Genomic DNA, 72089 nt, shown 5'->3' with positions numbered 1-72089 from the left:
TACAAATGGGGCGATAATTAGCTATGTCAGTATCGTCTCCTTTTTTGTAGATCGGTGTAATGAAGCTTGATTTCCAGCGGTCTGGAAAATGTCCAAGGGACAAGAGACAGTTAAATAGTAATGTGAGTGGTTTAGATAATGTATTAGAGCATTTTTTTAGCAATATTGGTGGAATGTACAATACAATATTTATGAACACTTTTAATTTGTCACAATGTATGATGTTCACATAAAAAAGTTTCTATAATGTCATGAAAAATTATAACATAAAAGTTCAGTTTTATTTACTATATTGTACATTAATCAAATCTACCTTATAACATACGAGAAATAAAAGTAAAGTTTTTATTTAACTAGGATGTTAAATTATAATTTAATGTACATACTGTGCATTATTTTTGCGCTCGGCTTACAAAAGGAAAATAATAACAATAATAAAGAATAATAGTGACTCAACGCCGACACTGCATAGTAACTATGTACCTATGAGTGGCGTTGAATGATATTTGGTCGTACGAATTTTTATTCGCCGTAGTAAGTAGGTAACAACATAATTAATTTAAAGGTAAACAAAAATGTACTATAAATACTATTGACATAGTTGTTGTTGAACGGCGGTCGCTTGCCGCTATGTACCTAGAGTGGTACCAAGCTACCCGTGTTTACTATGAATATTTACAATGATTTAAAATACGCTAGTTTTGACAGTTAAAGGCCCGTTTATAATAGGAGTAAGCGGTAAGAATAGGCCGGTGCCGTAATCCGTTATCTGTAATATTTTAGATCGACTATGCCGCTGTCACTTGTCTATGTCAACTGTCAACCGAGAGTATATTCTTCCTCCATCTTATAAAAGTTATATTGTTTTATATAAATAAATATTGAAACGATGGATTCATAAAATATTGTTGCATGTGGAATGTTTTTTTGTCAATTCTGGGGCTAAAGCTTCAACGCTGCAATAGGAGACACACAGTTGTCGAAAAACATTAGGAAAAAACGACGTTGGAGTGTGCGTCCCATTAATCATAAAAGGAAGAAAACAGGACATTTCCATAATTTGTTTAAAGACATTGCGACAGTAGACAACGATCAATTTAAGAAATATACAAGAATGTCGCAGACCAATTTCTATAAATTGTTAGGACTTCTACAACACAAATATTATTTTTCGATTGTCAAATACATAAATAAACCCATAAATAAACCACTCTCTAGATCGATATCTTCGGGCTTTTTGTATGGCGCCATGTTGTCACCCCCTTTACCACAGACGACCACAGATAAAACGGTTGTTTGGTCCAGACAGGTAAATATATTGTGGACCATAAATAAATCTCAAGGCCATTTAAAAAAAGTGTAACCATAAACAATATAACTACACCCAGCGAACATCGTTCATTCAATAGACCACAAAAATTATATTTTAAAAATAAAAATATTGGAATGCAGGAAAAGGAAAATAAAAAAAACCCACAGCTATGCACACATAAAAATACTTTTTATTTTCAAAAAGACAATGGACAGTAATACAAAACAGGGTCAGTACAACCGATGTATTGAGCATTGATTTATCATTGAAGTAGAAGATAATACTAATATTTCTAAACAAAACATGAAACAGAACAAGACACAGAAAAATAAAAAGTAACGGTCTCAACTAGGAATCGAACCCAGTCTTACTGCAACAACTTAATAGGATTTAATTTGACCTTGCACAAAAATACAAGAATATATACACAAAATACATATTCAACAAATTTAAGTGTTCATTATTATTGCCACAGCACTGAAGTTATTCAAATTCTCCTGCAAGGGTTTCATATAATTTCCACAGCTTTGTCGTCAGCAAACATCATGGAAAAAGCTGGTTTAATCTGAATACTTACATGATGCAATTCTGGAAAGGTTTAAATGACCTTGTATGATGTAATCGTGGCTTTTTATAGCAATTTTAGCATCCTAATACGTTGTATTGTATCGCGTCGGAATACGGATAGGTCTGAAAAGGAAAATTAATTAAATTATTAGCCAATGAAGTACATTCAGAAATTAGGAACATTGTATCAAAGAACGAGAGGTTAGTATTTGTATTTTACAACGGGTTCGGGTCCTTCTTTCAATTGGTGGAGATAGACCGGATAACACACTTTAACACAAAACGGCATTAATTTATCACCTTGAAGAATTCTAGCACGTAACATTATTTTTAGATGGGTGAAAGAAAATTCAAAATATTTACGTAAAAACTTCAACTGACTTTTCAACTTACGAAATAGTGATGGGAATGATCGAAATATTTATATAATCGATTTTTTTTAACCGAAACATCAAAAGAATCGAATGGTCCATTCGAATGAATCGCTCGGAGTGTAAACTTTTTTCTTTTTTTTGAGGCAAAATTTTTTCCGTCGGGGTAGGATTCGAAAATAGAGACTCGAATATCAAGACTATTCCTGTCGTAAAAAAAATTGTTTACATATTCCGGTTGTAATTTATTTTCATTAGTATGGTAATATTTTTGGTAAGCAGGTACTAGCGAAATTTCAATCACAAATTTTCATTCCTGGCAATGATTCCCTTGTTGTCTGCTAGCAACATTAGTATTATTCCTGTAAGCCACGAATTTCAAATATGTATGCATATGCAATTAACATTTTTATAAATAATTAATAAGATTCGAATATCTACATACGTACAATTAAAATAAATTATTATACAAGCTTTTTAAGTACAAAGAAAAATATTTTTATGTACATTATTATTGTGCTGTAATTTTCATTTGCTGTACTTTGATATCTGTTTTATATAATATTGTAAGCTCCTGCTGAATAGCTACTTAGTGTAGCCAGTGGGTACAAATTCCCTTTAATAATATTTATAATGTACCTCTTAATAATAAGACAGTAATTATATGCCGTTTTGTTAAAAATAACCTCTAAATCTCATGTACGTTGTAGACAATGAATCGAGATATTTCGAATGGTAAAAAAGATCGAGTAAACCATCGATGATTCATCGATTCCGCCCATCGCTATTACGAAATGGCGTCTTGGAAATTACCGTTAATTTTTATCGGAGCATAAAGCATGCTTAGCTTCTCTTTCTGTTACACAAGTCGCTATGGTAGAGAGCGAGAGATCAAACTACAATTTTTGCTCTAAGCCAATGAGATCTGAGCTTTCAGCCACAACAGCTTTGTCTATAAGAATTTCGATATTGAATAACTCCTCCCATCAGGGTTGCAAGGTCATGCGGGAGTTATACGCCCCTGAATAAACCACTCTTGTCAAATAGTAGATACCATAGAGTATCGATCGAAAATACATTAATCTCGGTATATATCTCAGCTTTCTGTAATCCGTAACCGTAAAAGATAAAGTTGGACCATCTTTTCGGTTATGGAAAAAAATAAGAGATTATTGCCGTCGAAAACGACCCAGTAGGCATATATGTGTTCTTTTCATCACTAACTAATATATGTATTCCGAATAGGTCAAGAAGGACTCTCACGGCACTGGAGATATTGGAGGAGCTAGACACCTTTGATGACATCCAAGCAAACTCCGTTGATGTATACCTCACTCCGCCCGACGATGATGAGCCAGAAACTGACGGAGATTCGGGAGATGAAGACGACTGTGATGATCCGAACCGACTAAGCCGGAAACAACTAATGGCTGAGGCAGAAATAGTCTTAGATGATGGTGGCGTGTCGAATGATAATGAAAGTGTAATACCACCTCTAGCTGTCGCGACTGTTACCAACAGTGTATCAACTGATAATAATGGGACAAAAACGTTCACCGTTATTCATGGTGGAAGAAAACGAGTGGCGAAGGGAGGTGCTCAACCTGATCTACGGAAATGGGTAGATGGAGATTTGCCACAAAACCGCACTATCGGCAGGTTAGAGCCTGAGCAACTTTTCAACAGCCTACTGAATGAAGGCAGTCACCCAGCCGATTATTTTAATTCTTCATGGATACAAATGTTGTTACCAATATTGTAAAACATTCAGTCAATTATGCAGTTTCTAAGAATTCACCATCCTTGTACACATTTATGGGCATTCTTTTTGTAAGTTTTTCACGCCGAAGAATGTTTTAGGAGTCACAAAACGACGTGCACAACGTTTTAGTTTCGGGTGTAATGCGCCGCAATCGCTTCGAAGAGATCTTTCGATATTTGCACGTTGCGGATAATAATCAATTACCGGAAGGTGACAAATTCGGCAAAATAAGGCCATTGCTGAATGAGCTGAACGATAATTTTCTGAAATATGCTCCTATCGAGGCGGAGGTATCCATAGACGAGTCTATGATTCCGTACTTTGGGCGTCACGGATGCAAACAATTTATCCGTGGGAAACCAATCCGTTTTGGATTCAAAGGATGGGTTTTGGCCCATAGACTTGGGTATTGCCTCCAAGTTGATTTATATCAAGGGCGTGGTGGCTTGAAGGTTCCAGAGATGGGGAATCTGTGGTTCTAAATTTTGCAAATACATTGAAAAATTCATTCAAAAACAAATTTTTCATTATATTTTGATAATTTTTTCACGTCAGCTAAACTTATTACAAAGCTGGGTGAAATCTGTTTCTTTGGTACTGGTACCGTGAGAGACAACAGAACCGAAAGATGTCCACTTACTGAATCTACAAACATGAAGAAAGCCGAAAGGGGCACCTATGATTATAAACTTGACAAAGTCAACAATATAATAGCTTGCAAGTGGAAGGATAACGCTGTTGTGACGGTCATGTCCAACGAGACGGGTGTTCATCCACTGAAAAAGCACTGCGTTACAGCGCAAAAGAGAAGAAGAAGGTTGAAGTGCCTCAACCGCATATGTTTTCCATGTATAATAGATTCATGGGAGGAGTAGACCAAATGGATAACAGCGTCGCGAAGTACCGCATTGGGATGCGTGGTAAGAAATGGTACATGCCAATTATCATGTGGCTTTTCGATGTCTGTATGAACAATGCTTGGCTGCTTTCAAGGGCGTGTGGTCAAAAACTGGACAATTTGGGTTTTCGGCGAGCAGTCGCACGATGCTTAATCATGAAGTATGGTGTTCGACCTGCCGCTTCGGGACCATCTCAGCCGGTGAGCGGTGCATTTTGTGTTCCCGTTGCTGTCAGAACACACAAAGCAGCACATTTTATTATTACCAAGCAGGCTCGAAGAAGATGCGCAGTTTGTGCAAGCAATACTACGAAGGCCTGCATAAAATGCACCGTTGCTCTTCACGATAAATGTTTTGTGCTTTTTCATCAAAAGTAAATAATTTCAAGTTAGATTTAAAACCTTTATGAATAAGAAGTAATAATTATTGTAATATAAGGAATTGATATTTTAACATATGTTTCACATTGTAATAAAGATTAAAAAAAATGAATTGTATACTTCATATGCCCACTGGGTCGTTTTCGACCCATTGATTATTTAAGGAACCGATCTAAAAAAAGAAAATTCCAGAAATTACTTTGCTTGTATAAAAATAGTGAGCAAGTTCCCAAAGTTTCATTCAATTTAGAGTCAAAAATAGTTGTGGGCATTAATGGGTTAAGGGTGCACCACTCTTGTAGCCTCTCAAGATTTGATTGCAATACGCTACAGTCATTATGATTAGTTATTGTTTTGTAAATTTTTAAATCGTCCGCAAATAAAAGTATCATAACTCCATCAAATATGGTAGTTATGTCGTTGATAAACAAGGAAAATAACACTGGGCCCAGATGTGACCCCTGTGGGACTCCGGTGAATATTTCAAAGTGATGTGAAAAATGTGAATTGATTTTTACTGATATTTTTCTTTAGTGAAGGTAGCTTTCGAACCATCTTAAAATATGCCCAGTTATACCTAGGGATCTTAGTTTGTTTAAAAGAATTTTATGTGAGACTTTGTCGAAAGCCTTACTAAAGTCTGTGTACACTACGTCTGTTTGAAGACGATTGTTCATGGAATTAGTTATATATTCCTGATATATCATTAGGTTTGTTAGAGTAGATCTTTTTGCTATGAAACCGTGTTGTCGGTGTGAAATTACTTTATTGATTTCAGGCGAGAGTTTAGAGAGCAGGACAGATTCAAGTATTTTCGGGATTGACGACTGGATACAGATAGGTCTATAGTTGGATATATGTATCAGATTTATCACCTTTCTTGAATATTGGAGACAGAAAGCTTTTTTTACATTTTATCGGAAAAATGCCAGTTTTATGGACAAATTAAAAAGTTTAGTTAGAGGATAAGTCAATACTGATGAGCATTTCGATAAAAAGATTGGTGGAATGTTATCAGGACCAGCCGATTTGTTAAGGTCAAGGGATTTTAATTTGGTTTTTATATCACGTTCTTCAAATATGCATTGATTGAAATCGATGTTATTATTATTAGGTGTTGTGGCGTCGAGCATTGGTGAGTTGTTTGTAGAAGCATAGATTTTACTGAAGAATTCAGAAAACAGATTAACAACTTCTTGGGAATTATCGGCCGTTTTGTTATCTAAATACATGTTAGAGGGAATACCGGAGTCATTGTTGTTAAGTAATTTTGAAATTTTAAAGATGTTATGGGGGTTGGCAAGAGCCAATTCTTTACAGTTGTCGATGCACTTTTTATAACATTGCTTGGACATTTTTTTTTGGTTGACTTTCTGAGTTCGTTAAATTTAGCGTAATCAATAGGATCGCGTGTTGATTTGTAGATTTTATGAGCTATTTTTTTGTCTCTAATTATTTTAATGAGATCGTTACTGAACCACTTTGGATAGTTATGTACATACATTTTTGAGACAGGTTCAATAGATTTATTTAAAATTGAGTAAAATTTATCTACCATTTCATTTATGTTTTCTTCAGAGTCCAAGAAGTTCCAGTTAGTTGAAGATAAAAGATTAGTGATTCGATTATAATCGGCAATGAAGAAGTTCAATTTTGTTGATGCCGATGGATTTATTTTTTTAATTGAACTGTTGCATTCGATCAGTAGAGGGGGGTGATATTTATTTATTGGGAGTATAGATTCAATAGATGCGGATACTTTAACAAATAAAGAATTTGAAAAAACTTGATCGAGAAGACGAGAATTAATATTGAGTACATAGTTTAACTGTCGTAGATTTAGAAAATTTGACATCTCGATTATCTCATGAGAACCATGGTTGATGTTGTCTGTGGTAGAAGTTTTATTGTTATCTATGTCCCATATGACATTTGGCAGATTGTAGTCTCCTGACATAATCATGGTGACGCCAGGAAATTTCCTTTTGATTGTTTCGATTTCGAAGTAGTGGTCCTTGTATAGTTGGGCGTCGGAAGATGGGGGAATGTAGATACAGCCAATGATGATTTTTTCACTTTTGGTGGACACCATGATGAATAATTGTTCAAGATGTGTATGTATTCACTTGAGTTTTCTTGATTTGAGTGTTTTGTTTATGGATAACAATACACCTCCTCCTCTGGTTTTAATGCTTTCGCTTCTGTCTTTTCTATATACTGTGTGATTAAAGAAGCCCAATTCGGAAGTTTCAATGTTTTTATTAAGCCAAGTCTCAGTGAAGGCGTAGGAGTCGTGGTTCAAGGTTGGTAAGTTTGTTTTCAGGTTCTGTAATTTTGTCCGAATTCCTCGTTCGTTTTGATAGTATAATGAAATTTTAGTGTTTAGTTTTTTGGGATCGTTTTAACGATTGTAGGATTGTTATTAATATATTTTATTGTGATATCCGTTTCACCTGAAGACTTCCTTTTTTCCAGTTCTTCTCTTAAATCTATTAAATGTTTACGTTGTAGAAAAGACTGGTCTTGATAAATTCGGATATGATCTTTCTTTTTTTGTAGAATTTTCGGCCATTTAGCTTACGGAAATTCAACTTTTATACTTCTCGGTTTGTCAGTTTTCCGAATACCTAATCTGTAGATTTTTATGTCTAGGATTGTTGCCGAGGCATCCATATCGAAGATAATTTTCTGAACTGCTGCGATATCACTATTTATTGATTCAGTCTGAGATGATGAAGTATTTTTCGGAATGTTATGAATAATTAGATTCTTGTCTCTGTAGCTTTGTTCTTTCATTTCAGCGAGGATTTCGCACACGGTTTGGGTTTGGGCTTGTGGGGAGCACACATTTGGATTTGAACTTTTTAGAGCCGTTAACTCGCCCCCAAGGTTTGCCATTTTTACTGCCATTTGAGCGATGGTTCCTAATATATCGTTTGTTCTAGGTATTATTTTAGCGATCTGCTCCTTTTTTTATTTTTTTTATTTTAATATACATCATATGGGTTACATTAATATATACATATTTTGCAAAATATAATATTAAGGTTCATAATTCGTCATGTATACCTTATCAGAAAAGAGGAGCTCTTGTGCCTGATAAGGGAGCCACGATTCTTACTTAGATTCATAATTTGTAAATGTATTGTTAGGCTCCATTATCATATTGGTCAATAAGTTGACTGCGTCCTTCGCCAATGAAATATAAGCCTGGGGGTCCATATTAATTAAAATTTTGTAAAATTTTAATTGAAGATATGGCTGGTAGGACTGCCTTGTTTCCGCTGCGCTTGTAGTAACCGCTATGAATGATAGCGAGTAGGTACCTCTGGCCAATACACTGCAATACACTATGCACTGTATGCGGAGAGCGTTTGGTATCCGCTACCCACACAGTTCGCGATGAATAATGTCACAAATATATTTGGTGCACTTAACTTTTTTTGTATTATTCGTTTCGCGTTATTATGTGATGGTTAATCGTGAACAAAGTAATGCACTATTCCGACTTTAATGCTTAAGCATTTAAAGGAATGGAATTTTAACTAAAACTTTCGGTAAAACTCTTTAAATTTTGTTTTTTTGCGAGACAGAATATTATGCGTGTGAACTGTACAATTCTCGTTGTATCACGGACAGTTGATCTCAAACCGAGTAGTATGATTTTCCAACCAGTCCGAGTTATCACGCGCCATCAGAGATGTTTTAAGGGTCCTGTGCCACCTTTCGATAATTCCATTAGATTGTGGGTGGTAGGCTGTGGTTCGGTTATGTTTGATACCGAATTTTTTGAAGGCTCCTGAAAAGACACGATTCAAACTGTCGTCCATGGTCTGTGGTGATTGTTTCTGGGACGCCGTGTCAGGCTATCCATTGTGACATTAAGGCTGTAGCTACGTTCTCTGCAGACATATCTTTTAATGGTACTGCTTCTGGCAAGCGAGTGTACCTGTCTATCATTGTTAAGAGGTATTTATACTCATTACAAGCTGGTAGAGGGCCGACCAAGTCGATGTGGACGTTCCGGAATCGGTCCTCAGACAGGATATATGTCGCTGTGGGTGCAGTTGTGTGTCGTGACACTTTGGCTTTATGGCAAGCGATACACTGTTTGACGAAGGTTTTGATGTCTTTTGCCATCTTGGGCCAGACGAATCTCTGACGTATGCTGTTGGAGGTGCCAGAGGCGCCTGGGTGGCATACGTTGTGTACGTTGGCTATTACTTGTTCTCTCATGTCTCGAGGAACAAAAGGTCTCACACGACCAGTGGAGATATCGCACCATAATAATTCGTCAGTGTCGGGAATTATCATTTTCCGCAAGACGAGGGAGGAGTCCTCATGCGCCTTTATTAGATCGTCGTCGTGACTCTGCTCTTTTCCCATACGTCTGTAATCAATAGCAGAGGGGCTGGTTATCTCTTCTATTCGAGACAGCGTGTCTGCTACGGTGTTGAGATGACCGGAGATGTGCTTGACGTCGGTGGTGAACTGTGAAATAAAATCTAACTGTCTTTCTTGAAGCGCGTTTCTTACTGAACGCAAACGTAATCGGTTTGTGATCGGTGTAGACTGTGAAATTTCTACCCTCTATTTCGTTCCTAAAATACTTAATTGCTTTGTATAATCCTGTTAGCTCCCGGTCAAACGTGCTATATTTACATTGAGATGGTATAAATTTATGAGAGAAAAATCCTAAAGGTTGCCATGCATTACCTTTGAACTGTTGGAGGAATGCGCCGATTGCTAAATCAGACGCGTCGACCATTATAGAGATTTTCGCCTGAGGATCCGGGTGCGCGAGTAGGGTGGCGTTTTCCAGCTAATTTTTGCATTCCTCGAACGCAGCTCATCGCCCCAGTGCTTAATTGTCCAAACGACCATTTTAGCGAAAATGACTTTTTAACGCAATATTGTTAAGGATCAAATTTATCTCACCGCATACTTTTGAAAAAACTCTCACAGATAGGAATAAAAGGTGTTCCTCTTAAATGGTTTGAGAGCTATCTAACAAATAGGTCCCAGTCAACTATTATTAACTCCGCTAAAGAGTATAGAAGTACAAGTTTGCCAATCACATATGGCGTGCCCCAAGGCAGTGTGTTGGGCCCACTTCTGTTTCTAATATACATTAACTCGTTATGCAATTTGGATACTGGTGGCACTATAATATCTTTTGCCGATGATACGGTTATCATATTTGCAGATGAAAATTTGAATTCAGCATTTGAAAAAGCAAATCATGGTATAAATGAAATAAAACACTGGTTAGATTCCAACCTCCTCACTCTAAATATTGAGAAAACTAAATACTTACTTTTTTCCATACGCAAACCTAATCTCCCTCAAAACTATCATAAACTTACCATACATTCATGTTCACAGAACTTCAACATGGCTACATCACCTCACAAAAATTGTTCATGCGATAACCTTATAATATCAAACGAAATTAAGTACTTGGGGGTCATTATAGACAATCAACTGCGATGGGAGGCCCATATAAATTCTACAACAAAAAGGCTTCGCAAATTATGCTACATTTTCTACTCTCTCAGATCTATCCTTAACCTACAAACACTAAGATGTGTATACTTTGCACTTTTTCAATCAATTACTACATATGGTATAGTGGGATGGGGAGGTTGTGCAAAAACGATTCTTCATCCCATGGTTTTAATTCAAAAACTGTTACTAAGGATAATATTCAAATGTAAGCCAACAAACCCATCAGAACCACTTTTTAGAAAACTCAGAATATTAGATATTCGACAATTATATGTTAAGACCATTCTCATATACATACGGAAAAATGATTTGGTGAATAAAACACAACAAAAAATTAACACCCGTTACTTGTCACACCTAAAATGTAAAATTCCCCAAACGAAAACAGCTTTCGCCCAGCGGCAGTTTTCTTATATTGCTCCCAAAATATTCAACTCGCTGAGTATTGATATCAGAAAATCAAAAACTCACAATTTGTATGTCATAAGTGTTCAAAATTGGTTATTTATAAAGGGAAGGAACTTTTTCAAGGAATGCCTGCCATCATTAAATTAAGCTCATATTCTTTATTTCTTTATTAGTCATTTTTGTTTTTCATTCAATTCTGTAAAGAAAAAAGTTTAATAATTAATTAATTAATCTTTATTTTCATTATTTCAACAAGTTCATTTTCATAATTTCTACTTTATTTTCATTATTTTAACAAGTAAAGTAACCTATTTATTTGCTGATTGTGTTCATTTTATCTCATTGATATCAACAGTTTAAAATACGGTTGATGTACACTTGAGCAATCTACTGAACTGGGAACCAGTAAAAGTGTCACCTATTATACACATACATTGCATGTAAGAAAAAAATACTTAGATTAACAAGTTATCAAATATTAAATTTATATAATTATATAAACCTATGTATATAAATTTCGACTACCATAATACGGGCGTGTGTCTAGTGTGGTAGTCGAAAAGCATGTAAAAACTGTACACATTAATATTTCATGAATAAAGGAAAAAAAAAAAAAAAAAAAAAAAAAAAAAAAAATTACACGTCGTTTGATGAAGAAAAAATAGTTTTATCAGCCTGCTACAATTAATTATAAGCATTTTAAAATGTCAATGTCCACAACAATATTCTAAAAGTGAGTCCTTGTTTGGCCAATCTCCTTACTAGGCCAACCTCCTAGAGTCGAGAATTAAAATTGCGTGATAGTTTGTTCAAACTCCACCAACCGACCAATTACAGCACGATGCGAGGATCACGTGATGTCGCCATCTTATGTTTTTACATTCCAACGGTGTTTGTTTTATGGTGTTACGCGGAAGTAAAAAAGCATTTAAATATATACCAAGGAGTTTTTGATTGACAAAACAACAGGAAAATGTCAATAACTAATTATAAAAGTGCATACATACGCAGCAGTGCGGAAATAGAGCGGTAAGTGTTAGTTTTAAATATCTCTATCAATACCAAATTTGTTTTGTTTTTTACATTGCAATGAACTTTGTTATACAGCGTGTTCACTTTTCTGTTTTCGCTCAGACTCTACTTTTTGCAAGTTTTTGCTGTCAAAATTGGTTTTGTTGACTGACGATTCATATTAAACTTAGTATTTCAATTGGAAATTTTCAGTATATCCGTATTTGTATGTAGCCGTTTGAGATTTACAAATTGATCTATAGTGATTAGGCAGTTTGTTGAAATAAATTATAGATATATAATAAATTGTAGTTATATAATAAATTATAGTTATATAATAAATTATAATTCTGATTTTTTCCTCATTTGTGTGTTTTGGGGTTTTGATTACGAATCTGAGTATTACCAACAAAGAGGGTAGGATTTTAAATTTTAGCCAAAAAACATGTAACTATAGGTATTTTATTCACTGAAATAATTTGCATGAATTTCATATAATTTAAGTGATTTAGTTTTTTGGCCACGCGTACTGTTTAGGCGCAATTCCTAGTTGAAGTTTGATGAATGAATTTGAAATTGACGGCAAAAAAGAAAAAGAGTACTAAATTTTACTTTTTATGTGTAGATATCACATATTATATTTTATGAAATCCACCCTAAATAATAAAATCTAAAAAAGTTACTTGTGGCTTGGTAAGTCAGTTCCTACCTTTGTACCTAATCATAGAATTATGTTTTACTTTTTTTGAATGGTAAATATTCCATAAGCCGCCTATTGCTTAAATGTGCTGCATTTACATAATTTACCCAAACCACGAACCTAATAACCTATTTTGTGCTTGTAAATAGTTGTTTCATATAGTTATTGTTGAAGCGAAGTGTAGTTTCAATAAGTTATACCAAAACGTCGGCGGCTTATGGAATAATTACCTAAATGAGTACTATCAGATTTTGTGAGAATGTTGTATTATTAGTGTTGATTCTCATCACTTTTGTGTATTTTGTCTACAGGATCACAAAAGTGAAAAAAATATTGTTTTTTGACGACAAAAACAACGATGGACCCGGTGAACCTGAACCTGTTTGTCAAAATAATGTTATTTTCCTTCCTATAGAAACACCACATAATATTCCATCGTTGTCCAATGATGGTTTACATGAATACGATGATATTGTAAATAACGAAACAAAAATTAATAAACAGATAATATCACCAACGAGAAAAAGATTAAGGCAACCGGACAAATGGAAAAGAAATATATTTAAAAAACTTAGAGAAGAAGGTGAGGAATATATAAATATTGAAGGGAAATTAAGACCAAAGAATAACGCATTGTGGGATGAAACAACAAATGGCAGAAGTGGAGACGATCTGGCAAGCGCCTTAGTAAAATTTTTAAAGAGCGTTATAGAACATTTACCATCCACTTTTAATAAATTAATATTATGGTCAGATTCGTGCGTGCCACAAACGCAACTCTCCCATCGTATGGGATCCACCCAACCCTGCATAGTTGGACTGCGGACTTTCTGAGGGGAAGAACAATTCAAACCGTGGTTGATGGCTCCTCTTCCTCACCGCACCAAATTAATGCGGGGGTGCCACAAGGATCTGTGCTGTCTCCGACGCTGTTTTTATTGCACATCAACGATCTCGTTGAATGTGCACCTGCTACGCTGATGACAGCACCGTTCACGAGGGTTATCTTTTTGACAGGCTTCCTTCCACCTATGATGTTCGAACAGCTTGGGAAGTTTTGAAGTAAAAACGAGATGGTTCCTGCCTGGGGTAAGGCCAACTTGGTCAGTTTCAACGTCTCAAAAACCCAAGCGTGTCTGATTTCGGCAAAGAGGGAGATCAATATACTTTGCATCCACCATCTTTATTTGATGACCTTTCTTTAAAGAAAGGTAATAAAGTCTCCATCATGAAAGCATATGACGATGCTATCGTTGATATCTTCAATATATCGTTGATATATTGAAGATAAAGTCTGGTGCAATTTGATGGGAGCACTTTCCCCAATAAAGACTCCATTGAAATGCTTGGAGTTAGTATATAAGACCGGCTCAAGTATCGGGGATCCATAGACGCCCAAGTAAATCAGGCTTCCAAGAAGCTGGACGTCTTGTACACGGCTAGGAGATTCTTCAACAGTGACCAGCTGCTGACCATGTACAAGTCTCAAGTCCGCCCAACAGTTGAATTTGGGAGCCACCTCTGGGCTGGTGCCCCAAAATACTTAATTAACCTACTTGAATCTGTGCAAAGGAGGGCGATCCGTCTGATTGACAATCCGTTGTTAACAGACAGATTGCCTTCTCTATTGCATAGACGCAATGTGGGCATGCTGTGTATGTTCTACAGGTATTTCAATGGACCTGCTCCAAGGAGCTAGCAGCATTTATCCCTGATGCACCGGTGCACGTGCGCGAAACTCGACGGACACGAGCGGAACACCCGTTTACGGTTGACGTTAGCTTCATGAGAACGAGTCGTTTTTACGTTTTACGTTTTTTGTAAGTCGGCTCATATGTGGAACGAGCTACCGGCGTCTCTCTCGTATAATCCAAGCCTCTTCAAGGCCCGCATTAATAAATCCCTTCCTACAGCCCCTACCTTAACCCGCCTCACAACGCCGCCCAACCGGGTGGTTACATAGTTCCCCTGTCTGTACACTGGCAGGGACGCTCTTGTGAGAAGTAAAAGATTCAGCCTACTGAGGTCATCTTCAGACTGGTACAGATATTCCTTAAACTGTGGTTTATATACATTAAATTTAGGGAGGGGGATTAAAAGGAGTGGAATGCAATGATTTTATTCAAATTATATGGATATCCCATTTTTGTTGCTATGTCGTAACAACGAAGATGGAAGTCTAAAGATGGTTGATAGGCTAAACCCGGTCACGGTCAAAAAAAATTTGGACATTGTTTAATATATTATTATCATGGAAGTAAATTATTATAATGGAACTGTCGAGTACCTGGCACGCGTTTCAATGCCACTCAAAGAAAGATTTGTCCCGCATCCCACGAACCCTCCCCCCTCCAAGGGCGGATCCAGCTTTGGCGCCAGGGGGGGGGTCACGTAGTCGTGGTCAACTTTTTTTTTTTTTTTTGAAAGACAAACATTCCCGGGTTACGAATAACCCAACAATAACTCCTACCACCACCACAGAAAGCCGAAAATGCTTGCTTGTGTTGTGATGGAGGACTTAGGTCCGGTCAGTTACAGTTACAAGAAGTTATAATTTAATTTTGATAATAATATATACAAGTAAAAAGTAGGTATTGTTGGATATGGTAACACTAGGTATATCATTAAGATTGTCTTTTGCTCCGCAAGCCCGGGCGGCGTAGGCTCGTGTAATGTCAATTGTCAACCAATACAGTACAGATTACAATTATTAATCGTGTTCTTATTTCACCACAATATAACATGGTGTCAGGTGTGTCTTCAACATAGTATTGTGTGTAGGAATCTTGCAACTTTTTGAATTTCCTTTTCCTCGTTGTAGTTATTCGCCATCATATATAAAAGAAATGATTGCTTAAAACGTTTCCACTCGCCAACCATATCCGTAGCATTCTGCATTTGCAGAATTTGACTCGACATTATTATTGTAACACTTTGCTTGTCACGACAAAATAGACAAATAATAATATTAATTAAACAATTATCTATGCGCTTTTGTTCCGTCAAAGGCGACAATTAATTTCGTTTTATCCGAATGACAGCTACCTACCTGACATCTGCTGACGGCAACCGGCTTCGTATTCAAAATTTCAAATACGTAAATGTTTAAAACAGAAACATTAGGATTAGAAAGGATTGGACCGATAATAGGCCACATGCATCACATTTAAAAAAAATCCGGTTTAGGCAAATATTCTAAGACGTTCCGTATTTTTTTTTAATTTTTTTTTTGAAACCCTGGTGATTTTTTTAAAATTTCAACTCGAAAAATCAGACTATTTTTTATAAACCGGAAAGACGGGACATAATTTTATATGTGCAAAAAAACGGTAATTAACTAGCCGAAAGTCATTTAAAAAAGAACATTTTCCACACGAATGTCACAAAAATGGCATGAAATTGTACGGAGTTCTGTTCATAACATCTGTCAAAACACCGCCATCTTTAGCAAAAAGCATAAATATACCAAACCACCTACTCATGCAAAAAGTTAAATCAAAGGTTAAGTGGTTAAGTTCGCAGAGAACAAACAATAAATCTAGTGAACGTTAAACGTCAAATTCAAAAATTCGCCGGATATCAAAGTGTTGCCGTATAAAAAAAATAATCAGTGTGGAATTTTACAAAATTAAGGGAACATAATCGGAGACGGAACATTTTCATGTAAATCATTCAAAATCCATCATTAAAAATAATACTATGCATTTCTAAAAAAAATTACTAACGTTTTCGTAATCTTAGTAAAAAAATCTATCCACACTTTTAGCCTTCATTTTAATTGATTCTGAAGAATTTGTTACAAATATTAAAAATGTGTCCACTTCCGAAGTTATTAATTCATCATCTAGAAAAATAAAATCTGGTACTTACCGCTAAGTCCGCTAACTTTATAGTTATACACGGGTTATAAAGTTTTAAAATCGTTGAACGTAAAATATATTAATTGTAAGGTATTGTTTTATTAATCTAAAATATAAATAACTTGCATCCCTCGTGCGGCATAATTTTATTTTTTTTAAATTCAATTATAATTTCGCCGAAATAAATTAAAATGTTAGCCTTGGGCAAAACCTCGATGAACGAGGTTGTGTCTCGCCTTAAGAATTGCTTTAGGAAGTATAGGAAGGCTGGTAATTCGCGCGGGCGCGTTAGACCTGTCAAAAAACTTACGAAAGAATAAGTTTTGAAACTTACTAAAATTACGTTAAGTGACTTTTGGTGTCGTTTACATTGGGAATTTGGCCAAACTCGCCTTCAAGAGCGATTTACAGGAAAAAAACTTACGAGTCTAACCCCAGCCTTAGAACATTAACAAATAACATTTGAGTTTAAACACACATACACTGGCATAATGAAGAAACTGATTAGATTACTTACCATTTCTTGTAATGAATTGAATTTGCAGCAACAATTTTTAAGAACACTATTACTTATATTGGAACTTATTTTTTTAAACTTAGTAAACAAATAAAAGTAAACACTTTATTAATAAAGTTTAGTCGTTCCGATTGAGGTTAGGTTTTGCTAGACGTTAGTCGAAACAAAGCGCGGGCAAGCGTCACACGTGGTTACACGAAATGTGTCATAATAATATGAAAGGTGGCGGCCGAAGCGCGCGCCGGTGGCGGTGCGCGGTGACGCGGTAACATTCGAATTTTCGATGCGTTCGTTCCCGAATAATGCGTTTGCCGTCAAACAAAGTATTATATTTAATTAATTAAATATTGAAAGTACTTAAATAAAATTTATATTGTGACAAAAAATATAAAAAAACATTATGTTTAACAATTTTAATTAGTGGTCCACCTAGGTCCTGGATGGGCCCAGGACCTAGGTAGTCATGACCCCCCCTGGGCTGGGGCTCAGGGGGGGTCATGACCACCGTGACCCCCCCCCTGGATCCGCCACTGCCCCCCTCACGGATTACCCTCACCCTTCCCTCTTTCAGTCCCTACTGCTAAGCTACAAGAAATAATGCACACATTTTTATAACAACTCGAGCGCCACCTATTATTCAATCTGAATGCAAATTTCATAACGCCAGAGTTCACCTTTATGTATGGGAACCTTCGCCGGCGTGCGCAAAGCAACTCACCAAAGTTTCATCACAATCGGTTGAATGATATAGGCAATAATAAGAGAATCTTTATACAAATTTCACAACGCTATAGTTCAATATAATATAGGGAAACCTTCGCGGGCGTGCGCACAACTCAAAGTTACAAAGTTTTATCGCAGTCGGTAGAGTGGTATGGGAAATAAGATGTGAATTTGTATTTAAATTTCATAACGCCAGAGCTCACTTTTATGTACAGAAAAGGTATAGGAAATAAGAAGGAACAAACAAAGAAAAAAATCACCATCATAAATATATATATATAGAAATCTATATACATATATATATAAACCTTCCACAAAAATATCTCTAAGTGATAGTGAAAACCCTATTAAACTCCGTTGCGTTGTTTAGAAGAAATAAGCGCACAAACAGGCAGATACGGATAGTGACTTATACTATTTAGAGACACCAATGTATTGTCACGATTACGAATTTACTAAAAGTTTATCACTAAACGGCCAGAAATCCCTATTTTTGTCGACAAATGGAAAATCGCCTTGATTTTTTTTTTTTTTTTTTTTTTTTTATAGTGAATACCTCACAAGAGTCCCAACTGCTCCCGTCTGGAGCCAGTGAGACTATGGCATCCCCAATTGGGGGATGTTGTGAGGCTGAAGGTAAGTGGGGAAGGGAAAGAGGAAGGTGGGGAAGTACCTGGCTATTCAGATTTAGTCACTAAACACGGCTAAAGCCATTTGGAGTAACGTTTAAATTCTGAATGGTGGTCTTACACCAGGGCGATACTGGTAGTATCTTCCACTCTGGAACGTGCCGCAAATATACTATTTATTATTTTAATTAATTAATTGTGAAATAACACAAATTAATCAAATAAAATTTATTTGCGCACGCCGGGTTCGAACCCGCGACCTTCGGAATGGCAGTCCAATGCGTTACCACTGGACTATGCCGGCCGTCAAATTCATTATCCCAATCTTCAAAAAAATATTTCTCAAACTATTGAAAAATGTATTTCTAAATTAACAATAGTAAGTCAAGTATTGGAAAAAATTGTTCACCATCAAATTATATTCTACTATGTCACCTTCACTTTTAAATAATCAACATAGGTTAATGAAAAATCACGCGACAACTTCAAACATTGCGTTTTTCACAAATTTTCTTCATGGTCAAATGGATATGCGAAGCCAGGTAGATTCCATTTAACCGGATTACTCCGCAGAATTTGACCGTGGTAATCACTATATTATTTTACAGAAGTTATTAGTTCTAGATTTTTTTTTTTTTTTAGATGGATCACATCATGTCAGTAATCGGCACCAAATCACGATTGACAGTGGTTTCGAATCTCGTTTAGCGGAAATATTCTCAGGTGTGCCTCAAGGGTCGCATCTCGGACCGCTTTTATATAAAATTTACATAAATGACATTTATGTAAACTAACTAACTAACTAAACATCACGCCGTTTCCCCGAAGGGGTAGGCAGATAGGACGGACCGCCAAACAACTCGGTCTTGGCACACACTTCTTGCCTCATTCACATTCATACATCGTCTCATACATACTCTTCTATTATTCTGACTCTTGACATGGCCCGACTCGAGTATCTGATTCACTTGATCGTGCCATGTATTCCTCGGGCGTCCCCGACTTCTGCTACCATTCGCATTTGCATCATATATCCTCTTTACACTCCTATCTTCGCTCATTCACTCTACATACCCAAATTATTCCTTTCTTAATCTTACTCATTACGCTTACATAAGCCTTGCACTCTTTGCGGATCTCCACATTTCTCACACGATCAAACATGGTTTTACCACACATACACCTCAGGGATCTCATTTCAACAGCATTCAATCTACTATCATCCTTTCTTTTCCAGTTCCATGCCTTACTTCCATACATCAAGGTAGGTACCAGCACTCCGTTGTGGACTGCTAACTTCGCTTCTTTGGACTATTTTTTGTTAGCGCCAACTGCGTTCAGTCCTCCATTAATGGAGTTACCTGCATTTACTCTTCTTTCAATATCTCTTTCAGCCTTCCCATCTCTCGTAAACATACTTCCTAAATACACAAACTCATCCACCTGCTCCAAGTATTCAAAATAGTTACTTCGTGCTATACGCGGATGACATAATTATTTTAAAACTTTTACAACCCCTATCCGATTACTTAGATGACCGAAATCGATTTCGCATATTGATAATAAAACTTACTGTCCATGAGACGAGGCCAAGGATTGAGATCAGGCCCTCTTACCTCGTGGGGCCCCAGGAAAACAAGAGGGAGTAGACTCTTTAGTCGTGGGGCCTTCGTGGAACCAATGGAGAGTGGACTGTTTACCCATCGGGTCTTCGGGGAAGCAAGGAGGAGTGGAGAGGAGAGAAGAGACCCTCTTCCCTCGTGGGACCTTTAGGGAACCAAGGAGAAGTGGATAGGAGAGATGAGGACACCTTCGTGAAATGTTCCCTTGTGCGGCCTTCACGGAACCAAAGGCGAATGAAGAGGAGAGACGAGGCTTTCTTCCCTTGTGGGGCCTTCAGGGAACCAAGGGAGATTGGAGAGGAGAAATGAGAACTGGGAAGACACATTGTTGAACCAGAATACATAGTCAGATATCCAATAACAACCCTGGTGAACTTTATTAAAGGAACCGGATTACTGTTGAAGGAATGAGGTAAAATGGGAGACAATGGGCCTATGGCCTAAGTGTTCACGGGAACTATATGTATACCGTCGGCGCTCTATAAATAAATAAAACAATTAAACTTATTTTCCATATAACTTTAAAAACATTAAAAACTGTACGTGAGATAATCAGCAAACCAATTGCTCATATAATAAATGAAAGTATAAAGAGGGGCATATTACCGAACAACTATAAGAAGACTATTGTGACCCCTTTTTTTAAATCTGGTGACGAAAAAACGCTTCTAACTATCGTCCCATAGCACTCACATCAAACATAGCAAAAATCTATGAAAAAATTGTTAAAAACAACTCAACAACTACATAAAAGATAAGAATATAATGAGCCCAAACCAGTTGAGCACAATATCAGCACACAGGATGCGATTGCTAAATTAACATCAACAATAATGCAAAAATTAGATAATGGAGAAAAGTCTCTTGGAATCTTCATTGATCTCCGCAAAGCATTTGATAACATATCACACTCAAAAATCACTAAAACAAATTGGATTGGACGGAATATTGCTATCATGGTTCCAAAGTTACCTAAAAGAGAGATTTCAATATGTCAAAATCAATAATACCATTAGTGAACCCAAAACCTCATCTTTTGGCATACCGCAAGAACTGTCATCGGTCCAATCCTTCTTATTATATATGTAAATCAAATGTTCACTCTTCCCATTGTTGGAGATATCATATCTCACGCAGACGACACTGTACTTATCACAAAAAGAAAATCATGGGAGGGAACATTAAGGATAGCCAATATCACTATAAACATACTCAAAACATGGTTCGACCTAAATTGTCTCTCACTAAATACCGAGAAAACATATTTCATATTATTTTCTTTTTGCAGGAAAAAAAATTCGAAAAGAATATTACCATTAAAATCCATTAATCACAGTTTGAAAATAAAAAAAGAATGCGGCAATGTATATTGTTTAACAATAACATGCAAAAATAATATAAAGTATCTGGGTATCATAGTAGATAGACACGTAAAATGGAACATACAAGTCCGAAATACGGCAGCCAGAGTAAGAAAACTTATTAACTTATTCATTAGATTAAAAAACATCCTATCATATTAAATGATAACTTAACTATTTATTTCTCTTTTGCCCAATCTATTCTACAATATGGTATAATTGGGTGGGGGGGGGGGACTTTCAAAACTAACCTCTTACCTGTAGAAAAGGCACAGAGGTTGATTTTTAAAGTCATCCTATGTAAACCATCTATATTTCCAACAACACAGTTATTATAACATTACAATACAATAACATTTCCAAAAATAAGTAACCGATCAAGATCACGTGGCAACTTAGAAATCCCTAAATTTAAAAAGAGCGCTTCTCAACGCCATTATACTTATCAAGGTATAAAAAATTTTAATGCACTCCCATATAAAATCAAATCTGAAAAAAATTATAAAGCCTTTATATTACAAATACAACAACTTCTTGATCACCCAAATAATGATTATAAGTTTTAATTTGATTTTTTAACATATCTTTTGTTTACAGGTACATATTAGTGTAATTGATAAAATTAAAATTTTTATGGTACATACTTAATATATAATTAACTATTTTATTTCATAAAATTAATTGACAGAAAAATATATTTTTCTTCTTTTACCATATCCTCTTGAAATGTTATATCAGCACTCGAGCCACCAACAGATTATTGTCGCAATTTATTATGTACCTTCGCTTGCAATATTATCAGCTCCGTTTACTCCAAATGAATAAAATAACTCTATGTACTTATACCACCTACTACCTACTTATTAATCGAAATGTAATAATATTATTTTTATTTTACTTTTATTCTTAAATTATAAACATAAATATATTCTTATATTCATTTAGATTTACTATGTATCTAATTTAGTAACCGCTATTTTGGTCTATTTTCATTATCTATACTTTAGTTATCATGCTTTATACATTTTGTTTATTTCTTACTTTATAAATAAAAACTTTCTTTCTTTTCTTTACCCAATATAATATATTGTAATGGCTCCACAAAAATTAACGATTATATTAAAATTAAGAACTTATAGTAGTGTTTTTCAACCACGAGTACTTTACCATAATCAAAATTTAACATTGTGTACCAACAGTTGAAGCTGCATAACCGGTAATTCTTTATTATTAATTTAAAATTTCAACTGTCATCGGATTACAATAGACACACACAGACAAAGCCAAGAAATAATACTGAATACACAAGGAAGAATACTAATACAATCAAAGTTTCGAAGAGTACAAGTGAAACGCCCACCCACTTCTCGCCATAGACAACGCATGAACAGGGTTGTCACTGCATCTTATACAAATTATTAATATACAAAATCCAATTGCAAGATGAGTACCACTGATGCACTATCATATATCAACAAGGCTAAGGAGGAAATTAGTGCTTTATATAGTAATATTACTGATCCGGCACTAAAACTAACTAAAGATCAGATGACTAAATTACTCAACAAACTTTCCAACCTGTCTGGCACTATGCTGGATGTTAGTGTCAAAGTTGAAATCCTCGAGGGACAGGTGAAGTCGTATGAACACATGGTCTCATCAAAATTGTATGAATCCAAATCACAGCATGAATCTTCAAACTTACCAATTTTATCCACGTGCGAAGCTGCTGACGAGCTCGAGGAGAGAAAAAAACGTTCGAAAAATATTATTATTTTCAACTTTTTAGAAAGCTTGGCCTGTTCCCAAATTGATAAAATTACCGACGATACGACAAGAATATCTAACACACTAACAGCTTTAAACTCAACCATCACTAAAGACAACATCACAACCTTTCGTTTGGGGATCAATAAAACGGCCAAACCCAGACCCCTAAAAGTTATACTTGACAACCCCGCCCAAGCCATTGATATACTGAGAAAAAAAACAGCATAACTGTTCCTGATCAAATAAAGATCAAATCTGATCAAACCCCATTACAGGGAAGGCAATTGGCAGACCTAAGGAAGGAATTGGAAGACCGCACGAACAATGGTGAAGTGAATTTAACAATCAAATATATAAACTCTTCACCAAAAATAATAACTACGACGCCAAAAAACTAAGGTCGCAACAAACAATAAGTAGCTTCTATCAGAACGTACGTCGGATGCGTACTAAACTTCATCAATTTTCAACAACTGCACCAACTCCTCCACACGATGTCCTTTTCTTAACTGAAACTTGGCTTGACTCGAATATCAACACAGCTGAACTGGGGCTACCTACTCACAATATATACAGATTGGATAGAAACAAGAATACCAGTTCTAAATCAAGAGGTGGTGGTGTTTTGTTAGCAATTTCTTAGACGTTAGTCTCCAGGAAGCTAACTACAACTTACAAAAACGTGGAACATATTTTTAGTGTTGTTAACATAAACAAAAACAATAAAATCATTCTAGGTTGTGTTTATATTCCTTCTTCATCTGATCAAATTATTTACAGAAACCATATGGATGAAATTAAAATACTAATATCTAAATATCCCGAAACAAAAATAATCATTGCAGGCGACTATAATCTACCAAATATTAATTGGGATCCATTATCCTCAGATTTAACTAGTAATAATAACTCCAGCATATCTGACATCGAAAGAGAAATACTCGAAATGTCCAACTTTTTAAACTTAAATCAATTAAATGATAACAAAAATAGCAACGACCGAACCCTGGATCTAGTTTTTTCTAATATAAAATCTGTTACTGTAACTAAATCCTCAGAAATTCTTCTTCCCTTGGACAATTACCATCCATCCTTAGATATAACCATAAACAACTCCATATGTTAAAATCCTAAAATCAAATTAATGTCTCATAACTTTCATAAAGCAAATTACACTGATATTTGTAACTTCCTACTAAATGTTGATTGGTCATTTCTGAATGATGGCGAATTAAATGACAATATCGAAAAAATTTACTGTATCTTAAAACACGCTATTAAAAGTCATGTACCTGTTACTTCACGTAATACATCAACTTTTCCTAAATGGTTCACCAATGATCTTATTAACTTAGTTTTTAAAAAAAAGATTGCTCACCATAAATTCAAAACAATGAGAACACTCGATGATTATACTGAATTTCACAAATTGCGTAAGCAGTGCGCTGTAATTTCAGATAAATGTTACAAGAATTATATAAAAGAAGTTGAAACCTCCATAAAATCTAATGTTAAATCTTTCTTCAATTATTCTAAATCATTACAAAACAACTATGCATCCATTCCTAGTATTATAAACTATGGTGGTAAGACTTGTTCCAAAACTGAGGATATTGTTAATCTATTCGCTGACTTTTTCAAAAGCGTATATGAGGATGATATCTCTGTTGACAGTGTTCCCGCATTTTTCACTGATATTAACTTGTAACTATCTGATCTATTAATTGAACGCAATGATATCATAGCCTTTATTAAACTCATGGAACCAAAAACAAGTTCTGGTCCCGATAATATCCCACCCATATTTCTAAAAAAATGTGTAAATAGTCTATCCTATCCATTGTACTTAATCTTTAATAAATCTCTTAAAACAGGACAATTCCCCAATAGCTGGAAATCTAGCTATCTCACTTCAGTGTTCAAAAAGGGTTCTAAAAATGATGTATGCAATTAAAGACCTATTTGTATTTTATCTAGTACCTATATCTAAGCTCTTTGAAAAAATCATTCTAAACAAAATATCCTCTAACATTAACCACGTTATTACCAATTGCCAACATGGGTTTGTCTCATCTAGATCTACTCTCACAAACCTTGCAGTATATGTAAACTACATAAATACAGCATTGTCTAACAGGAAACAGGTAGACTCCGTATATACAGATTTTTCCAAGGCGTTCGATAAGGTCTGCCACAAAATACTAATCAATAAACTTGTAAAATATGGGATAAGTGGTAATTTACTGGCATGGTTGATTAGTTACTTATATGATAGATCACTTTTTGTTAAGATTAATGACTGTCTATCCTATGAATTTATTGCTACCAGTGGAGTCCCACAAGGTTCACACCTGGGACCTTTATTATTTATCCTCTTCATCAATGACGTTAGCAGCATTTTCTACAATGTCAAAGTTTTACTGTTTGCTGACGATATGAAGTTGTTTAGGGTCATTTATGATGTGTATGACTGCATAATCTTGCAAGAGAACCTTAACAACTTTTTCAAATGGTGTTCTAGTAATAAACTGCAACTAAATATTAACAAATGCCAAGTTATGAGGTTCCACAAAATCAAACACCAAATAATGTATAATTATTCATTGTGTAATGTTGACTTAATCTCTGTAATCGAAATACTTGACCTAGGCATAATGTTAGATCAAAAACTCTGCTTTGTATCTCACATAACTTCTATCGCTAACAGGGCTATGAAAATGTTAGGTTTTATAGTAAGAATTTCCAAGGATTTTCAAAATATTAACACATTAAAAATTCTGTTCACATCTCTCGTTAGATGTATTCTAAAATACAACTGTACAATTTGGTCACCTGTCTTTAATAATCACATTAATACTAGGTATTGAAAGAGTCCAACGCAAATTTTTGAGATGTATTAATTTTAGGCTTGGAATTCCTTTCGAAACAATAGATTATGATTTCTTATTATATTCATTAAAATTGCTTAAGTTAAGTGATAGAAGAAAAATTTTTGATCTTATATTCTTATACAAAATTATAAATTATCAGTTGGATAGCCCTGACATATTAATGTTGATTCAATTTCATGTACCTACCATTAGATCAAGGTCCTCTAGTATGTATTATTGTGACAATTATACCACAATCTCAGGATATAACTCAGTTATAAACAGATTGCACACACTTGGGAACTTTTATGCTAAAATCGCAGATACTTATATTCCCCTTATAAAGTATAAAGCTGCACTAATAACACATTTTAACGCCACTTATTTTAATGAGGTCAACAGGCTATTGTCATTGCTTCTTTATTTACTGTTATTTTATTTGTTATGTTTTTACTAAATTTAATTCTTTAACTTATTTCATCAAAATTTAATACTGCACTATGTATATGTAAAAAAATAAAATTAACTTTCTATGTATATTGCACTTGTGCCGTAAATTCTAAATAAATAAATTAGTTTACCAAAAAAAATAATAAATAATATATTTATATTTTTATATAAAAAAATATATTTAAAAAAAAAATATATATTTATATATATTTATGACACTAAATTGCGTCGACTAGAAATATATTATAACTTAAACAATAAACCTTTATAATCTGTTGCATCCGACTCTGCTATTGAATAACAGTTTGATAAGCACCAGTAATGGACTATAATTTTTTCAAATAAATAAATAGAAGAAACGAAATAAACAGGCGATTGCTAGAATTGGATGATACTATTTATACGAATGAAAAAGATAATTTTATTTGAGTTTATTTAGGAAACATACATACAGTACATGTGAATTAATTCAAATTTAAGTTGAATGTAAAATAAATTATTTGATTTCCATAAACAATGAGAAGGGAAGGAAAATGGGATGACTAATCATTTACCACTGTATCTCAGCAAAAGAGCACACAAAACAATCACAATATAGTGAGTTCGACCGCGATACCTCCTGGTAATTATCGCAACAACAAAAACAATGAGCACTTAAAGCGATATTATGCACTTCCAAGAGGGTCAACTTTTGTATTTTTATATTTCAACGATATTATTGTGATGTATGGTAATAAGTTGGGTATTTAAGCCATAGATGGCGCTAGTCACAAAGCTTACTTCAGAGTCCGTCAGATGTCGCTAGAGTGTAACAAATGCCAGTGAGGTTATAGTGACAGGGAACAAGAATCTCGAACCAGAGAATTACCAACCCTCGGGTAATAAACAGTGTAGCTAAATCCAGACCTATTTAATGTAACGTAATAAAACCAATTATAGAACCTTTAATTAAGTAGAACCTTTTACTTTTTAACAAAGAGTTCCCAACCCTTAAATCTGCTAAGTAAGACAGATATAACAATTATGTACACGAAAAGCACCAACATTTTGCTTTTGAGGTGGTACTAACCCTTCTCCTGTTTTCAAAAATTATACTTACTCAAATTTAAACTATTAATTTTCAATTGTCATGTTCCATAATTCGAATAGTTTTCCAGTAATGTAATGTGAACGGAGAGGTGGGCACTATATAAATTACATTGCGGTAGGAACAAAGAAAATTCTCATGTAAAGACTAAACACAATCTAGACTGAAAATAAGTTTTTGCTAAGCACATCCAGCAAATTATTTCAAAATCCTACAAGAAGCAAGGGTTCCTGTTAAGAATAAGTAAGAATTCAAAAAGTGCCAGGACTACAGAAATGTTATCTATATTGGTCAGAAGTCCACTGGAGAATGCTTTCACAATAAAATATATACGTAGATTTAGAATATAAGATATACGTAGATTTAATCTCAAATGACCTACCAGGTAAGGATTGTTCTGTTTATTATCGCCATATATAGTTCGTAATAACATAGATTATTGAAGAAATGTATTATATATTTGGAAAGCGCCCTTCAGGTGATTTTGCACGAAAACGGCGTTAAACAAAAAAACGGAGGTAAAGTTTATTATTATCTAATAAAATTAAAAAAATTGAAAATTTTACGTAAGAAATACAACAAAACTAAAAATAACATAATAATTTTACACAAAAAAGTAACAAAGTAGACATTGTTTCTACACTGCTAAATTATAAAATGGATGGTTCAAAATTGCTACCCGTCATTGGTTTAAATGTTCCAACGTAGTGGACTAGGCGCACGACGCTCCTTTATATAGAAGCCAACAACACTAATTCAGCAAATAACTTTCAAATCACTCGCGTATATCTATTACGAAAAATTACTACTCATATTTTGTTAGCATGATTTTATTATTTTATAAGCACTTAAACTTAATTTTTCAAAAAAAAATTATAAGCAGTCAATTATGATTCGTGCACACATAAACCCAGAATCACAAAATTCTGCTCCTCTCTCCACAAACTTTCCTCTTTTTAAATAGTTTTACTCATATAGTTATCCAGGTGAAATTACTAAGACATTGAATATAGATACATAATAGGTTCTCTTATCAAGTATAATTAAATACACCTTACCAATTGTATCATCACTGAGCATTTCTAAAAATAAAAATAAAAAACATATTATTAAATGTATGAGAATAATATGGCGATTTCCACAATCATCCTCACTATGGTTTACTGTTCTGAGGCGGCATTTTGTAGTTTTTGAAATGATTATCTTTATGTCTTTACATTGTATTCATCATGTTTACAAGTAATTATAGCAAGTTACTGTTTGCAAGTTATTATTGATTATCACTTAGTTTTCTCAGACATGTTTCATTTTAGTTAGTATACTAGATAGTTGATTTGTTAGGGAATTATATATTTTTTCACCATGAAATTTGATATATTTCTCTATCCAAAAGATGTATTGAAATAAGTTATTACTCGGAATTTTCGATTTTTTCTCTGGTTAAGTATTTATGTTGAGCAGCGGGATATTCAGATATTTGAAATTAAAGCTTTCGTGGATTGAAAATTAAAGATATTTCATGTGTAGGAGTTCTAACCAGAACGTTTAGAATTTTCTTAAGCGTAAACCTCTTTTTGGGCTATGTTGAGCAGCTCTAAGTGAGTGATCAAGGCTGGTCTCTATTCATTGGTCCGTAGACTTTCATTGGTTCCAATTCCAAGATATTCCATGTTTTTAAAGTGTGTTATAGTAGGACAGAGGCATGATAAAACTTGATAACGTTCCTCGTACGATTGATTCATTAGAATTCAAGTAATACGGGAGTTTAGTCATCCGACCAATCTCCTATGGATGTTTGGAAAAGTTATGTTTCATATGAGTCTTCAGGTGGTTCGTCAGCTGGCTTTTTTGAACAGTTGCACTCGGAATATGAAACAGGGTTTTCTCCACTGTACATCAGCGTGTATTTCTTCAAACTTCCTTTTGGAGAACATGGATAGATGCACAAGGAACATCTGAACGGTTACTCTCCAGAGTGAATCAGAATGTGTCTCGTCAGATGGAATTTTTGATTGCATGAATAGTTGCACTTGGAACATGAAAAAGGTTTTTCTCCAGTGTGAGTGAGCATGTGTTTCGTCAGGTTGTTCTTTTGAGAAAATGAATTGTTGCACATAGAACATGAAAAAGGTTTTTCTCCAGTGTGATTCAGAATGTGGATCGTCAGACTGCTCTTATGAGAAAATAATTTGTTGCACAGAGAACATGAAAAAGGTTTTTCTCCAGTGTGAGTGAGCATGTGTTTCGTCAGGTTGCCCTTATGAGAAAATGAATGGTTGCACATAGAACATGAAAAAGGTTTTTCTCCAGTGTGAGTGACCATGTGTTTCGTCAGGTAGCCCTTTTGAGAAAATAATTTGTTGCACAAAGAACATGAAAAAGGTTTTTCTCCAGTGTGAGTGAGCATGTGTTTCGTCAGACTGCTCTTATGAGAAAATAATTTGTTGCACAAAGAACATGAAAAAGGTTTTTCTCCAGTGTGAGTGAGCATGTGTTTCGTCAGGTAGCCCTTTTGAGAAAATGAGTTGTTGCACATAGAACATGAAAAAGGTTTTTCTCCAGTGTGAGTCAGCATGTGGCACGTCAGACTGATCTTGTGAAAAAATGAATTGGCGCACAAAGAACATGAAAAAGGTTTTTCTCCATTGTGGGTTCGCATATGTACCGTCAAATTTCCCTTTCGAGTACACGAATAGTTGCACTCAGAGCATTTAAAGGGTTTTTCTCCAGTGTGAGTCAGCATGTGGCACGTCAGGCTGTTTTTTTGAGAAAATGAGTTGTTGCACATAGAACATGAAAAAGGTTTTTCTCCAGTGTGAGTCAGCATGTGGCGCGTCAGATTGCTCTTTCGATAAAATGAATTGTTGCACAAAGAACATGAAAAGGGTTTTTTTCCCGTGTGAGTCAGCATGTGACACGTCAGACTGCTCTTTTGAGAAAATGAATTGTAGCACATAGAACATGAAAAAGGTTTTTCTCCAGTGTGAGTGAGCACGTGTTTCGTCAGGTAGCGATTTTGAGAAAATGAGTTGTTGCACATAGAACATGAAAAAGGTTTTTCTCCAGTGTGAGTTCGCATGTGTGGCGTCAAACGTTTCTTTACAGTAGACGAATAGTTGCACTCTGAGCATTTAAAAGGTTTTTCTCCATTGTGGGATCGCATGTGTACCGTCAAATTTCCCTTTTGAGTACAGGAATAGTCGCACTCAGAGCATTTAAAAGATTTTTCTCTCGTGTGAGTCAGCATGTGTCTATTCAGATGGTTCTTTTGTTTAAATGAAGCGTTGCACAAGGAACATGAAAAAGGTTTTTCTCCACTGTGAATCAGCATGTGGCTCGTCAAATATTTTTTATGGAAGGATGAATAGTTGCACTCGGAACATTTGAAAGACTTTTCTCCACTGTGAGTTAGCATGTGGCTGATCAAATAATTCTTTTGAGAGCACGAATAGTGGCACACAGAACATAAAAAAGGTTTTTCACCGATGTGGGTCAACATGTGCATCTTCAGAAGGCCCTTAAGAGAAGCCGTAAAATTGCACTCAGAACATGAAAAAGGTTTTTCGCCACTGTGAGTCAGCATGTTGCTCGTCAAATTTCCCTTTTGAGAATATGAACAGTAGCACTCCGTGGTTTCCACTTGTTGTATCTTCAGATCTGACGATAATTTAAAAAAAAAAGGATTAATAGTTGGCTTCATGTGACTTATTACTTTCGTGTGTTACTAAGTGCAGAAAAGCATTCCAAATTCACATAAAAGTAAAAAAATAGGTTCCCACAGGAACAGGTGACTAATTTGTGCTTTGCACTTATTTATACTTTTGAATTGAAACGCCGAGATGTACATAGATAAACTTTATAAAAACAATTTTTTAAGAAATAGTGTTTTCAATGTAATGTAAAGAAATAAAAATTATAATTCTAACAAAAACTATTCATAGATTATAGTTTTTAGCTACAGAAAATATTCATTCAAATTCATCTTTAAATATCTCATCAGTATTTTCAGACGTGTTGCAGCAGAATATACCATTTCAGAGGCCGCATGTAATAGAACACTCCAATACTGCACGGTTGATTTTTTTAGGAATTTATGTAAATACGGAAAATCATTGCGACAAGTGTTTATTATTATTTCCCTTTATTTCTGTATTGTAAGCTGTCAGAATTTACTACGAAATTACAGGTTTTAAACAAAATAATAGGTAGCTGAATCGTCATCTTGCTCCCAACATGCTGAGTTGGTTTTCTTTTTACAGAACTAGCGAGCTTCTGCAGCAACCAATTCAAAACACTTGACCATTTAGATTTTCTTACTGCCTTAGAAATGTAATAAAAATAACGGCATATATTATTTTTGAAGTATTTTTTCATTGACCTTAAAATAATCAGCATTCTGGTTTTTTGTTTTGATTAACTGGACTACTAAGAAGGAAAAAACATTTTACCTGCTGTCTTGGCAGTTCTTTCAACGCGTTCCAAGCACTCCTTTTTAACATCCGGCAGGTCTAAGTCAATTTTCGTGTATTTAAATCCCCCTTCATCTTCTTCTCGGGGTCCAAGCTCCGCCTTGATGGTAACAGACTCTATATTAAAGCAACCTGAAAAACAATACAACAAAGTATATTAACCGTAAATCTACAAAAAAACTGGTTTTTAATTAAAATTAAAATAAAATATCTTCGACAAAAGATAACATTGATTGACCACACAGGAACAAGAAAAACATGAACAGACTTTAAGCTTAATTTAAGATTTAAAGATGTCAGATGTCACTTCAAGGACCGATCTTTCAAGAAGGAAAGCCATTTACTCTTGACTAGCTTCAGAACACGGTTTTATTGTTAAAAGTCAATGGAATGATATTTTCTTTTAAAAATATTTATGTATATTTAGTTAATGGACACGAATATATGTCGAAAACAGATGAGGTGAAAATTCAAAGAAACGGGAATTTATTGTGAGCAATACGTGAGTTAAAATGTGCTTTAGTTTAGCAAAGATATATTTTAAAGTAAATTCGTCCTGTCCTGCACGACATTTCGAAACGGACATGGATTCCGAACATCTGAATTTAACATTCTACATTTATACGTATGCAATGCAACTAACTGTCTGTCTGAGTACTCTCCGCATATTCCAAACATTCCTTCTTTATATCGGGAAGATCGAAATCTATATCCGTATGCGGTATTTCATCTCCGCCTTCTTCCTGGGGCCCTGGTTCCGTCTTGCTGGAAACAGTCTCTTGAATTGGTAGATCCATGGCACTGCTGTGGTTGCGTTTGGCAATTGGTTCCGGCCCAAACAAATATACCTAAAACAGAACATAGTTATGACGGAACCTTACATTGTTTGTGCTTTAAATATTTGGTTTCGCTTGTAATATTCTGTAAAAACAGTGAAATAGTATACATAACTCATTATTGGAAATAACGATATAATTACATTTGTACCTTAACCTTGAAGTTAAAACATTTCAAAAAGTCGACGTCAATAGTCAGATAACTCTACATTTATAAATAAATCGGTATTAGCGTTCTGCTTTTGGTACCGATTGGCATTAGTTAAACTAGGAAGTTTTAGACATTTGAGCATGACATTAGAACAGTGGTCGCTTCCAAAGTGAATAGCAATAAAAATAAGAATTATGACTAACTAATTAATATAAACTAGCGTAACTATACTTAATAACTATCACAAGTATGGAATTATACATTTAACTGCGCGGGTGACTGATTAAACAACGGACGGTAAAGAAAACATGTGTCAACAAAATATATGAGTTATACATAGACAAAGCACTCTTTTGAGGGTGAATTACCTAATACAATTAAAAAAAAGTTATACATAGACAATAGAGTCGTAGACAATTTTTTAAAATTATTAAATTAAAATAAATTTGGTTTATAGATTTTCACGGCCAAAAGCATTTTTGTTGTGTGTTTTTGGGGTGTTATGCCGTATTGCGCTAACTCCTTCTTTAGCCGACACATCTTCGGATCTTCCGGGTCTGCCCTGATGATGGACACTGCAACGCTGTCCGAAACGTCGGCTAAAGAAGGAGTTAGCGCAACACGGCATAAAACCCCAAAAACACAACAAAAATAATATAATTTTATTTATGTCATATAAAAAAATTACAGAGTATATCATTAGTAAGTAAAATATCTATATGTAAGTTATAAACAATGAAATTGTTGAGTAACTTACGTTACAATAATAGTTTCTGTTCTAAGAACGAACAGGGGTTGGAATAGCCGCACTTTAAAGGGCTATTCCACACAGATAAAGTATAAATGAATTATATGGCTTGTGACAGGCGATGCAAAAACACAATACATAACGTTAATTCACAATCAACTTACCGGTGAAATGATGGTGAAATCTGCATAAGCCTCATCTGTCAACACTGGAACGGGATTGTCGTTCGTTATCACTGGTTATTTTAGATTAAATTGCGATAAAAAATACGTATTACGATTATTCCGATAACACAACCGGGGATCGATATTGACAGGACGAACCGTTTTTGTGCAACTGGCTCGGCTCACGGCTTTCCGTCGTTTTAGCTGACTTGTGCGAACTTAAACTACACAGTTCAAATTCTGACGATACTATTGGTTAGTACACGGCCTGTCAAAAGCAATTGGCGTTACGGAACATTCCGCCCACCAAAATACAACAACGTGTATTTTAAAGAAAATTTAGAAACAAAACGGGTGGAGAAGCATTAGATTTAAAACTTAATTTAAAATTATTTTAATATACAAACATAATTAATTAATTATTTTTTTTTAAAATAGAATAGACAAAAAGCGACATCTCTTGTCAATTTCGCATAGTATTTTCTCTGCAGGTGAATGATAACCAAATTGCGGTCACCTGTTACATCTGTTCAGTGGATTCATCTGAGACATGATATTTCGTCAAAAGAGGTCTATATGATAAAAATAATTAAAATATATATTTTTGACAAAATAAAATGTCACAAATTCGACACTGTGTGTTACGATGAATGTGCTGATTCATCTCTATCATTAATAATTTTTCTCTCTTGTGAGCTGGTTGTTCCTTATAACCTTTTCGAGTGCAAATGCAAAGTGATTGCTGATTGCTGCCTGAAACCGAAGCTGATGACAGAAATAGAAGACCTCCATTTGTGAATGCCATTCTTGGGTGAGTTTTTCTGTTCATTTGTATTTTGGTGACTGGTTTGTTATTTTTCTCCCTGCAGAGATAGTTTATTAATCCACAATATATTTTTCATAGGGAAATATTATATTCCCTAGATGATCTGTGCTACCTACACGCCAGATCATCAACCATAAGTTTGGTCCTACGTAGCTCGGATATATTGCTAGCGAAAATTGATTAATATTTAGTGATTTAGATTTGGAAACATGATAAATGGATGTTCTATTCACGTAATTTTTTTGGTGATTTAAGAAGTACCTATCAGTACCAATTTCTAGCATACATAAATAATTTTTCTAGCATTAGAAATTTGCGTATTTTTTTGGTAAATTTCATTAAAGCTCAAATTACTTAATATTATTTAGGTATAGTGAATTTAGTTTCGTTTTTTTTACGTATTCTTTGGTAGATTCGAAACATATAATATATTGGAATTGTCGTAATTTTTGGAGAATTCTAATTTACAATACTTACAACATTATTGTAAACTTTTTTTGGTTAAGAATATTTTGTCATCTCATTAAAAATGCCGAGAATTGCTGAAGAAGTTTCTGGAGATATTCAGGATAGAACGTTGACTCTTTTGACGGCAAAAAAGGAAAATCTTTTTTTGCGGATGAATGAATTGTATAATTTATCAAATAATTTAAATACCTTCGAGTCAAGAAAAAATGAAGACTTCATGACAAAGTCGGATATGATTGAAGACTTGAGAGTTCAGTTTGAAACTGTTATTGACAAACTTAACGACCGTCAGTTGACTTTGGACGACTCATTTAAACCGGATTTCCAACAATTAAATGCATTTGATGATATTTATTTGAAGGTCAAACGAAGTCGATTTAACCTTCAAAACGCGTCACGCAACGATTCGCGGGATCATTGTATTATTAAATTGCCACCTTTGGAATTACCATCATTTGATGGTAAAATGGGAAATTGGCCTACTTTCTACCAAGATTTCAAATCTAATGTACATAATAATAGACAGTTAACCGACGCCCAGCGTGTTCAATATTTAATTGGTAAATTGACACACGGCGCTTTAAAGGTTACTTCAGGCATTGTACCTGGAGGTGACACATACAATATAATCTGGAATGCTTTGGTAAACAAATTTCAGAATAAACGTGCACTAGGCACACATTATTTAAATAATATTCTTGATGCAAAAAATTGTACAAATACATCTGGCAGTCTTGACTTTTTTATTGAAAATTTTTCTGCATCAGTAGCAGCGTTAAAACAATTAGAGATTGAAAATTTAACTGATTTTATCTTATTTCATTGTGCATTTAGAAAAATTGATTTTCAAATCGCACAGATTTTCGAGCTGTCAGTCAGGAATAAAGAGATTCCGACATATGACGATTTAGTCTCGTTTGTTCAAGATCAGGTTAAGATTTTAGAACGTTTAAGCAATTCAAATGAAGCCGGTAAAAAACTGCCCACTACGTCGTCATTTCGTTCTAATAAAAATTTTAAATCGTTCCTTGCTAGCAACGAGAATGTACCTCGGTTTACGGCTTCGCGCACAAATTGTTGTCTTGTTTGTAATAAAACTAATCATACAATTAAAGATTGCGTTAAATTTAAAAATATGAGCTCTTCACAGGCGCGTTTTGAGTTTATAAAGTCAAAACATGCTTGCGTAAATTGCCTTAGTGGAGGGCATACAATAAACGCGTGTAAATCGGTTTTAACTTGTGAGTTTTGTAAAAAACGTCATCACACTTTGTTGCATTTTGGCAGTGCTGATGACAATGCTAAAACTCCATCAAGTACCCACGCACACACGTCGCGAACATCTACAGGGACATCTGAAAATTGTGATACACAATTAGAAGAACCTCCGCTAAACATAAATAACTCATGTTCCCTTTCTGTGAAAGCGACACATAATACGATTCTATTATCAACCGCGCAAGTATTCGCAAAGAGTAAAAATGGAAATAAAGTTATTGTTCGGTGCTTAATGGATAACGGTTCACAGAACAATTTAATTACTGTTGATTGTTGCAAGATCCTCAACTTACCAATAATTCCTTTAAACAATTCCTTTGTAAAAGGAATCGGTTCAGCATCCAAACCAATTTTGGGTTACGTTTATTTGGACATTGAGTCCCGCGTGTAGCCGAATAATAAATATAATATTTATGCGCTTGTCATTGACAGTATTACAGATCAGCTACCTAATCACTATATAACCAAGGGTGATATGAGTTACTTAAAGGGTATACCTCTCGCTGACTTAACGTGGAATATTCCTGGATGCGTGGATATAGTATTAGGTGCACAACTGTTCCCATATATTTATTTAGGGAACAGGGTTGAATCTGGTAACGGCGAACCTCCGGCATTAGCGACTACTTTCGGTTTTGTATTAATGGGTGACTACCCTAGTAATGTGCTTAATACAAGTACGTCATTTTCGGCACTTGCGCTTAATGACTTAGTACAAAAATTTTGGCTGTTAGAGGAAATACCCAACATGCAATTTCTAAGTCCGGAAGAGACGGAATGTGAGAATTTATTTATATCATCCATTTCTCGCACCGTCGACGGAAGGTATTCTGTTGCTTTACCTTTCTGTAAAGACCCGAAGCAATTGGGTAATTCCCTTGCTACTGCTCAGCGCCGATTTATGGCTTTGGAGCGAAAATTTAAACATTCACCGGCTTTGCGGGAGAATTATAATAAAGTTATTCATGAGTACATTGAAAACGGTTATTTAGCAAAAGTTTCAAGGTCGGATATTACCGATGACGGATATTACATTCCGCATCACGCTGTCACTCGCCCGGATAAACCTATGCCTCGGATTGTACTTGACGCGAGCGCTAAGACACATACAGGATTGTCATTAAATGACGTGATTTATACTGGTCCGAATTTGCAAGCCGATCTGTTTTTGCTTCTGTTAGACTTTCGTCTTTTTCCCATTGCTATTACTGCAGACATAAAGCAGATGTATTTGCAGATTGAGGTTCCAAGCAAGCATCGCAAATATTTGAAAATTCTATTTCGGTTCGCGGACAACGATCCCATACAAACCTTTCAATTCAATCGGGTCCCTTTCGGACTAACAGCTAGTCCATACTTGGCAATGCGCACTGTTCGACAGTTGGCCCAGGATATGAGACAACATTTTCCGGACGCTGCCAATGTGGCAGAGTCTAAGTTGTATATGGACGACCTGGTATATTCTATTGTAGATGAACCCAGTGCCGTACGTCTGTCGCGAGAATTGATCTCGTTGTTTAAGTCCGGTGCCTTTGATTTGGTAAAATGGACTAGTAATTCTTCAGTGGTACTTGAGAATCTTCCAGATTCTCACCGAAGCCCAGTGGACTTTACTGTTGGTTCTAACAATGCCGCTAAGGTGTTAGGCCTTTCGTGGGAACCAGCTGATGACAGCTTCTTCTTTACGTCTTCTTATGTTCAGGAGAAGTGCACGAAGCGGAACATACTCTCCATAGTAGCCCGCTTGTTCGATGTTCTCGGCTTGGTCGCCCCTGTAATTCTGTATGCGAAATTACTTATTAAGGAGCTATGGCTGTGTAACATTGGTTGGGATGATATACCCCCTGAGAGCGTTATTCAAAGGTTTTCGGCTCTCACACAGGAATTTCCTTTAATTTCTACAGTAAAAATCCCCCGCCACGTTGGCGTCCTAAAGGACAGTACAGTGCTCGTTGTCGCCTTCTGCGATGCGAGCATGAATGGTTATGGCTGCGTGATTTATTTGCACACCACTGATCTCTCTGGAAATATTTCAGTGAGGTTATTGTGTGCAAAATCAAAGGTTTCTCCCACGAGAGTGACAACTCTCGCTCGTTTGGAGCTTTGTGCCGCAGTTTTGATGTCAAAGTTGATACGGACGGTTCAAGATAGTTATCGTGCGCGTCTTTCTATTGCAGGAACATACGCGTTTTCAGATTCTACCATTGCGCTCTCCTGGATACATTCCTCACCGCATCGTTGGTCGGTGTTTGTTAGCAATCGTGTAGCTCAGTGCCAGGAAAATTTGTCTCCGGAAAATTTTTACCATGTCGCCGGTATTGAAAACCCGAGCGATTGCCTTTCTCGTGGCATGCTACCCTCTCAACTCGTTTCACATGATTTATGGTGGAACGGCCCATCATGGATTCGCCACCCACCTTTGGAATGGCCAGTAAAACCGTTTCGCCCCACCAATACCGGTGAAATGCCTGAACACAAAGTTAATGTGCTCACTGCAATGGTTCTGGGTGAACAATCGGTTCTGGGTGAACTGGCCCAGCGTATATCCACTTGGGATAAACTACTAAGGAGTGTCGTTTATATTCTCCGATTCATAAAAAAGATATCACCTTCCTCTGGAATTGTCAATAATCTTGTGACTGCTGAAAAGGCTGTACTTCGTTCCGTGCAAAATGCTCATTTTTCAAATGATATTGCTGCACTTCAGAAAGGCAAATTCCACTCCAAAAGGCTTCAGGGTTTGTCTTTATTTCTTGATGAGGACAATTTGTTACGTATCGGGGGACGCCTTTCTAAATCGGACTTACCTTTTGAGGTTAAACATCCGATATTGCTACCTAAACATGACTGTGTTGTAAATCTTATCATAGATCACTTTCATGTCGTGAACTGTCATACCGGTCCAGGACTTCTTATGTCTATATTACGTCAGCGCTATTGGATATTAGATGCTAGGACGGTTATTAGGGCAAGAGTGCGGAAATGCAACTGCTGCTTCCGCTCAAATCCATCACATCCTACCCCAAAGATGGCAGATTTACCTTCATATCGTATTACTGAAGCAAAAGCCTTCGTTCACACCGGTGTTGATTACGCGGGTCCTCTACGTATTACGCTTGCTCGTCGGAGAGGACAACATTCGCAGAAGGCATATATTTGTCTGTTTGTATGCCTTGTGACTAAGGCCATTCATATTGAGTTGGTCTCTGACTTAACTTCAAATGCTTTCCTGGCTGCTTTCAGCCGTTTTATTTCACGGCGTGGCCCTGTGTCGTGCTTGTATTCGGATAATGGTACCAATTTTGTGGGTGCAAAGGCACAATTGGATGACCTTTACAAGTTTTTAGTTGAATCGGAATATGAGCCCGCGTTAAAACGAGAACTCGCCAAGCGTCGTATCGAGTGGAAAATGATTCCACCCCGCGCACCCCATTTCGGAGGTATGTGGGAGTCGAACGTGAAAAGCATGAAAACTCACTTATACCGAGTGATCGGAACTCAGCTTCTCACTTATGAGGAGCTTCAGACTGTGTTGGTGCAAATAGAGTGCATAATGAACTCTCGCCCGCTCACAGCCGTATCTTCCGACCCTGATCCGGAAATCATAACACCTGCGCATTTTTTAATGACTACACCATTACAATACTTACCTGCATCTATCCCGACGGGCAGTAAAATTAATTTCGCTCAGTGCAAACGATTATTGGATAGTATGGTTCAGTCTTTCTGGAAAAAATGGCGTGTGGAGTATCTGCACACTTTGCAAGTCAGGCAGAAGTGGGCTACCCCTGATCATCCGATTGAGATCGGAACTGTCGTTCTAGTGGGACAGGAAGATTCCCCTCCGTTGAACTGGCCTTTGGGTGTAATCACTGAGGTCCATCCCGGATTGGACAAAATTGTTCGCGTTGCGACGGTGAAGACACGATTTGGGTTCTTCAAACGACCGGTTATCAAGTTATATCCCCTTCCGACTCAATAATTTGCTTACTTCTATTTTTTGTTTTTATTTTTTTGTTATTTTTTTTGGTAGTTCAAATTATCTCCGACTATGCCATGATATTCCGTTACAGTTAATTGTACTCTTGTCAGTTGAACTTTATTAAGTTTATACTTTTAGTTCTGTTGAAAGCTTTTTTTTTGGTGACCTTCCGACGTAATTCTTGGATATTATATGTGAATAGAGTCACTTGAAATGATTTGACGTTTATTTATTTGTTCGTTGTTCTCTTACTTCTTTGCAAGTTCTGAGAACTTCCAAGGCGGGGAGTATGGAGAAGCATTAGATTTAAAACTTAATTTAAAATTATTTTAATATACAAACATAATTAATTAATTAATTTTTTTTTAAATAGAATAGACAAAAAGCGACATCTCTTGTCAATTTCGCATAGTATTTTCTCTGCAGGTGAATGATAACCAAATTGCGGTCACCTGTTACATCTGTTCAGTGGATTCATCTGAGACATGATATTTCGTCAAAAGAGGTCTATATGATAAAAATAATTAAAATATATATTTTTGACAAAATAAAATGTCACAAATTCGACACTGTGTGTTACGATGAATGTGCTGATTCATCTCTATCATTAATAATTTTTCTCTCTTGTGAGCTGGTTGTTCCTTATAACCTTTTCGAGTGCAAATGCAAAGTGATTGCTGATTGCTGCCTGAAACCGAAGCTGATGACAGAAATAGAAGACCTCCATTTGTGAATGCCATTCTTGGGTGAGTTTTTCTGTTCATTTGTATTTTGGTGACTGGTTTGTTATTTTTCTCCCTGCAGAGATAGTTTATTAATCCACAATATATTTTTCATAGGGAAATATTATATTCCCTAGATGATCTGTGCTACCTACACGCCAGATCATCAACCAACGGGCAATGCTGTGGAACGTTGCGTGAACGAAGAAACAGTGAAAAGAGAGAAGAAAAAGAAAAAATATATATATTAATAATAATAATGAAAATATAAGAAAGAATGCGCCGCGGAAGCGAAGATGATTAGTCACATTGACTAGGCAATGGACATAATTTGGTTAATGGTCTCGTGAGAAGAGAACCATTCGATGTACGAACCGTAGCGATACGAACAACGCCGTTGGGGCCTGGATGACAATGTTCTCGATGTAGAGCGTCTATCACAAGAGAAGTCAGCTTCGAATTCGAGCCCAGATTGAGATAACCTGCCACCCACCCTGAGCACACCGTGGTCGTCAATGAAGGGATTAAGCTTCCGCATTTGTTTCGACATAAGGTTGCCCTCTTTCAAGCGTGTGATATCATCATTAAAATGTACATGTTGAGTGCGTTTAACTACTGTCAAAAGTGAAGTGTGAATTTCGGCACGGTTTAATGGAAGATACAAACGACGAGATTCTTTATTCTGTAGGTTGTATATGAATCTAAGACAGTAACCGAGAATGCGTTGGGTCTTCCGAATCGAAGAAAATTTAACTAGTAATAGGTCCACCAGATTTTCGTCCTGTTGGACAAATAAAGATCGAACTCGTTCCTCAGAGTGAAGTTCAATTTCGTCGAAATTGCCATCGAACAACGGCCAAGAATCGGATGACTGGATCAGCCACGAAGGCCCCACCCACCATAACGTGTTACCGATCAGATCGGCTGGAGATTGACCACGAGAAGCGACATCCGCTGGATTATCTCCAGATGACACGTGAAGCCAGGAAGTCCCTTCGAGGGCATCTTGAATGTGACTGGCACGGTTAGCCACGAAAGTCTTCCAGTGACACGAAAGAGAACGTAACCAGGCGAGCACGATGATTGAATCCGACCACGCAAAGATATTGGAGATCGGAAGCAATGGTACGTATAAATCTTTGACGAATTTTAATAGATCTGCTAGAAGAACTGCCGCACACAGTTCAAGGCGAGGCAATGAAATCTTTTTTGTGGGGGCGACTCGAGACTTGGCGCAAACCAAATATATTTGGACTTTATTGTCAACATCCATGATTCGCAAGTAATTGAGGCAGTATTCCGGAGGCAGATCGGCGAGTAATTCTGGTTTGTTACTAACCCACTTCCGCAATTCGAATTGACCTCGTTTGAACAGCTCGATAACTTCGGTTTTCGTTTGTTGAGCTTGTTCCAAGCTGTTACAACCGGTGACGATGTCATCTATGTAAATATCCGAAGTTAGCACACGACGCGCTAGCAGTAAATCATAACCTTCATATTTGGTCAACTGTTTGACAGTACGACAGGCTAAAAATGGGGCGGAGGAGACACCATAGGTTACAGTGTTTGGTTGGTACTCTTGGATGGGTTCCGACGAATGAAAACGCCAAAATATTCCTTAGAAAGCACGATCTGGTTCTTGAACCAATATTTGGCGATACATTTGTCGTACATCAGCAGTAAACACTACCGATGGTATACGGAATTTTAGCAAAAGCTCCAGCAGGTTCTTTTGAAGCTTTGGACCGATAAGCAAGGTATCATTTAACGAGGATCCGTTCACATCCGTCGCTGAGGCGTCGAAAACCACTCTTAACTTAGTGCTAGCGCTGCCTGGACGAAGAGTGCAATGATGAGGTATGTGATACTTTCCCTTGTGCAAATCTTTTCCAGGGACACGAGTCATGGGACCACTGTGTAAATAATCAGTCATGAAAGCAGAATATTGTTCACGTAAGGTTGGATTTGCTATGAGTTCGCGCTCGAGGGAATGGAGTCTACGTAAAGCGATCTCATGCGACCCTGGAAAAGAGATATCCCTTCCCCTTTCTCGGAAAGGCAAGGATACGATGTATCTTCCCGAAGATCCGTCCCGTGAGTGGTCAGTGCAGTACATTTGTTCACAAAATTGTTCCTCAGGAGTGAGGTGTGAAGACTGGGGAATGGTGTCTAACTCCCACAGTCGCTGGACCTCTTCATGGAGCCGGTCCTCGTTAGTAACGATGAAAGATTTCGTTTCGTGAGCAGTTTCCGAACCAACTGAACCTAGAAGAAGCCAACCGAATGCAGAATTGAAAGCTGATGGCTGACGTGGACCACCATTCACATTACCAGGTCTCAGAAGAGAAGAGAAAACCTCAGCACCCAAAAGAAGATCAATCGGTCCCGGTTTGTGACAGTCAGGATCGGCAAGAGGCAAGTCTCTCAACTGATGCCACGATGACTTATCTAGACGAACAGTTGGCATGTTGCCACAGATACTAGGCAGCGTAAGTGCCTTGATGTTGAAGAGAACCCGTCCCTTAACACCGATCTCTAATTGAATGATTCCTGACGTGGTTGCGGAAGATTGGCCTAAGCCGCTAACTCTCTGAGAACTGGCTTGACGAGGGATGCCTACGAGCTCCGCAGCACGATCGGTGATGAAGTGAGCTTGACTGCCCGAATCGATCAATGCGCGAAAGGTTTGGAAACGGCCGGATGAATCGCGAATGCCAACATTGGCGGTTGACAATAGTACTATGGACTTGTCTCCTAAGTTGGTGAGGACCTGAATTTTAGAGTCGGAAGAAGGCTCCTGGTCCGTAGACGTCGTGGAGTGTTTGAATTGTGATGCAGGCAAGACATTTGCTTGTGTACGACGTCCTCTCTTGCCGTATTTACACATATTTGGTATTTTCCATAAAATATGACTTTGCTGGAAACTGCCAAACTACACCACACTTTAAACTTGCTGAGTTGTTTTTTGTAAATACCGCATCAAAGTCAAAACTGCTCCGTACCATCTTGGGGCAATTGGAGTATGTTGTGAGGCTGATGGTAAAGGGAAGGGGAAGGAGATAAAGATTTGGAAGTTGAATAAACATGGCCAAAGCTATTTCAGCGACGTTTCATTCGAAAATTATTTTCATAATAATATATCCATAAATATTTTTTATCTATTTATAGTTTTATTCTATCGGTATTTTATATGTTTAAACCCGGGCGATACTTAGAGTATCTTCAACTTAGGGAAGTCAAAAGTGAGATTTACCTGGCTATTCACCTCTTGTCACCAAACACGGCCAAAGCCATATTAATCAACATTTCAATTGTTACTTGTGTCTTTACTCCTGGACGTTACTCAGAGTATCTTCCACTCAACATCCACTGCAACGTGGCGCAAGAAGGTTGTATATTATTTTGAAGGAAAAAATTGTGAAATAACACAAACTAACCGAATAATATTTAGTTGAACCCCGACCACCGGATTACTGATCGAGAGCCTTACGGCTCGAATTCGGAAGTCGCCATTTCTACCAAAAGGTTCCCGGTTTCTTAAGTTTTCACCTCATCTTATTTGGAACATGAACATTTCTTTTTGTATTATAATGCATTTATAATAAATAAATATTGTTGGAAGAAAACATCGATCTATCGACTTTTAACTAGCCAACTACAACTGGAGGTGCTCATGAGCAAATGGTTTTCCGTTCTTGAAGCATAAGTATGGGAATGCATGGGAAGCAGACATCTGGGGTCATTCCCATTTCCTAAATTAACCTTAAAGTCTCTTTACAAATTCACGCTTCTACATTGTTAATCAATTAAATCTTCAATCGTAAAAACATGTTTTAATTAAAATAGAACCTTTTATGTATAACAATGTCCAACGTATGTATCGTTTCTTTGATATTCTAGGTAGCATTATTTTGGAGACTTTTGCCAACAAGGCAGAACTTCGACGCCGAGCAGAAGATGTAGGGGGATTTCCTTACATGGAATTTAACAATGACCTACCGAGTGTTAAAAAGGAATGGTTAGAAGTCTTTGAAAGAATTACCCAGACACCAGGTAAAACCGATGTTTATAAGATTCAGATATATCTGCTCTACTGTTTTTCTACTTTTTTGTGAATTAACTAATGTAAATGGAGATAATAGGTTACACTTAATCCTTTTTGTCCGTTTTCTTTTTCAGATTTGTCGCCAGATCTTAAGACGCATCCTGGGGAAAACTCCAGCCATCCTATGTCAAATTTTGAACCCCAATTTCGGACTCACACTGGAGAAAAACCATTTTCATGTTCCGACTGCAACTATTCATCTTATCGGAAGGGCGATCTTATGAGCCATATGTTGACTCACACTACAAAAAAACCTTTTTCATGTTCTTTGTGCAACAAATCATTTACTCAAAAACGTTATCTGACGAGCCATATGCTGACTCACACTGGAGAAAAACCTTTTTCATGTTCCTTGTGCAACAAATCATTTACTCAAAAAGGTTATCTGACGAGCCATATGCTGACTCACACTGGAGAAAAACCTTTTTCATGTTCCTTGTGCAACAAATCATTTACTCTAAAAGGTCATCTGACGAGCCACATGCTGACTCACACTGGAGAAAAACATTTTTCATGTTCTAAGTGCAACTATTCATCTTATCGGAAGGGCGGTCTTATGAGCCATATGTTGACTCACACTACAAAAAAACCTTTTTCATGTTCTTTGTGCAACAAATCATTTACTCAAAAACGTTATCTGACGATCCATATGCTGACTCACACTGGAGAAAAACCTTTTTCATGTTCCTTGTGCAACAAATCATTTACTCAAAAAGGTTATCTGACGAGCCATATGCTGACTCACACTGGAGAAAAACATTTTTCATGTTCTGAGTGCAACTATTCATCTCATTGGAAGGGCACTCTGATGAGCCACATATTGACTCATACTAAAGAAAAACCTTATGCATGTTCTTTGTGCAACAAATCATTTATTCAAAAATGTCATCTGACGAGCCACATGCTGACCCACACTAGAGAAAAACTTTTTTCATGTTCTTTGTGCAACAAATCATTTACTCTAAAAGGTAATCTGACGACGCACATGCTGACTCACAGTGGATAAAACCCTTTTTCGTGTTCCGATTGCAGTTTTTCGTGTTCTCAAAAGAGATATTTGTATAAACACGTGCGTACTCATTTTTATGCCCGGATATCTCAGTCGGTAGAGCATGAGACTCTTAATCTCAGGATCGTGGGTTCGAGCCCCATGTTGGGTGCCATTGTTATAGAATAATTCAATTATGTACAAATCAAACCACGTAGGGCGCCAATGTAATAGAATAATATGGCTAAAATTAATAAAGACGCGTTGGTGCGCTATTGTTACAAAGTAATTATGATAATTTATGTTAATTATGCCAATCATGCTATTGTTACAGTAAATATAAGTTAAGAACAACAAATAACATAGTGTGAGGTAGGTGTGAGATAGATATTGTATTTGTACACAAAGTGTACAAATACAACATCTTCGACACCAAACAAATTATTTATACATGTCCCAAATGAAGTTATTATGCGTAAAAAATGGTGCTACGCGATCAAAATGTGAATTAAAAAAATGGTGTACTTTCTGCTAAATCTCGTCATTCTTGCTGTGAAGATCATTTCAATGTTAGTAGCTAAATTCATTTATGTGAAATGTATATTCTAAAACAAAAATCTGCCATAAACTGAAGCTAATTGTAATAAAAAAAGTGCTTATAAAATTTTTACACATAAATTTGTTTTGAAAGAAAAGCCTTATTCATCCTGATGAGTAGTGGATTATATTGGGTACGATTAGACTACATAGTTTTACAATATTATATTTTATCATATAAATATTGTCATTTCAGGTTATATGTTAAGAAATCTCTTAACAATCGTGTTACAATACAAAAGATACAGTTTAATTTAAAAACAATATTTTGTACCTACATTTATTATTATTTTGTAATTTTATATTTAGTTATTATTGTAATAATGTCATTTTCTTCTATGTAAAATGTTTTTGGTGACTATGACTGTAATTCACAATAAATAAATATTTTTTTTGTTTTGTTTTAACAGCTCCAAGAGGATTTAGAAAATTATATAGAAGTCCAAATGATGGGATGCAAAATGAGATTGAAAAAAAAAGTGATCCCACATATTTTTGCCTGTCAAAAAAAAGTTTTACCAAGCCTAAGGCAAACAGGACAAAAAAGATTGCGTGCCGGGTTAATTCAAGACGCGATGATAATGGGGGAGCCCACGAGGAACGCACCATTGGACCCAGAGCCCTCAACATCTACAGCAGCTCGTCTTCTCTCGGAGCCCTCCACTTCAACAGCCATTCTCTACCTTCCAGAAGCTGCTGATAGCAATTGTGAAATGTTTAATAAGGCGGTATAAGCAGATATTCGCTATCGTGTTACCTACAGAAGCAAGTCCACTTAAACCGTGCCAACAATGACAAACACGGCATGCTCACTATTGAAGTTCTCACCCACAAAACCTGTTTCTGCAAAAGGGTGAGCCTACTCATCATAATATATATATATAGTGTCCACTGGTTCCGAGGACAATGATTCAGATTACACTCCCTCTGCATACTCGGACAGTAACAATTTTGATGGGTCCGAGATTGATACTGGACTTGTTAATCTGACCATGAGAAAATCTTTCATGCTTGTCATAGAGAGAAAGCCTAGACTCTGTTTAGGAATCCCTAAGGAAATGTTTCACATTATTTCTATTGTAGTTGCCAAAGCACCTACAGAAACAATTAATGTATTAATTGCATTTAAAAAAATAAGGTTAGATGATTCGTTCGCTATTCTTGCGCTTCACTTTGGTTTGTCGGATTCCTCTGTAGCACGGATTTTATCCAAGACTATCAAAATATTGGCGATTATTAGCTTTATTTAAGGAACTCATAATTTGGCCAACCACATCCGATATAAGAGCTCAGCTACCAATATCCTTCAGGGCAAGGTATGGCAATGTTCAGTCCACAATAGACTGTCTAGAAATACAAATAGAAAAGCCATCAAATCCGATTCACCAATCCATGTGTTGGTCAGAGTATAAAGGATGTAATACACACCAGATGGTCTGGTTTCATGTGGCTATGGTGGTCGTGCGTCTGATGCAATTATTATAGAGGACTGCGGTTATTTGTCATGCTTGAGACCATATTTTGCAGCAGATGGACTGCGACCTGATTCGCCCACCGAGTGTTTTTGCGAATGTTCAGTCTAGCCGCGAAGAAGTAAAGCAGTCCAAAAGGATTGCGCATTCACGTTGAGCGCGTCATAAGTAGAATTAGAGAATTCCAAATGCTCAGAATGCATGCAAGTACTGACCATAATCATATTATTGTAGTATGTGGTCTTATTAACCTGCAAGGGTTACTCATTCAAATGTAATATTTAAAGCAACTGCTGTTATTATTTGTGTGAGACCCTCCCGTGTGCAGGTGTTGATGTGCAGGTGTTATATGATTAGTACATCTGCACTGATCTTTATTCCTTACCGTGGGTAATGAAAGGATATATCTTACAATATTAGTTAACAATTGTATGTAGGATGTGAAGGAAAAACTGGTGGAAAATGTTTTAATAAATTTTTATTTAACTAAAAAAAAACACTTACAAGAGATACAAAATAGATTAATTTGAACGCTAGTGGTAGCTATGTAAATTTAAGATTCTTATAAATAGCTTGGAACCAAAATGTTAAGCATTTTTCCATTAAATCTAAACAGTAATTGTATTCTACATAACAGACAATAACCTCTTTCGAACTTTCGAAGTCTGGCTTTGCTACACAATACATACCTTTACATTTTTTTGCAAAATGCATTTGCAATTGCATTTGAGCCATGTACTTATCACTACGTTTGTCCATGGTGACCGCGAAGCATCTTCTTAAAGCTGTATCGCTATTTGGACATTTCATTTCTACAATGTAATTTTCTCCTACTGCATCTGGAGAAGCTCCAAAAAATGGATGCTGATTAGAAAGAATCAGGCCGCACTTCTCAAACATTATTTCCTCCACTTCTTTCAACACTTCAGCCTCTAGAAGTCTGCCACGCCTAAGAAACTCAGTTTCTGTTAGTTTAGCACCTAGAATATGCTCTCAACGAGTGAGCCTTCCATGGTTTGGCAATGAGCAGCTTCATGGGCTTTAGATGCGGTAATTCTAGCGTACCTTAAGTTGTGCCACAATGGACAGTTTGACTGCCCAACAGATCCTTCATGCTGTCGCTTTTATAAGGCGAAGAAACTTCTCGAACATTTTGGTTGCTATGTAGATATTGCCAAACTAAAATTTAAAAAAATAAAAGATCATCCAAGAAGCTTGTTTGGAAAAAGCCGAAACTTCTCGAATGCCGTGCGAATCAAGTAGTGGCGTACCACTACACTTTAATAAAAGTTTTGTTTGAAAATCCAATATATATCATGAAACATTACATACTCATCATAATAGTGATTTACTTACCGTAAAACTTTAACACCTCGCATTTCTGCACAAAAAAAAATCAATTTGCGAAAAGAAAACTGCCATCATAATCGCGTTGATTTTTGGCAAATTATTAGACTATCCTTGTAGAAAACCACTGTCTGTCATGATAGTATGTATTTAAAATATATGTTATATACAAACAAATGAGTTAAGGATTGATTACGACTATCAAAATCAAACTAATTCAACAACTTCAACAGGCAACTGGAACAAAAACAATTTGAAGTGGGACAAGTGAGTGTGTTGTGACGTCACAATTCGTTAGCCAATCATGTCTCGTTATCGATATTTGAATTTCCATACAACTTAATAAGTGAATTAATTAATTTAATATATTTATTTATTGTTATTAAGTTTAATTTGTAGAACTCCATTTTATTTTTTTATTTTTTATATATACAATAATATTATTATTGGGTTTATAAAAACAGTTTATTTTTAAACAAGTTCTGCTGTGTAATTATTATTACGCGTGACAGCTGTTTCGCCCTCTGAAGGCATTATCAAACTGTGGGTAGCCCACTTACAGACGATACATTTATACCGTTACACGTACAAAATAAAGGCCGTAAACTGAATCTTTTAGAGCAATTAGAAATTAACAAAAACTCTAATAATCCGAAAGCTATTCTAATTAATGAACAAACAAATATGATTCGTTCACCCCTACTAGATATCTTCAAACCTAATGCAAATATGAGTGCACTATGAAGTACTTAATTATGCTATTAAAATAACCCTATGAGTCATCGTTTGGGAATAACTAACATAAAGACATTCAGTCAAATTTAAACATTACACTAATTGGGGAAACTTTGCTGGGGTAATAACCATTAATAATTTTTAATATTTTACTTAGAAATCAATTAAGAAATCAGTAAATGAAATTAAAATACCTACCTAGAAATAATATAAATGTATCGTCTGTAAGTGGGCTACCCACAGTTTGATAATGCCTTCAGAGGGCGAAACAGCTGTCACGCGTAATAATAATTACACAGCAGAACTTGTTTAAAAATAAACTGTTTTTATAAACCCAATAATAATATTATTGTATATATAAAAAATAAAAAAAAATAAAAAATAAATAAAAATAAAAATTTAATATATGTTTTAAGTACGATATTCGAGTTTAGTTATATTTTTTACATGTATTACATGCATTGAAAACACTATATTGCATATACTGCATGTACCGTATGCAGGTCACATCAGTTGGGACGAGGGGGGTGAATTTAATTATAAAGAGATGTTAGGTATTAAGGCATTTGGGTTATAATTTGGCTTGGCCAAGTTTTAATACACATTCTTAAATATACCTAGATCTACTTATTTCTAAATCTGAACTAGTTGTCTTCTAATACGAGGTTGCTTCTTCATTGTTCACATCGTCATTGTTAACTCTTAAGCCCTATCTGGGGTACTGGAGTACCTCCCAAATTACCAAGTAACTCTTAAACCCTACCTGGGGTACTGGAGAACCCCCTTAGTTTAAAATATTGCACTGTTACAAAAATCGCTCTAGCTAATCTACTCTCGATAATTGGCGCGTAAGTACGTCAGTAAGCCGTGACCGAACGGCAAGTGCATTCGCGTCCACAGGTGTTCTGGGGTACCCCGGTACCCCGTGGTAGGAATAGTGTTAGTTCTTTCTTCCAGTTATACTTGAATTACTGAAGTTGTTTTTCGACATCTCTCTGGTAAGTTTACACATTTTTCATTATTTACTTTACTTTGTGATAATGGTTATTGTACAGTGTTGATAGGCAGGGCCTGCGCCCAATAACGAGACATTCACGGACTAATAATGTGTTATGAATGAAATGACAGTGTTTGCAGTGTAATGAGGTGTTGTATTGTTTTCAGATATGGCATCCCAGACTCAATCTTGTATGCATCAAGTCTAGGGGGGGGGGGGGTTGAAATTGGTGTTATCGAGGATTTCCGGGACCATTTTGAAGTCGCATCTCACGAAGACGGCGATCAAGATAGCGTGGAAGGAGATGAAGAGTATTTAGTGCCTGACAATGACGGGGCTGGTATAAATGAAGAAGGTAGGCGCTTGGTTCGTGTGCTAAATTCTCCATTAGTTCTGTAAGGAAAAGGTCATAATAATCGACTTAACCCGTATGTGCTCAATTTTTTTTTTAAAATTTCTCTTTATATATGTCCATTTTAGTATTCGATTTGACTTTAATAATGATGTAGTATACAATTTTTTGTTAAAATTTTATTTTTTTATAGAGAAATCGACCGCCCCAAAAATGGGGCGCTGGGCGCATTACCGAGCATAAAAAAATGTTAGGTAGTTGAGAATAAAAATGGGATTATAGTATGATGAATGAATGTATCAAAAAGAAATGAATGTATCAAAAAGTATAATAATGACAAAATCTTACAACTAAGCACAACATTCTATAAACTCTATGTATGAAAATTGACAAAACAGTTTGTGTGACAATCATCACACTTCCTGCACTTCTTAGTCGTATTTTTGTGGCACTCGGCACAACGAATTTATGTAAGACTTGATACTATCAAATGCCCTATACCATCCAGCCTGACTCCATCTGGGGCTCTTTGTCTTTTTGTCGTTTGCTTCAGTGGTCTACCGATAGAACGTGCTGATGAATATCGACCAAGGTAAGTTCGGGTAACTTCTCGTATAAATGCCAGGTAATCTAAATATCCTTTTGCCTGACCGGTTGGAGACAATTTGTAGAGCTGGTATGCATTGTTCATAAGATACATTCAAAGGCCACATCAAAAGTTGCCAGTACCATTTTTTGCAATTGATACTTATCCTATAGCAACCGATGTTTTGGTCAAGTCGATCCACTCCGCCCATATACTTGTTATATTGTAGAAAACACGACGGCTGTTGGATTGCAACTCTTTTCTTTTCACTGCTAGACGATCGCTGAGCCGAGCCCAACGGGCTGACTCCTTCGCAGGTGGATGCAACAGTTACCACATTATTGTCGTTGTATTGGACCAAGGAGATACCTGATATTCTGATAGTCAGTTGATAGTAACTGCAACGCGCTTGCTTTTTCATTTGTGCAGTATCTTTCAGAGGCGCCCTTTCAACACGATTCATACTAATGGTACCTGTAGCTTGATTGCCTGCTACTTTGAGGTGGGTAAGCAGTCGGAGAGACGTAAAAAAATTGTCCATATAAACATGGACTTTTTGTCCTGCCGCCGGTAACTTTGCAATAAGGTTAGTTACCACAGAACCTCCAACTCCTAACTCGGGATTAGTGTTTCCTGTACTCGCGCCTTGGTAAGGTTCAGCTTGTACAAGGTAACCAAGCCGTAAAGCCATGCACCAACTCTTGAACCCAAACCGTATTGGTTTGCCATGTATATGTTGTTTGGTGGTGTGGTGTCCATAATAAGGAATCATTGATTCGACGACACTCACTTCCGGAAATTGTGGAGAATATGCCATCCACTTTTCATTCAGTATCTTCCACAATGGCCTGACCTTTGTGAACTTGTCCTTAGCATCTAAAGCAGCATTGTCACAAACATGAATGAAGCGCATGATTTGCTCAAATCGGGATCTGGAAATTGATTCAGCAACACCAAGGTGGTAAGTATCTGAGCCAGTATCCCAATACATTCTATTTCTGGCATAAACACAATAACCACTCAACAAAAATATGCCTATAACCAGGCGCAGTTCCTCTTTTGTCACATCAAAATTATTGTTGCCAACAAAGACTGCATATTATTTTTAGTTCTCAACAAACATATTTATGACTTCTTCATCATAAAACAATTCAAACCACTCCACTGGTGATTTGTTAGTTTTCAAGAAATTTTGTTGTGTCCATTCTTGTCTACTGTACTCTGGTAGGTCTTGTTTTTTCCAATCTCTTTCCACTCTTATATTTCTACTTCTCAAGCTGAAAAAACAATTTAGGGACAATTAAAGTATGCTGTTATGATATTATTTTTAACAATATTTGATAATCTTTATGTACAACTGTAGAATATCGAAAGTTTATATCAAAAGAAACACTTCTAAAATGTGTACACTGCCGCGCTCACCGCCCCTAAAATGGGGCGCACAACAAAACTGTCTAGACTGATATCGGAATATAGCATAATTAAACTATTTATATTATTATTTTATAGTATACATATTATACAATGACATAATGTCGCATTTGCAGCAAAACTATGGAAATAAATTACATTTACTTACTTTTTTCTCCGCGACATAGCTACAAGGACCACTATGACACTTTTGACGTGAATAATGAAAAACAAAATGGCGTCTCGCGAGTAAAATATATCTATAAGTGTTGCAAGGAATCATAATAAATAAATTATTAGTCATAAAAAAAAAAACAAAAGCATGTGATATTGTTTTAATCGGAAATTACTAACCGTTTTAAAAATGGGGCGTTTGACACATACGGGTTAAGTGGACTGGTGTTAAACCTTCTCGCTCAAGAATGCCTCGCCGCAATATTTTGTTGCACCCACCTGGTAACGTCTTAACAGAAACCTGACATGTGACAATTGGTTCACGTCTATACCCACAGCCAAGAAGTTACTGGAAAAAAGTATAAGGCTGCCTTTACACTTGTAAGTTTTTTCCTGTAAGTTGCTCACGTAAGTGACTTACGACAAATTTACCAATGTAAACGACACCATAAGTCGCTTACCGTAATTTATACCAAGTTACAGAAGTTTTTTGTACGTAAGTTTTTGACAGGTCTAATCGCTCACGCGGGAATTTACGGCTCTCTCACAGCTTATCAAAACAGATTGATAAGTTGAGATGCTTACAGTAAGTTTTGACGTCACTGTCGGGATGGTAAAACAGAAATCTGCAACCGATTCGGTCTTTCTGGGACTTGTTTACTTGTCGCCATGAACAGCTTTATGAAATAATACACTGCAATAACCTATGGAGACTAACATAACATTATTTAATTTATCATTAACACAATGTCATGTTTAACAAATGCCTGTGTAAATGTGTGATAACGATTCTAGTATTCGACTTCACGAACTGATGGATCAGCTATCAAACTTCACAACAAATTAATATCTCCAATGAATGCATACGAAAATGCAATACAAGAATACATAGAAAACATTACCTGACGCCAAAAATCGAATAGTCACCATTAATTTTTCAAACAAACTAACTAACCATCACACCTTTTCCCCGCAGGGGTAGGCTGAGAGGACGGACCGCCATACAACTCGGTCTTGGCACACATTTCTTGCCTCATTCACATTCATACATCGTCTAATACATACTCTTCTATTATTCTGACTCTTGACATGGCCTGACTCAAGTATCTGATTCACTTGGTCGTGCCATGTCTTCCTCGGGCGTCCCCGACTTCTGCTACTTTTCACATTTGCATCGTATATTCTTCTTAAACTCCTTTCTTCGCTCATTCGCTCTACATGCCCAAACCGTCTAAGCGTCCCTTTCTTGATCTTACTCATTACGCTTACATCAGCCTTGTACTCTTTGCTGATCTCCGCATTTCTCACACGATCGTACATGGTGTTACACACATACGCCTCAGGAATCAATTTTTCAGCTGGTGAAATAGCATTCCAAAAAGAAATATCATTCTTTTTTAATTAGCGGTCCAATCATTTCCAATATGTATTAGAAGTCAGTTGCTTTAAAGAATTTTTGTTGATCCTCAATTCTTAATTCTGCCGCTAAACGAACGAAAGCCCCATCAGTACTTTTTCTTTGAAGCCAACTGCTAATCCAACACACTCTGCGGGCCCTTACGTTTTTGTTTGACAAAATTGTGCATATTATCGCAGCGGCAATCCGTTGTGTGCGGAAATGGGTATTATATGGGGATCCATAATCTAACCGTAAATAAACAAATCCCTGTTATCAAATATTACTAACTGACAGCTGTCAAGGTCGGCGGCAACGCGTTGTTGTCAGGAAGCCATCTAAGGGCCCGTTCCCACTTCCGTTTTCAAATCGGAGGCGGGTCCCGTTTTAAAAACGGATGGCCAATGGCCCTGTTCACACTTCCGTTTTAAAAACGGACCATACTCTATGAAAAAAAATAATTGTCGATTCAACCAAAACATGTTATTTGCTCATTCTTCAGTAATGGTGCGCAATGGACGACGATGAAGCTCTTGTTGTCATGTGGTACTTATTAAAAAGAAGGAAAAAAGTGAAAAGAAAATTTTGGGTACACCAATCATAGCTGAATGATTTTCTGTAGGACTTTTCGAAGTGTTAATTGGTGAGTTGAGAAGTGATGAACTAAAGTTCTTTAATTATTTTAGAATAATAATGATTGGATTATTTATATAGCGCCGTTTTCACCGTGAGAAAATCACCTCAAGGGCGCTTAATGGCTTAAGAGAATGTCTATCACTTCCTTTCACCATCTACTGGAATGAGTTTCAGAGAGCTTAACATATCAAAATACAAAATTGAGAGAGTGCATTTGTCCTGAAGAAAGGCTATCGATATTTTAAAGTAAGAAAACAATAACAACTAAAATATTTTTTTATTATGTGTTTATTAAACTAATACGCTCTTCCGTGCATCGTGCATCTCATTAAAGCTTTAAAATTTAAAAAAAGTAAACTTTAAAAAATTAAAATATAAATTTTGATATACAAAAGTTGTGTACACCAAGTGTTTTGTTTTTATTTAGTTAAAAATAAAATATTACTATACTCTTTCTTCGACCAGTGGTATTAAATTTTCGGGATTTATTTCCTTATCCATTATTGTAGTTTTGATTTATTTACTTAAAAAAATAACCAAATACAAGCACGCAGCGTGCCTGCTTCCTTGCGACAGGGAGCGGGCGGGGAGGGGACGGGGTGTGGCGGGGACTCTGGACGACTGGACGACAAGTGTGAACAGCTCTATTCTCTGTCCACGATAAGAACGACCTGTTGGAGTACCAAATTAGGTTCGTTCTGCGCATACCACCCCCCCGCTCCTTTCCTTCACCATCGCTCGGCTATCTCCGGCAATCTTCGCTGACAATTCGTTAATCGTTAGTGCCCGCGCTTAGAGAAATTAACCCATTCAGACCCTGCTATAAAATGGATGTTCAGCCGATATGTCCGAATTCATTATCACCAATTACGAAAAACAAAAAAGGACAGGTAAACATTATTTATGTGTTATTTGTATGACTATTCGATTTACAACAATGCATTTTTATAATTCAAGGATATAGATAGGTAATATATGTATAAAATTTGTGAATGCTGGTGTTGATCGGTTTTTTTATGTTTATAGGTGGTGCACAAACCTCAACGGACAATGATAATAAATATGTATGAAAATATTTTATCTGGTGACCCTGATATCTCACAAACATGTGCCATTCACTTAATTTCTGAGCAAACGGGTATTGGGCTACACACCATCAAATATACGTTATTGCGGTATACAAGAACCGGTCAAAGTTAACAATACCTCCTTCAAAATAAGTGACGTAAGACGACTCATTCAAGAAGGTATGGAAAAAGTTACACCGGAACATTGGAGTTACTTTGTTCGACATATTGTTGTTATCAAAAAAAAAAATTGGAATATCGATCACATTGTTGATGAACTCGAGGACAATAATGATAATTCGTTAGCTTTTGAAATTTCAAATAAATCATCTGATTAAATTTTTTTTTTTAATGGCATTTTTTTATTTTCAACTTTGGATTGATTTCTTAGCCGATTTGATAAATCTGAGGCCTAATAAAGTACAATATGTATTGTAATACTATCATCATCATTATTTGAATGTATTAAAATGTTTTAATTTTTTATTTTATTTATCGGTAGGAAAATAAATTAAATAATTAATTTGTTAAAAAAGTGGGTCTAAATGTGTTAACGCTCGTCCTTTTAGGAGTGGGGCGAAGGGGCGGAGACATGCGCGTCCACGGGTTGTTCTAATGTTGGACCGAGTATAGCTATACAACACTATGAGCGAGCGTGTTCCGACACGATTTGAAAACGGACGCGCTGCGCTGGCGAACCATCCGACAAAAAATGTCAGATCCGTTTTGAAATCGTGTCGGACAAGTGTGAACAGCTCCATACATCCACTACAGCCACTAGGGCATCCGTTTTTAAAACGGGACCCACCTCCGTTTTTAAAACGGAAGTGGGAACAGGCCCTTTCCAAAAATAGAATTACTGGTGTAGCGGTCTCTGTGAGAAGTTCGTAAATTAAACTTCCTAACAACTTCCGTGAGCATTATTTACGAAAAGTTGGATGCATATGTAAGCGCTCCTGTGAGTAACTTTTCAAAAATTTACGAAAGTCGAAAATTTTACTAACAAGTGTAACCCAGCCTAAGAAAAGGGTAGGTCAGTAAAATATTTATTCTTTCATAGACATTAAACAATAATTAAGTTATAGACATTTATTCTACTCAACCAATATTTATTTTGCTAAAACCGCATATAAAAAATTAATTCCAAGAGCGATTATGAAAATGACAGGAAAATGGTTGGGTTTATCAGTTTGTGTCTGCGCAGTGTGGCTTTGAGTTGACTGAGCTGCCCGCGCCTGCGCTTTAACGAAACCAGGATCGAATGAGAGTTAACGACTTTTAACGTGTACCGTACCGATGTGTGCGATCCTCTCCAGGTGCATGTGAATTCCTCCACCACCGAGCGTTCACCGAAAACCGTAAGTTCACATTGCGAGTACCTTTCTTTTTGGTGTGCGATCCAAGAGTTAATTCACATCGGCACACACCTGCCGAGATTATTCTAATTATAACCTCACCCATGTGTTGATGGTCTACGCGTCTATCGCACAGACTAGTTGCTAGACAGAACTTAAATAATAACAGAACTTGAAAAAACCTTTAACAGAACTTGAAAATTAACTTTGAAATTTGAATAATTGTTAGAATTCTCAGATATAACCCGTCCTTAGTGTACCGGACAGCAGATGGAAAAAGATATACCAAAATGATTATTGGAATAATTCAGGAAATTAATAATTATTTCTATTCACACATTTTATGATGTTGAATGTCTTATAAGGTTTATCACCGGACACGTATCATGTGTCAAATAGGGTTTAGGCGTAGTAATTAAATTTCGGTTATTTATTTTGATTTCTTAATGCTTGCCCAATCAGTCGGTTATCTTTAAATTGCAAATCCTTCAGCAAGGTACCCCCAAGAGGAAGCCGGTGTGTCACTGGCGTAGGTGTGCAGTATTCTAAGGGTGTATTAGTTGTAACGAAATAATTGTATTAATTCAATAAGAATTTAGATGTATTGATCTCACGTTATTATTATTTATTGTGTCTACACTATTTCTGGAAATGTTTGTTGTTTGAAAACAGACTTAAACAGATTGAAAATAATCATCATAAAGATTGCAAATTTGTTGCCCATCAGTGGAAGACATGTTTCCGTGAACATGTTATTGGGTAAATCAGAGGAGGTTTGTATAGTGGGATGTAACGGTCCACAGCTTTATATAGGTAATTCGAAATCGTATAATTTATTAGTAGCTTCTTCTATGCACATTTTACTGAAAACATGTAACAAGTTCATTTTAATTATCGTGTGTAGTTTTAATTAAAGCTGGGAATTCACACAAGGATACACTCTAAAGTTGAAATCAGTTTTGTGTTCATAATGAAACAATAAAATTGCGGTTGTGAATTCGTCTGCTAGCGCGTTTTGAAGGAAAACATTACCGCATTCGAAGTGCAGTTACAAATTCCAAGATTCATAACTGCACTTCGAAGTTTCGTGTCATGGGTGTAGTTTTAATCAAAGTTCGCGCATTCAATTATTAGTTAAAAGCCGTTTTGTCTTACTTTTATGTGATATTATGTAATTCCCCATTAACTCAAAACATATCCCTTGTGTTTCTTGTATGAAGATGGAAGTTTTAGAAATTAGTATTCCGTAAATTTTGCGGTTCGTCGATATACAGCAGCGCGGACATCCCGCGCAACAGCTAATCAACGACTTGCTAATCATCGACTTGCTAATCATCGACAGCTAATCATCGTCTTGCGAATGATTAGTTAAAATTCCTGTTCCGGTATTATCTGCTGATGCATTTCGAAGGAAACCGTTCCCAATTTCCGAGTGGAGTTTAAATTCTAGTTTCACACCATATCCTGCATAATTCCGAGGGTAACCATTTGCTTACTCCGCGTGTAACGATTATATGCAACTCAAGGAAAACCAAATTCGCTTTCTGGTGCAGTTAAAAAGATTCTAGCAGTAGACTCTCTTCCTAATAAACCCACTAAACCTTTTTTGTACATAAAAACATATCGGCTTCTTTGTCGGGATGTGGTGTGATTTGATTTGTATTTTTTTATGAAACATTAATATGAAGCATCGAGGAATTATCAAAATTTAAATAAAAAATGTTGAAGTGTTTTACGCTCTCCTCTAGCTGGTATTAGTATAACACTGCACGTGTTGGGTTCATCCACAAACTGTGAATCAAATCAGCCTCTCGTTGGGTGGTCATGTTTAATGAATGTTATTCATTGATGTATTATATGCAACTCAAGGAAAACCATATTCGCTTTCTGGTGTAGTTATAAAATTTCTAGTATTAGACTCATTTCATTTCATAATATTGAGGATTCCGCCCCCCATACCGACATCTAAGTGCGGCCTGCGGGTGATAGTACAAATATCCAAATTGTCCCCAACGACAAAGGTCCCCGGCCCTGTTTTAGATGTTGATCTATCAGGGCTAAATTTTAGACAAATTGTGACGCAAAGCAACCTTTTAATTCAGAATGGTGATATTACACGAAGCCGATCTTCCGCTCTGGAACGTATTGCAACTATATATTATTTTCAATGACTAATTTTATGAAATAACTCAAACGAGTCGAGCCAAACATAGCGCGATTAAAATTTTGGTGCCCCTTGTCAAAACCAGTAGACACCCAGGCCCTAGGTAGGTGAACACTGTAATCAATAATATTCGGATGATTTATCTTTTAATAATAATTTCAAGAGCCATGTGTCAGGCAATTCGACGCCCGGAGCAGACTGCTCCAATTGCGTCCGCATAGGGCCGGCCCAGCGGGACCTCGACCAATGCGCTATAATTATCTGCATATTTCGTCTGAATTCTGAAAACATGAACCAGATTGAAAGATACTCTCAGTATCGCCGCCATAAAAAAGTTCATAATTTAACATCTCGGCATATTTTGAAATTGGGTGGCATTAACCTTGTTAAGTGAACAGGGTCTTAATATATTAATGTACATCTTTCCTCTTTTTATCTACTGACCCTCTTCATTTCCTTCAGACCTTCCTTCAGATTGGGGATGCATTAGTCTGGTTAGTACTCCTGTACTGTATACTAACGAATTAATTAATACGTGTATTTTCTATTATTAATTTCAGGTTACCCTCAAACCGAAGTGACGAAAACTTACCTGTCTGGAAGGATAAGCTGATGTCGTATAACGCGTTATATACTTAAATAAACCCTTTTCTAAAATGGATTCCACTAGTGCCGTGGAAGACATGCTAATTGGCTGCATTAAACCTGTAGTCATCAAACAAGAGACTCTTCTTGATGATGCAGATATCCAAAATGAAGATGACCATGAAGACGAAGACGACGACGATGATGCAGAAGAAGACGCCAGACGCCACGCATACTTCTGCGGTCAATGCCTTAAAACCTTTTCGCTTGTAATCTCTTCATTTACACATGCTCCAGTCTTGGAAACTTAAGGCGTACATAAACGCTGTAATTCTGGAGTTAAACCAGACTTATGTACGGAGTGTGTTCAAACATTCGCTAGAAATAGACTTCTACAAAGACACAAAAGAACGCACAGCGGGTAGCGGCTGTTTTTGTGCGACCAATGCGCCCATACCTGTAAAAATACTAGCTGTCTATCCGCGCATAAAAAGACGCATCTAGGTCTCAAACCTCACGCGTGTTTAGTATGCGGTAAAAGCTTTACTAAAGCTGGGTGTTTGGGTGTGCATACGAGAATAGATAGAGGAGAAAAACCACACTGTTGCGACCAATTTACATGCGGTCGTAAAGACTCTAGCTCCCTCAGTAAACATAGAAGAATTTGTGGGAAGGAAAAACTAAAGAAATGAGATGACTGTAACTATTCTTCTTGAGATTTTGGCTTCCTTGCAAAGCATCGCTTGAAGCATTCTGCGGATAAGCTTTTTAAATGCGATATATGCACTTATTCTGGGTCTAGGCTTGCGGATGAAAAAAAAACATAGATATTTGCATAATAAAGTCAAGACGCCATTTGTTACGCTTGATAATGGTTCCGATATGTTTTTTAGAAATGATTTTGGGTGCAGATAATTTTAATTACGTTGTTTATTTTATTGTAGGTGTGTTGAAATCCATAATAAGATAAAACAAAGAAAAAAAAGGGAGGTACCTAAACATAAAACTAAAATTGTGAAATAGTTTTAGTGTGTTATGAAAATGTTTATCAAGTTTCAGTCTCATTGGGGTTTCAACGCTAGTGGTATTTTTTAAACATCACTGAGGTTTGTTGTTGAGAAAAGAGAATATACAAAATGAAAGTTGGGAAGACCTGGTTTTACAGATCGGGTAGTCAAATATTTTTTTAAATATTACATTTTTTTAAAAAGACAAACATTATTGGGTTACGAATAAGCTAACAATATTTGATAATCTCCTACCACCACTACAGAAAGCGGGAAATGTTACTTGTGTTGTGATGATAGCATAGCTCTCACTCTATGGAAACGCTGTAGTAATACCTAGTCTCGGGAGAAATCCCTAGAACTAGGGAGAGACAGATAGCTGCAGGGAGAATTGTAACAAATCCGTTCATGTTTCCGGTAACGAGCTCAGAATAATAATAATTTTTAAATAAATTGCAGTTTTATACTCTACCTCTTCGGTCGTGTACTTTCTCCACTCTGCCTTCTCACCAATTTGGGTCACATCGGTTGGGACGAGGGGGATAAATTTAATCATAAAAAGATGTTAGATATTTAGGTATTTGGGTTATAATTTGGTTTGGCCAAGTTTTAATACATATTCTTAAATTTACTTAGATCTACTTATTTCTAAATCTAAACTAGTTGTCATTTGGTTCGGGGTTGCTTCACCATTGTTCACGTCGCCATTGTTAATTAAACGCATTATATTGTTTACCTTGTCGTTTACGAGTTCTCTGCGTGGCCTTAGTAAGGCCGAAGTTCAGTTCAGCAGCTAAGGGCCTCCGAGCCGAGACTCCAGCAAATACTCCCACCAGCGCCAGCGCCTTTGTTATTTGCACTTTGGCCATTGGCCGTGTCAGGTCACCGCTCTTCTTCGGTTCATGCCCAGCCTTATATTGTCGAACCGAGAAACATATCTCGAACTCATATTCAAATTCTTCATCCACCGCCCAGCATCATATCGTCAGGCGGGAAACGCATACTTGGTGTTCCTCAACCACTCCCGTCTCGGTCTTGACTGTCGGTCCTCTATGAACTCGTAGAACCGGTGACTCTCCCCCACCCAACTTGACCTTGCGACACTTTTATTTAAAAAAAGTTGAAGTAAATGTTGGTATCGGGGTGTAAATATTTCGTAATAGTTGCTTTGGTAAGAAAATCATAAGAGAAGTTATTATTATTTATCAGTCATACCAACACCATACTACAGTCATACTATATGATTTGACGATCGGTTTTCCCAATGACAAGTTTTTAATCATTTACAACTATCACAAGCCCAATATTGAATGGAATAATCTACAAATATCAACTAACAAAGACCAACGTTCACTCGCGTTAGTTGACTTCTTATCTTTTGCTCAATTTAACCAGTTACCTAACAAATATGGATGCATTTTGGACCTAGTTCTATGTGACACTTTAGCTAATATATCGCTTGGCGATTAAACATTTAGTTAAAGAAGATGCTCATCACAATTCATTGATCATAGAACGAGAATTTCTAACAATGCAACTTCTCAAAAAATAAAATTATTCCAGCAGAATACGCAGAGATTAACAAGCGGAAGAAACCTACTGGTTAATCACCGGATGTAAATGCAGCGTTAAAATTCTTTATCCTTTATAATTGAACTGATCTGTGTGTAAAAACTATTTAGATAATAAAATTTTAAAAACTAAGTTATTTCTTCAAAACCATCAGAATGCCCTCAGTGAAAAGACATGGAGAAATATACATGCTCTTCGCCAATCGCTCTTAATATACGGAATTATCAGATGGGGCAGTGCAAATGACAATATTTTAAAATCAACTCATTAAAATCCAAAAAACCTCTATAAAAATTATTCTTTAAGTTAAGGAACGAAGTTATTCAATTCTCCTCAACTTTACAAAAGAATCCCACTCTCATTTGACAGAGGGCGATCATAATAACCAAACCATAACCAAATACATTACATACAATATCACCCACATACAGTTTTACCAATATCAACCTATGTTCTTTATTTTTTATACCTTTTTTCTCTGTACTACAATATAAACCACTGTAATAATTTGTAAAACGTGTATTCAAGAATAGACATAAATAAATAAAATACAGACTGAAACCGAATCCACTAACAGAATAAAAAAAAACACAATATAATATATTTATAACTAGCTCACGTGTACCCGGCGTCGATTGAGTTTTCTCTTCTTTCAATAAATATAATATCCATGTATCATGCACATATGATTATAATAATTTATAATAAATACATATATGTAAAAACCTTCGGGAAGAAATTTTCTAAATGTAAAATTTAGAAGTGTTTTCATTTTTTATACCTTAAGTGAAAACACTATCAAACATCGTTGCATAGTTTAGAGGAAATAAGCGCACAAACAGAGAACCATGGATGTTATACTCTAACGAGACACTAATGTATAGTCACGATTAGGAATTTACTAAAAGTTTATCGGGAAACGTCCTGTTATCCAGTTTTAGGGCGACTAATGGAAAATAGCCTTGATTATCCCAATCTTAAAAAATAATTTCTCAAACTATCTAGATTTATCAAAATTATCGATTCTAAGTACAGTATTGGGAAAAAATCCACAACACAGGTGAACTCTTAGCGTGGAGGACAATATACTATACCTTTGTAATACAAATATATTTAAGAATAAAAAAAATGGTGTTTACTATCAAATTATATTCTACTAAAGCTATTAGACGTTTTGAAAGTGTGTTATAGTAAGACAGAGGCATGATAAAACTTGATTACGTTCTTCGTATGATCGAAAGCTTGGAATTTAAATAATTTGAGAGTAAAGTAATTCCTCTGATCTCTTCGGGATGTTAAGAAAACGTCAAATATTTTGTTTAACTGATTCAAAGTGTAGTGAGACAAAATTTGGTTCGTCAGATGCTGCTTTCGAGAACATGAATAGTTGCATTCGGAACATGCAAAAGGTTTTTTTTACAGTGTGAGCATGTGGCTCGTCAGACTTCTCTTTTGAGATAACTTATAGTTGCACAAAGAACATGAAAAAGTTTTTTCTCCAATGAGAATCAGAATATATCCTTTCTTTTGAGAAAATGAATAGTCGCAGTCAGAACATGAAAAAGGTTTTTATCAAGTGTGAGTCAGCATATGGCTCATCAGACTGCCCTTTTGATAACTTGAATAGTTGCACTCGGAACATGAAAAAGGTTTTTCTCCAGTGTGAAACAGCATGTGCCACTTCAGTTGCCACTTTCTTGAAGATGAATAGTTGCAATCCAAACATGAAAAACGTTTATCTCTACTGTGAGTCAGGATGTGGTTCGTCAGAATGCTGTTTTGAGAAAATGAATTGTTGCACAAAGAACATAAAAAAAGGTTTTTCTCCAGTGTGAGTCAGCATGTGGCTCGTCAGCTGGCCTTTTCGACGACATGCATAGTTGCATTCGGGGCACCTAAAAGGTTTTTCTCCAGTATGAGTCAGGATGTGATTCGTCAGACTGTTTTTTTGAGAAAATGAATTGTTGCACAAAGAACATGAAAATGGTTTTTCTCCAGTGTGAGTCAGCATGTGGCTCGTCAGACTGCCCTTTTGACAAAATGATTTATTGCACAAAGAACATGAAAAAGGTTTTACTCCAGTGTGAGTCCGCATGTGGCTCGTCAGTTGGCCTTTTTGACAACACGAATAGTTGCACTCAGAACATGAAAAATATTTTTCTCCAGTGTGAGACAGCCTGTGTCTTTGCAGTTGCCACCTTCTTGAAGATGAATAGTTGCACTCCAAACATGAAAAAGGTTTTTCTCCACAGTGAGTCAGCATGGGTCTCGTCAGTTGGTCTTGTCGACGACATGAATAGTTGCACTCGGAACATGAAAAAGGTTTTTCTCCAGTGTGAGACAGCGTGTGGCTCGTCAGACTGCCTTTTTGACAAAATGATTTGTTGCACAAAGAACATGAAAAAGGTTTTTCTCTTGTATGAGTGCAAATGTGACGTTCAAAATTTGACATACCACGGTAGGATTTGTTACAATCGGCACAAGAAAATCCTTTTTCTACAGGATGCGACTTCAGATCTGAAGATAAATTTGAAAAATTATACGGATAAGGATGGTTTACAAAATTCGTATTTTAAGTTAATTGTCATTATTTTGACCAAGAAGCCATTGGCTATCAATCAATCATTAGATTATTATTAATTAAAAGTGGTGTATACATAAGTATATAAGTGTTTCATGGAAGGCACAAGTTAAATTTCCGCGGTTAGTATAGATAAGCACATAGAATTCTAAAAAAACATATAATAATACTAATAGTTAAATCATACACGGAAAACCGGTTTTACCTGCTGTCTGGTTAATTATTTCGAAGCGTTGTAAGCATTCCTTTTTGACATCCGATTGATCAATATTAATTTCCATATAAGGAATACCCCCTTCATCTTCTTTTCGGGGTCCAAGTTCCGCCTTGATAGTTACAGTCTCTATATTAATGCAACCTTAACAAATAAAACGACAATATTTCCGTTGAACAGTGATATAAGGTAAAACCCTACCCAATTCAAACACGAGAGATTATTTCACAATTGAGTTGGGAAATTTGTAATTATGTAATTTACTGTAATGTGTTTTTTTATTTATAAAAAAAAAAAAAAAAACATTTTTTTATTAAATAACTGTAAGATAAAATATTTACGAAAAAAAACCTTAATTAAACTTGTATAAGAGGAAATTTGGATAAGAGACTTGAAGGTTGAGATAAGATATAATAATGACCCAAGATGTCCGCTTCCGCGTCTATCGAATAATGTTTTCTTCAATCCGCATCATTCATGTATTTTTAAAGCAATACGTGTAACTTAAATCATATTCATATGACAGGAGATGAAAACTTGAGGTATCAAAAACTTATTGTAAGAAATTAAATTAAATTTAAAAGTTCGGTAATACGGCAGTTTTAGGCAGATTCTCTTTAGGGTAACAACCAAATATAATTATTTACGGCAAGAGAGGATGTAATGTATATGCATGTGTCCTGTTTCCACGACATTTAAAAACGGACATGAATTCCGAACATCTGAATTCAACATCCTACCATTCTTACAGATTTAATATTCCCTCCCTTAAAACGAGTTATTCTTATTAAGGGAGGTATAAATTTACTTCAAGGAACATATATACACCCTTATGCGGATCGTTTCAAATAACAAATTGTTATACACCGTTATTGGTCGGTTGGTATTTTGTTTTTACTTTGATATAACCTTGTTATTACTTTGTATTTTTCTTAATTTTTACCTTCTGTCTAGTTAACACTGAGATTATATAATGAACCAAAAAAAGGATAATCAAAAAAATAAAACTCACTGGCTGTACAAGTACTTTCCGCATATTGCGAACATTCTTTCTTTACATCATGGAGGTCGAAATCTATATCCATATACGGCATTTCACCTCCGCTTTCCTCCTGGGGCCCTGGTTCCGTCTTGATGGAAACAGTTTCTGGATTAACTAGATCCATGGCATTGCTTTGTGGTTGCGATTGGTGATTTGTTCAAGCTCAAACAAATTTACCTGAAACATAACAAAGTTGTTACGGAACTCTTATTGGTGTGAGCTTTGAATATATGTTGTCGCTTGGAATATTCTATCAAAAAATTGAATTCTTATACATAGCTTATAATTGGGAATGAAGATATTATTGCGGCATTACCTCGACATTTGCAAACGGTCGAGAAAATCTTAATAAATCGCAGATAACTCAATTCACACACTATCTATGTCCAAAGATAGTATCCGGAATTACCTTATATTTTTATAATATGTGTACTGTAATCAATGCAATTTAAAAATCGTAACCCATTAATATTATTTTGCGACGTATTTACAAATACTGAATGCGGCAATGTTATTTTTCTTCCGTACACGACAACTGATTTATTCAATACGCGATATGACTTAGAACTAATGTCAACGCTTCCGGAGATCTGGGATCATAGATATTTTATTCGCTAGATCGATAACGTCAGGATTTTTTAATGAAAAAAAAATGTTTTCCACTTAACCACAGATATAATGGACCTACGTCTTTACCATAGACGATGATTGAGGAAACTCCAGGTAGCAATGGGCGGAATGGATGAATCATCGATGGCTTACTCGATCTTTTTTACCATTCGAAATATCTCGATTCATTGTCAGAATTAATTCGAATGCAACTCCGAGACAATCGTTTTGAAACGTCATCGAAAGTCGTCGCTGTGATTGGTCAGAAATAATCGATGCCAGCCAAGCGTTGTGATTGGTCAGAATTAATTCGAATGCAACTCCGAGACAATCGTTTTGAAACGTCATCGAAAGTGGAATCGAAGCAATCGCTCTGAAATGTCAGAAATCATTCGAATGTTCAGTCCGAGACAATCGCTTTCAATCTGTCAGAATTCGTTCGAAAACGCAAATCGATTCTCACATTCGAGAGGTTATATTTCGAGATGTCAAAATATCTCAGAGTGCTTGACAAACGAAGTACATTGTTGGCTGCCTACTGAAGCATGTTGATGTTATAATCAACCTCGTGTGTGAATTGTAAATTATGAATTAATACTTTTAGATGATGATTTACGTTTCCAGTAGGTATAGTTTATGTGTAAAAGATTTTCATGGTGATAGTTTTTCACAATTGAAGGTTTAATACCTACCTATGTTATTTTTAGGTTATGTATCATCTATTCGGGACATTCGGGAAGTGTATATTTAAAATAAAATAAAGCAATAACTTAGCAAACACCATTTTTATATTTAATGCTGATCGGGTTTCACTACAACCGTAGCTTCTTCGGGCAGTATACAATATTCAGTATATATTAAACTCATCAAGTGACATGTGTTCGTTCATATAAACATAATATATTTGCTACCTATGCTACGAACAAATATATTTAATTTATTTGAAATTAACATGAATGAAATTAACATCGATGTCTCTTAGTTAGTAATTAAAATGAAACGCTTTCTGTAGTAAAATAACTTTATTTACTTAATAATTATTTGTGAATTGCATACAAATTACAAATGAATGAATGGTTTGTTTTGGGTTCTAGTAGACGCCTACAACGTACATGAGATTTAGAGGTTATTTTTAACAAAACGGCATATAATTATTATCTTATTATTAAGAGGTACACTATAAATATTATTAATGGGAATTTGTACCTACTGGCTACACTAAGTAGCTATTCAGCAGGAGCTTACAATATTATATAAAACAGATATCAAAGTACAGCAAATGAAAATTACAGCACAATAATAATGTACATAAAAATATTTTTCTTTGTACTTAAAAAACTTGTGAAATTCGTGGATAACAGGAATAATACTAATGTTGCTAGCAGACAACAAGGGAATCATTGCCAGGAATTAAAATTAGTGATTGAAATTTCGCTAGTACCTGCTTACCAAAAATATTGCCATACTAATGAAAATAAATTACAACCGGAATATATATTCGAATCCTACTAATCCTATTTTTTGTTGGAGTTTGTGTTTGATTTAATTTTTTGTGTAGTAAAAGTCCACTCTCCTTTCTACCTAATTGATGAAACCAATTAGTGGTCAATTTATAAAGAACAGCTGTGTTTCCCTTTTTCCAAGCCTCAGGCATGAAATTGTATAGTTTTGGACCTAAGAATGAGAAGTGTATTTGAGCGAAAGATGTTTTAGTTGTGAGTGGTACAATTGGATTTCTCCCTGAGTGGCGGGTGTCGTGAGAGTGGTTAATAGATGGGTAGAGGTGGCGTTGTTGAAGGGTATTTAAAATTAATTTTCTCATGTATAGTTGTCTAACATCCAGAACTCGGAACTCTTCAAATAGTGCATCGCTATGATATCTAAATGGTTTTTTGAGGATTACCCTTAGTAATGATTTTTGAGCTTTTGCTAATTTGTCCAAAACAGTTTTTGCACACCCACCCCAACCTAAGGATGCATAGTCTAGAAGTGACCCACACATAGCATCATAGATGAGTTTCAATTTTTTTTACGTAAGATATTTCTGATTGTCATAAACATGTACGTAAGCTTTCTAACCTTCATGGCAACTAGATCTATGTGTCCGTCCCATCTAAGATATTTGTCTAATATAACACCAAGGTATTTTATACTGTCTACGCATTCCAATTTATAGCAATTACAGGTAGTGGAGTCAATGTATTTATGTATAAAAATATTATATGCTTCCTTGGGTTGGCCCGCTTCTGTCACACTAAATCGTATAAATTTAGTTTTTTCCGAATTGAGTGTCAACAGATTATAGTCTAACCAAAGTTTTAGCTGTTTTATTCCACTTTCTGCTTTGCAGTGTACATCGTTCCATGTTTTTCCTTCAAATATTAAGACAGTATCATCTGCAAATGTTATAATATGATTGAAAAAATTGCTGTTACACAGATCATTGATGTAAATACTGTACAAAATAGGTCCTAAGGTACTCCCTTGGGGTACACCAAATTCTACAAGGGCCGGACCGCTAACTGTATAATTAATTTTAACTTTTTGGTATCTGTTAGTTAAGTAACTATCCATCCGTTTGTATAGCAGTCCCTGAATACCTATAGCCTATAGTTTTTTTAGAAGTATTTTATGCGAGATGGTATCAAAAGGTTTGGCAAAATCTAAAAAGAGAGCGATGGATTTATAACCCCGGTCAATATTATTGGAAATAATATCCGCCAGCTTAGTAATAGCATTTTCTGTTCCCAGACCTGGTCAAAAGCCGAACTGGGTATTAGATAAGATTTTATGTCTTTCAAGATAGAGGGTGAGACGATTTTTTATGATTTTCTCGATAATTTTTGAGAATGAGTTGAGTAGAGATATTGGCCGATAATTATGTATATCCGATTTGTTTCCATTTTTATGAATCAATATAACAACTGGTTGTTTTGAGTGGTTTGGGAATATGCCTGTCTTGAAACTAAGATCACAAATATATGCAATGGGACTCGCTATAAATGGTTTCAATAATAATAAATAAATAAATAGTAAATATTAATACTTTCAGCAGATTTGAGGAAATTTTGTCTGGCCCACAGGCATTCGATGACTTCAGCTATCTATCATTTTCATGACTTCATTAATCTTTGTTTGAATCTCGTCTGTTTTTAGATTAAGATCAGTTGTAAGTATGTTGGCTAGTTCAGATTCAGTTTTCTTACATTTTTCAAGGATTTTATTTGCGAGAGAGGCTCCTACTGAAGTGAAATAGTGATTAGCAAAATTAGCCATCAATTTGGATTTAGTAGTACTTGTGTTTTTAATATCCAATGATTGTATGAAAGACGATTTGCTGTTTTTTGTTTTGGTAATTTTACGAAATATTTCCCAGAAATATTTTGGAAGTTTTATTGTGTTTTCGTATATATGTTTTTTGTAGAAATTTTCTTTGGTGGTACATAAGTTTCTATATTTCTTATATTGTTCTTGAACTAGAAAATAATCTGAATGTCCTGTAGCATTTTTTATGTATTTGATTATGTCTGTGGATGGATTATAATAAAAATGTTGGATTGCATAAAACATCAAAACTTTTCCACACGACAATAAGGTTCTAGTAGTATGCCACTGCCACACGCAACGGTTGTGTCCGCAGCGCTGTT

The 72089-nt window shown here is 35.9% G+C and overlaps 1 protein-coding gene and 1 non-coding gene across 2 annotated transcripts; both read left to right on the top strand.

The window, feature by feature from the left end:
• Positions 1–42318: 42318 nt before the first annotated feature.
• LOC149409111 (uncharacterized) lies at positions 42319–46562 on the top strand. Its single transcript, XM_089650151.1, has 4 exons — positions 42319–42475; positions 45221–45245; positions 45803–46062; positions 46147–46562. The coding sequence occupies exons 1-4, from the start codon at positions 42319–42321 to the stop codon at positions 46560–46562; spliced, it is 858 nt and encodes a 285-aa protein (XP_089506277.1).
• An 81-nt stretch (positions 46563–46643) lies between these two features.
• On the top strand, positions 46644–46716 carry TRNAK-CUU (transfer RNA lysine (anticodon CUU)). Its single transcript has one exon. It is a non-coding gene; the product is annotated as a tRNA-Lys (tRNA).
• The last annotated feature ends 25373 nt before the right edge of the window (positions 46717–72089 follow it).

Source organism: Hesperophylax consimilis, unplaced genomic scaffold (genome assembly GCF_061612785.1).
Source record: "Hesperophylax consimilis isolate HC1 unplaced genomic scaffold, BYU_Hcon_1.0 scaffold_36, whole genome shotgun sequence".
NCBI classification, from domain to species: domain Eukaryota; kingdom Metazoa; phylum Arthropoda; class Insecta; order Trichoptera; family Limnephilidae; genus Hesperophylax; species Hesperophylax consimilis.
Note: the sequence above shows the minus strand (reverse complement) of the source record. Positions and strands in the feature narration are given on the sequence as shown.

Bases quoted from the DNA above. Each gene is read 5' to 3' on its own strand.
- LOC149409111 (XM_089650151.1), top strand. From the start codon at position 42,319: ATGACTGGATCAGCCACGAAGGCCCCACCCACCATAACGTGTTACCGA. The intron at 45,246-45,802 runs ATTGTTAATCAA...GACTCACACTAC, and splicing joins TTACAAATTCACGCTTCTAC to AAAAAAACCTTTTTCATGTT. The intron at 46,063-46,146 runs ATTTTTCATGTT...CTACAAAAAAAC, and splicing joins GACTCACACTGGAGAAAAAC to CTTTTTCATGTTCTTTGTGC.